Source organism: Vanessa cardui, chromosome W, assembly GCF_905220365.1.
Source record: "Vanessa cardui chromosome W, ilVanCard2.1, whole genome shotgun sequence".
Lineage (NCBI taxonomy): Eukaryota > Metazoa > Arthropoda > Insecta > Lepidoptera > Nymphalidae > Vanessa > Vanessa cardui.
The window spans coordinates 7,935,509-8,007,597 of NC_061153.1; the positions used below are offsets into that span (position 1 = coordinate 7,935,509).

General features: G+C 37.1%; 2 protein-coding genes across 2 annotated transcripts; one reads left to right on the plus strand and one right to left on the minus strand.

Annotated features, from left to right (window-relative positions):
• Positions 1–3,942: 3,942 nt before the first annotated feature.
• LOC124542548 lies at positions 3,943–8,889 on the minus strand. The gene is made up of 2 exons (XM_047120488.1): positions 8,862–8,889; positions 3,943–4,380 (listed from the first exon to the last, which is right to left on the minus strand). Exons 1-2 carry the CDS (start codon positions 8,886–8,888, stop codon positions 3,943–3,945), a joined length of 465 nt encoding a protein of 154 aa, XP_046976444.1. The 5' UTR covers position 8,889.
• Positions 8,890–28,834: 19,945 nt separating this feature from the next.
• Positions 28,835–35,912, plus strand: LOC124542549. Its single transcript, XM_047120489.1, has 5 exons — positions 28,835–28,937; positions 32,159–32,325; positions 32,433–32,579; positions 32,746–33,021; positions 35,763–35,912. Exons 1-5 carry the CDS (start codon positions 28,835–28,837, stop codon positions 35,910–35,912), a joined length of 843 nt encoding a protein of 280 aa, XP_046976445.1.
• Positions 35,913–72,089: the final 36,177 nt, after the last annotated feature.

Sequence of the window (72,089 nt, forward strand, 5' to 3'; positions counted from 1 at the left end):
TGATATATTTATATATAATGGATAGCAAATAAAAATATACTTCTATTTATTACACACATAATTACTTATAAAAAATATATTTATATAAATACACATTCATACACATATATAATATATATATATATATATATATATATATATATATAAAATAGAAAAAACATGAGCAAAGGCGGACTTATCTCTAAAAGAGATCTCTTCCAGTCAACCTATGGAGGTGAGTGATAAGAGTCAATCAGCGGGCAATGTAGTGCAGACTAAAATAAGATAGATTTGATATATTTATATATAATGGATAGCAAATAAAAATATACTTCTATTTATTACACACATAATTACTTATAAAAAATATATTTATATAAATACACATTCATACACATATATAATATATATATATATATATATATATATATATATATATATATATATATATATATATATATATATATATATATATATATAATATACATAGATACACACATATTAATATCAAAGTTTATGATGAAGGGTAAACTTGTGTCAGGAAATGCTGTCTTAATCGTTTTTTAAACATATCGATAGTAGTACTGTCCTGTATGTATTTAGGAAGTTTGTTCCATAGTAGCGGAGCTCGTATTGTGAACGACTGAAGTCGAAATTTGCTGTTACTCCGAGGCACATCGAGCATCATAGTGATACAAGAACGCCTGGAGCGGGTTGAAGGAGGAAGCAGGTTGAGGCGGGAGCTGAGGTATTCAGGAATATTAGGGTTTGTGAGAATATTGAAAAGGACCGAAAGGATGTGCATATCACGGCGAAATCGGATAGGCAGCCATTTAAGTTGAGCGCGGAAAAGAGACACATGGTCGTACTTACGTAGCCCGAAAATAAAGTGAATTTGAAAACTTATTAAGCTGTTCCTCTGTCACATCCAGAAAGCAAACATCAGCGTAGTCGAGAATAGGGAGAAGAAGAGATTGAGCGAGCATAATTTTGGTGTTGAAAGGGAGAAAATATTGGAGACGTCTGAGAGAGTGAAACGTGAAATGCATACGTTTACTAACATCGTTGAGATGAGACGTCCAAGACATGTTGCAGTCAATGATCAAGCCCAAGTTTTTTACATTATCATGATAGGCTATTGGAACCCCAGCATACTTGATACAGGGCACAGATGGCCAGTCAATTTTACTTCTTAGCCTACTGCTACCAATGATCATTGCTTGTGATTTGGCAGGGTTAACCAGTAAGCCAAAAGATTTGGCCCATAACTGAACAGCCAAGAGGTCTTCGTTTAGGCAGTCAACAGTCTCAGACAACTCACACAACTGACAATGACGATACAGCTGTAAGTCATCTGCATACAGATGAAAGGGAGAAGAGATGACACGTGAAATGTTATTAATGAAAACAGAAAAGAGAAGTGGAGAGAGTATGCCGCCTTGAGGAACACCGGCAGATAAGTTAGACCAATCAGACGATGAATTTTCTGTTTTCACGCACTGCCGGCGCCCGAAAAGATAAGAGTGAAACCAATCAATGGTAGAGGAAGAAATATTAACCGCTCGGAGGGTACCAAGAAGAATGTCAAGATCTACAGAGTTAAAAGCACTACTAAAGTCTAACAGAACAATTACAGTAAGCTTGGTGTTATCCATAACATACCGAATGTCCTCAGTTATATTCAGCAGTGCTCCAACAGTGCTGTGAGATGGACGGAAACCGGATTGGAAAGGACACATGAGGTTGTTGATGGTAAAGTAGGAGTACAGTTGTTTGTGAACTATAGATTCTAGGACTTTTGATAGGCAGTATAGATATGGGACGGTATTGAGAACAAGAGGAAGGATTGGAGGTCTTCGGTAGCGGGATAACGTAGGCGTTCTTCCAGAGTGTTGGGAAGATATTGCACGAAAGTGAGAAATTAATAATGTGAGTGATCACAGGTGCAATATCCTCCAGCACAGGAAGTATCATATCCAGGCTAAGATTATCGCTACCGATGGCTTTTGTGGAGATAGATCGGACATTCCTCCTAACAGTTTCCTCCGAGACTGGTTCAAAAGTGAAAGGGGGCAGGTCTGGTGGAACAAGATTAGATAGATACGAAAGTGAAGCAGACTTAGTGTCAGGATCTAATGTTATAGGTGGCGTGCTGAAGTACTGATTTAGTTCATTGAGGTCCACGGTAGTTTGAAAGCTATCCGTGGTTTTGCCCACACCTAATGACCGTAAGAATCCCCAAACTTGCGCTTGGGAAGTATTCTGAAGTCTACTGTGAATATAGCGGCGTTTAGCATCCCTACACATTCTGTTGCAGATGTTACGAAGTTTTTTGTATTCGTCAAGATTTTCCTTTGATGGTAGTTTTTTATGTCGAGCTTTTGCTCTGTCACGTTTAGCCATAGTTCTTCTGATCACTGGCGTTAACCAGGGAGCAGGTGCATGTTTCATCCGCACTGGTCGAGCGGGTGCATGTTTATCAAATATTCTAATCAGTTCAGTAGTTAGTGATTCAACCATGGCATTAATATCATTAGCTGAGAATAGTGACGACCAGTCAATACATTTCACATCCTCTCTTAAACGATCCAGGTCCATATGCTTAAAATCGCGCAGAAGATAAATTTTGCCTCTAACCTTTGTAGGACGTACTTTGTAAGTGAGGAAAATCAAATCGTGGTACGAGAATGGAGCAGTCATTTGACCATGGGAGGAAACAAAATTAGGGTTAGAGACGACAATTACATCAATTAGAGTTGGTCTACTGTTGGGAAAATAGTGTGTCGCAGAGGACATGGGGAGAATGTTTAAATTAAGTGATGACGTTAGCGTTTTTAACTTTTGTGCTCTAGAATTATTCTTTAATATACAAGTGTTTAAGTCGCCCATACATATGACATGGTCATACACAGGGACGAGATTTTTCAGAACACCTTCTAATATGTCAAAATAGTTAATTTTATCATTTGGACAGTATAATACTTTATGGTGTAAAACTATCTCCAGGAAAAGATACTCCAGGAATCCTTTCGTTTCTGAGGAGGAAAGAGAAACTAAAGGTAAATCCCAACGCCACCCCCACCCTGATCAGTGCGGTCATTACGGAAAAACTGGTAGCCTGGAAGAGCACAAATAGTAGATGTAATCGACGGTTTTAACCAGGTTTCAGACACCAGAATTCCGTCAACCACGCCTTTGCTGAAGGAAGTGAGAAGATCGGAATAATGAGTAACTAAGCTCTGCGCGTTAATATGCACTAAGGATAGGAGATTAGGATTATTAAATATTTTTGGCAGCTTCACTTCAAGTGGTTCTGAGTCCGATGACGAGGTGTTGCTACTACTACTCGAGATACTCAAGAATTCATCTGACGAGCAAGAAAAATATTCTTCATCTAAAATCATTAAACTTAAAATATATACTTATATCAATTATAATATAAATAAAAATAATATAAAGTAAATAAATATAAAAAATAATAATAATAAATACAAACAAAAAATAAATAAATAACAACTAATTCGAAACACAAACCTCAGGCATAAGTTGACTGAAAAAAAAAAATGATTTTACACTTCAAAATGAACACAACTAAAACAAACAAAAAATAAAGAAAGTGTTAATATTTAAGATATAACAAGTTAGTAGATATAAATGAAAACTATAGAAAAAACAATAAATAAAAAGAATAAAAATTAACAGATAATCTTACGGCTCAAAAAATTCGAATCCAGACTTAAAAACAATGACGTCTGACATTCAACATTGAGTTGTTAGTTGTCACTCTTTAACAATATTAAGATAGCGGTAGTAAAAAAATAAAATTATAAAATTCATTTATAAAGTAAAATAGTTAAAAACATAAAAAAAAAACGGAAATTAACTATACCCTGCAATGCAAACGTCAGTATCATCGTCATATAAACCGACTAAATTTAAATGTAACCTACAAAGTACCGGAGTTCACTTGTTGCCCTTTGGATACTGGGCGACTAATTGCTTGAGCTCGGACAATGCAGAAATCTTCTTACGAGAGTTGTCGGGAAGAAGGATGATTATATCTCCTTCTGCTGACCAGCACTTCTTCATCCCAAAGTGTTTGCGAGCTTCTATGAAGATACTTTGACGGGCCTTTGTCAGGAATTCTGAGAGAGTTATTTTAGAACCCCTGAGTGCCGTCTTGGCATTCCATACTCTGGAGCGAAAGCGTACGGAGGCAAATCGAACTAAGATAGGCCGGGAAGCATCCCTCTTCACCCCCAAGCGATGGCAGGAGTCAATTAGTTCAGGTGTAGCATCAGACAACTTCAAATGGCCGGTTAATACCCCTAGTGTTTTCTTGAAGACGTCCTCACCTTGTTCCTCTTTGACACCATGGAAGAGAAGAACCTTCCTGCGACTTTTTTTTTTTTTTTTATTTATTTAATATCAGTGTTAATAAAAACAAATATACAATTACATTACAAATGCCATTAAACCTTTTTTAGGTTTGTCTTGGCATCAGAACACATTCGCAACGATGACGATTTTGTTGGTAGTTATAAATTACATTAAATGTAACACAAATCAACCCGGCCAGCCAGTTCATGGGCCGCGAGGAGTGAGAGAACGGGATGTCTATATTCTGATCTAGCTATTGATAGCTATAATAAGTTATTATTGTATGTCCTCACTGCACTGCATCGCCCAATACCTGTTCGACCGTCGTCGTATAAATAAAGGATGATTCCAAAACTCAGTAAATATAATAGTGATTTTTCTTTTTTATTTATTTATTTTAATTTCTGTAGAAAATATTTTTTTAGGGTAACTTTAATATTTTTTTCGTTTATTTTTTCTTTTATTTCTGATGGTAAGTTATTTATTAGATATGGTACTCTATACTTCAATGTTCTTTTTCCATAAAAATTTTTAGTAATTGGTAATAATAGTATTTTGTTGCTTACTTGCCTTGTAGTAATTTTGTGTTTTATTGGATTTTTCAACTCCGAATCAAAATATTTTTCTGAAAGTATTAAATAATCAACTAGATAGTGGACTGGTAAGACATTACAAAATTTAAAAAGAGATATTTTATTTTTTATTTTTTGTTGTATTTTAATAGGAATAATGATTTTTAAGATTCTATATTGCAAGTTATAAATTTGGTCTAAGTATGACTTATAAGTTCTACCGTAGCTAGTCAAACCGTAAGTTATGATGCTCTCCGCTAGAGTTTTGTACATAATTAACAAAATAGAATACGGTATCTTACTTTTAATTGCGTATAATTTAGACATAAAAATTCTTAGCTTATCACATACTTTGGAGACGTGCTTGTTCCAATTAAATCTATTGTCAACCATCAAACCTAAATATTTTTGTTCGTTTAATAATTTTAGATCTGGACAAGTGCATGCAATGTAATTATAATTGTGTAAACATTGATGATCATGAGCAATAATTCTTGGCAGAGTATTTGTTTTATTATGATTTGAATGTATATGCATTAAGCTCGTTTTAGCTGCGTTTAATACAAGTCCGTTGTCATGTGACCACTTACAAATTCTGTTAAAATCAGCTTGAATTTGTAGTTGAGCATTTTCTATTTCTTTATGGGATGATATAAGACAAGTATCGTCTGCAAACTGATACACATCGCATTTTGATAATATATTATGTATATCATTTACATAAGCCAAGTAATGCAGGGGGCCGAGTACAGAACCTTGAGCTGTTCCCTCATTAACGTTTACGCTCTCGCTATAAGACGTACCAATTTTAACTTTATATATTCTATTTTTCAGGTAATTTTGACACCATTTGAGTAATGGCCCCCTTACCCCTGTGTTATCTAGTTTTTTAATTAGAGTGTCATGTTGCAATGTGTCAAAAGCTTTACTATAATCAATAAATATTATTAAAATATGCTCCTTGTTATGTAAACGGTCTAGTATGTCGTCGGTAAGTTTTGACAAAAGCTGTGTTGTACTTCTTTTAGGTTGAAACCCATATTGTTTTGTTGAAATTATATTGTGGTCCCTATAAAATGTATGTATGTTCTGACTAATATGAGATTCTACAACTTTATCAATAATCGGGAGCATAGTTATCGGTCTGTAATTTCCAGAATCTGAAATTACACCACTTTTATAAATCGGTCTAACTAATCCGGTTTTCAATTCATCGGGATAGATTCCAGTTGCGATACTTTGATTTATTAATTTTGTTATTGCATACGCAATCTTTTCAGATATAGGTTTAATGTCCGACGTTCTTATGCCATCTATACCTGGCGCTTTATTGGAATGCAGACTGTTTATTATTTTGGTAATTTTAGAGGTAGTTGCCTTTTTTAAGAACATTGACTTTTCAACAGGTTTTAAATAAGAACTTTCTTCGCATAGATTTATATTACACTGTGATTTAATTGACGTTATACTAGATTTGAAACGTGTAGCGAATAAATCAGCTATTTTTTTATCCGATCCAACGTTATCAAATGCTTTCCGAATATAATTATCTATACAGTTTTTTATCCTACCAGAAATATGATTAAGAATCTCCCACAGTTTTCTCGTATTATTTTTATTTTTTATTATATCTTGCCTGTAATATTTATTTTTGCTTACATATATAATTTTATTTGTTTTATTACGTTGTTTTTTATAATTACATTTTAAAATCATATTATTTGGATCCTTTTTCCATTTTAAAAATAGTTGGTCTCTTTTCCTACATGCATTAATAACTTTTTTAGATATCCATTTTTGTTTATTTCTTCTAGAATTATTTAATTTTTTAATATATTCTGCTTTTTTGTAACAATCGTTTAGTTTAGTTTTTATAAATTTATAAATTTTTATCGGGCAGTCCATATTTCGTGTACTTTGCCAATTAATGGAATTAATTTGTTCATGTAATATCTTTTTGTTATATCTTACGGAAGTTTTTGAATCATCCTGTACATATTTCTCTGGTTTATAAAACATAGTTAACGCAACGACATTGTGATCAGCCAGTACAGTGCCGAGCGCAGCGGTGTAAACATCTTGTATGGGGGACCGACATCGAATGAATATGTGATCAATACAACTCTTGGTCATTCTATGCTGTTTGTATTCTATTCTAGTATAATCAGTGATCCCGCATACAAGACCATAGCTATATAACATATTTTTGTATGACCTTTTAAGATTATTTTCAGATCTTAAATCTAAATTCATATCCCCTAACAGAATCAGATCGGAATTGTTATGCTGTGTTAATATGTGTTCTATTTCGCGGATAAAGGATTATTTGTGCTTGTCGGGAGGTCTGTAAATTGCACACAGAGCTACGTCATAATTGTGATGCGTTGTCAGATTACCTATTAAGCTTTCACAGTGAATTGTATTGAAATTTAAAGATTTAAATTTGTGTTTATTTGAAATATACACTATAACGCCACCACCTTTGCGATTATGCCTCAGCTCTGAATGCATTGTATAGCCGTTTAGATTATATAGGGAACATAATGAATAAGAAATATTTACCTCGGTTAAAACAATCACATCTATCGCAGTAGTACAACAGTCAATTATCTGCTCCAGTTTACAAAAGTTCTTATGCAGGGAACGTATGTTTATATGAATACACGTCAAGTTATAGCTATTATAAACAGGTAATTTGGACATGTAGTCTGTTAAATCAGTACAGTCGTAAAATTCGTTTACATAATCTCGTATCTTGGCCATATTTAAAGTATACAATTAAAAAATATAAGTGCTAAAATAATATAAGTGACAAACAGTCAAATAAATAAGTACTTGAAAAGTTTATTATGAAGTAATTAACAATGTTTATAGGAAGGCTTTAATATCGCTTTCAGACCTCACAGTATTTACCTTACTTTTATCTGTTTTGCGTATTAAAATCCTCCCATCCTTACACCAGATGTATTTATAAGTATCTTTTAACTCATGTTTAGTTTTACCCAAAAGAAATTTATAGTAGGGCGTTAATGCTTCTCGAACTACAATTTTTCCTACGGAGTGACGCTGATCTAGGTTGGGTATTATATCCACTGGAGAGATGTTAGTTTGACGAGATGCAGCAATCCACTTGTTTTTTGCTGATTCACTGATCAGCTCCACCTGGATAATTTGCGGTCGATCCTTTTTTATAGGCAATCTTTTTATTTCCTTGACTTCTTTTGCGTTCACATTCATTTTTTCTTGCACAACTGACACTATTTGCTGTAGATCTTGGTTTTCTTGAAGTGGGACTCCACTTATTTCCACACATTTCCTTAACTGCAGCTGTTCAAGTTCAAGAACCCTTTGTTCTAATGCCATTACTTTTGTTTCAAGGTAAGAATTTTTATTTTTTAGTTCAATTTGTTTTTGTTCGACTATTTTTATTTTGTTAGTGATTGTTTCTAAACTTTCAATAAATTCATCTATTTTGTCACTGCAAAATTGAATAGAATTCGTTATTGAGACTAATTCTTGTTTGACAATTTTTTGTACCTCTTTTGATGTATCTTGTAGTTTCCTAATATCTGCAGATTTGGAATGGAAGGACTGATTACCCAGCTCTTCCTCCTCTTCATCTTCATCTTCAGGTAATAAGAATGATGTTCTCCTCAATGATGAATTCTGGCAATCGCCACAAGACCAGTCTAGGCAATCAGCTGTTCGAAGTGATGTTAGTTGTTTATTGGTTAGTCCGGTACATGCCGTCGTTTCATGCACAGTAATTCCACACTTGGCACATTCTAATCCAGGAGATTTTTTAGTTATATTTTTATTACATTTATCACACTTTTTCATTGTTAACTTATAAATTTTGGCGGTAGTAACAAAACAAACTCTCTTGCGGTCGTTCGAGTTACCGTGACGACAGCCACCGAGCGAATGAATGTGAGTCTCCATGCGATCCAAACCCATGGCGATAAGCTATTTGGGCCTTAAGTAGGCCCAAAGATTTCCATACAAGGGACTTAAATGCGTAGAACTCGGCGGATAACGACTTAATTGTAGGATTAGTAGAAGCAGAGGCGCTGGCTGGTATTAAGCTCTTTTCAAACTCACCCATCCTCTGGCTAAACATTGAAGAAAGTTCCTCTATACTTTTGACCAGCTGTTCAACAGGAGTGTCCATTTTTTAGTGTTGAAAACTTGTGTGTGAGTTTAGTGATAGCCTACTTATACGAAGGTAATGTAAATTTTAAAACATATGTACTTTTGCAATAAATAAAAATTAAATAAAAATAGAGCTTCGAAATGTATGTCTGTCTTTTTCCACGTCTACCCGCCAAAAAAAAATTTCGCTATTTGAATTGGTTTTAGAACTTGTAAGGCCTTCAATTTACGTACAGATGAAGTCAATATTTATATTTGTAGTCCAAGTATTCATTGAAAACATTTTTAGAGGGTTGCAAGAGAAAATTTTTGTGACTTAACATCGCGATATATGTCTATAAGCAAGGGTTTCTTTTTCTTTTCCCTATAACTAGAATGAGATAACTGAAGAAGATCACTGAATAAATTTATTGTAAAATTATTAGACCAGGCCATAGATTTAAGGCAATATTTTGTAGCTAAATATTGACGTCGTAAGTTAAGTGGGGGAATACAAAGTTCGGATTCCATTACATGGATTGGTGTAGGTCTTTATAAAGCCACCTATAATACGTAAAGCGGAATTTTGTACACGATCTAATTTTTGTAAATGTGTATTGACTGCATTATGAAATAAAACACAGCCATAGTCCATTCGACTACGGATTAGAGAAATATATAATGTACGTAAGTGCTTAGGGTGTAGTCCCCATGAAGAGCCTGCAAGAATTTTCAATAAGTTTAAAGTCTTCGTAGTTTTTTCTTTTATTTCATTGATATGTTTGTTCCAAAGCAAAGACTTGTCTAACCAAAGCCCTAAATATTTAATATTTTGTACAGATTCAATATTTTGATTGTTAATTTTTAATGAGACAGTGTCTATCTTCCTTTTCCTTGTAAATATGCAAAATTTAGTTTTTGTTGGAGATAACTCTAAACCGATTTTTTCTATAATCGTAATCATATTCATCAGAGCCTTCTGTATATCGATATTACTTTTATTTAAATCCTTGTCTTGTGCGTAAAAAACAAAATCATCGGCATATTGTAAAACCATAACATTTGTAATTGCAGTATATATTTTAGAAGTTAAAATATTAAAAAGAAGTGGAGATATCGGGTCTCTTTGCACCAAGCCTCTATTTGACCATCTCACTAAACAACATTCTGGATTATCTTCATTTTCAATCTTTAAATATCTTTTGCTCAAAAACTCCCATAAATATTTACATATCTTAGACCCAACTTCCAAATTGTCCAAAACCAATTGATCAATGAGAACATTATTATAGGCATTTTCAATATCCAGGAAGCAAGCTAAAGTGGATATATTCCTCGAAAATCCTATTTGAACATGAGATACAAGCCGAACTAAACAATCAATACATGACTGACCTTTTCTAAAGCCAGTATTAAAAGGTGAAATTACTTTATTATGTTCTATAAACCACTCTAAACGTTTAGTTATCATAGAATGATAAATTTTACATACATAAGAAATAAGAGAGATTGGTCTAACCTTAGAAGCCATATTCGGATTTAAAGAGTGTTTATGTATAGGAACAATCTTGATATTACGCCATTGTTCTGGAACAAACGATTACAAAAATATCAAATTATAAATTTTGAGCAAATAAAACTTAGCATTTAAAGGTAAATTATATATCATAGAGTAAGTAATACCATCGTCTCCTGGCGCAGTATCTTTAGATTTTAAACAATTAAGAAATTCTTGCATTGAAAATTCGTGTTCTAGTACTGGGTTACTTGAATGTATTGTAGGTGGAAGAGTTTCAACGAAATCTGGTGTTATCTGAATTTAAAAGTTGTACTTTTTTATCATGAGGAATTTGAGAATAATAATTATTAGTCCCTTTCATCCAACACATTTTACGCCACATAGTTGGACTATCTGTTACTTCATCAACTTCACCACAATTTTTATGCCAATCTTTAGTTTTAGCGCGCCTGGTTACATTTTGTGCCTTTGATATTTTTGACCTTAATTTATCAAAATTGTCTGGAATAGGATTACGTCTAAAATTTTTGAGAGATAGTCGGCGTTCAGCCATAGCACAGGATAAAGATGTATCCCAATACGATTTGGGCTGAAAAACCTGAAGTGGACCTGAATTTTTTTTTTTTCATTGGAATACTTTGGTCAGCTGCTTGATTAATCTGATTTACAAAGAAATCATACATATCCTGTACTATTTTCAGATAGCTGGCTAAAACTATTTTTTAATAGATTTCGGTATTCTAACCAGTTAGCTAATTTAAAATTACGTCTTTTCGTAGAAGTTACTTTACATTGAGATTCCAAATTATTTTTTATACATATATGATCGCTACCTAAGTTTTCTTGGAGAGTTTTCCATTTAAAATAAATTGCAATATCTGAAGTTACGAAAGTAATGTCGGGGCAGGTAGTCTGTAGGGCATGGTTAACTTATTTAATTCTTGTGTGATCTCTGTTATTTAGAGATTTAAAATTATTATCTAATGAGGCTTCATATATTTGAGATCCTCTAGTATCAATTTTATTGGACCAATTTGTATGATGGCCATTGAAGTCACCTGCTACTAGAGTTACCAGTAAAATTTGAAAATAGTTGATCCCAGTCACTTTGTGAAGTTTGAACCGATGATGGACAATATACAGAAGTAACAAAATCTAAATGTTTACAATTTAAAATTTTAACAGAGACAATTTCGATTCCTGAGTATCCTACGATAATATTATGAATTACACTTTTAATCGATCTATGAACCACAATGGTTACACCACCATACGAGTCAAATCTATCATTTCTATATGTATATATTATAGTCTTTAAGTCTAAAAGTTACTTTGGAGTTTAAACAGGTTTCACTTAAAATACATATGTGAATATTTTCTCTGTTCAGTAGTAATTAAAAATCAATTTTTTAGGAGCTCCACTTTGGGAGTTCCACTGTAATATATTTATCGCTATTTTATTAGTGGATGTGTTATCCATTACAAAGTGTATTCAAAATTTTTTTTATTGTCTCTTCATTACTTACAGTCTTATAAAATATTGACATCATCCATTCGAATAATAAATGCATAACTGAGGTGACCTTTTCTTCAAATGTTTTTTTCGATATCATAATATCTTTCAATTTGCATAATTTTTTGGTAAAACCTGTTTCCTCTTTATTCATATCAGTATTTTTATGTTCCTCATTATCCGTTGTCTCAGCATTTCCTGTAATCTCTTGGATGATTTCTTCTTTTTTATTCGATGATGCCCTTTTCTTCGACTTCTTTCTTCTATTAGGTCTTTGAGAATTTAAATTAGTCGAAGATAAATTTTCTTCTTGAAATTCTTCAGATTTATCTTTTTCACTGTCATTTGTTTGTTCTTTTTCCTTTTCAATGCTGATAATATCTATGGGAGTAACGTGATTTGGTGACACATTAGGTATCATGTTATAACTATTGTTTGTAAAGCCCAAATTATTTTGATCTTGGTTTTTGTTGCTATCTTTGAGATATAAGGACAATGCAATTTTATAAGTACAATTGTCTCTGCTCATAATCGCACGTATTATTTTTTCTTTCAGAAAAATAGGACAACTTTTATCAAAAGACATGTGATTACCCTTGCAATTAACACACATATATATATAATATATGTATCACAATTAGCATGTTTACTGGAACATTTTGGACATATCTTATTTTTTATGGGGTAACTACGAGCTAGGTGTCCATATTTCCAGCATATTGAGCACTGCGTTACCGGAAAAATATAGGGTTCCACTTTAAATCTTCCTCCATATCCATATACATATGTTGGTAAAGTAGCACTTTTAAAACAAAAACGTACCGTTTCACAATTTATCCATTCCCCATTTTCTGTTTGCTTTTTAAGCCTTCTCACAGAAATAATCTCCGACTGACTCGTAAAAGCTTCTAATAACTCTCTTTCTTCAACCTCCATTTCAATGTAATTAACAATCCAATAGGAGTAGCTGACCTCATTTGTTAAATGACATCGATAACCTAATTCATTAATTTTGGCACTATTCAACAATTTATTGGCTTCGTCTCTCGTTTCAAATTTTATGTATACCTTGTATGGTTATAGTCGTCATAAGTCAATCGCAGATAGCTAGTAAATCATACCAGATATAATTACGAATTGTCATAAAAGATTTGCATTAAAAATCTAGCTAATTGTAATTATCATTGAATAAACAAGAAATAATAATAATAATAATAAAGATTTATTGGTCAAGTTGCACTACAACACAATAAAAATCTTATTCACATATAAAACCAGTATAAAAAACACAATAAATTAAAATTACACAAAAAAAAAATTAATATTATAATAGAAAAAGGGAAGAAAAAAAAAATTGTGCTGCAGTACAACAATACCAAATGGAGATTCGCTCAGTAAAAGAAGAGCATCAATGATGCTTCTAAACTGATTTTCAGCGGTCTCCAGAAGGTATGCGCTGACAGCTGTGACACAAAAAAAAATAGTAATAAAAGTAATACAAAGCAAATCTAAACACTAAAAAGAAAGCAAAAAAAAAAATTGTTACAATAATATAACGAAAGTAATTAAAAAAAAAATAATAATAATAAAATGATAACAATAATAACAATAAACAGTCCTAGCGGAACGCTGTGCGAGTGAGATATCTACATGAGATATAAGCAACTAAACGGCAATTTTAATGTTAGAGAAAAAAATTATATATAACAATAACAATGTAGACTTAATGTTCCATCTCACTCTCAGTCTGAGCGTCACCTCTAGCGCTGAGCTGTCGTGCGTACTGCTCGTCCGCACTAAATAATTATAATTATCGTTTATTATAGGCACAACTTGTAATTAAAAATAAAATAGCAACAATGACAAGTAGGGGACGATGGGGGAAATGCGGACGCTTAAGGAGAATGATGTACAAATTGTATACTATTATCAATAATCAGTCTGTATTTATTTAGTACTATGGTTATTCACCTACAAAATCAACTACAATTATATTATGAGATCAATCAACAAGTATAAATTTTAAGTCAAAAACAAAACCCATGCTGTCCGTAATTACCCGGAGCTATAAGGGTAAATGCGGACATGTGCTGGGTTAATTACGGACAACATGGGGTATTTACGGACTAGGTCCCAAATCATTCACATAACTCGCAAGTAAAGCCTCTTGACGTGCTTCCAGCGGAACACTGCTCATGGGCCCATTTCTTGCATTTTATACACATAATCCACTCTTCGCTAGGTCCAACGCCGTACTTTTCCTGACAGTATATGCAAAAATACTCTTCATTTTCTTTTTCTGTTTCGAAATTATTTAGATTTTTTACACCTTTAGAATGTTTTCTTGTAGTTTGTTTAGGTTGCTTTTGCTTAATATTTGTAATATTTTTATTTTCTAAGTTCTCAGTGTTTCGTTTCCGATCTCTTTTCTTTTGTTCCTTTTCTTCTAGATTCTTTTTCTCTGGCGTGCTGGTGAAAGTGACGGAATGCTTCTTTTTTATTGTCCGTTTGCTCCGACAAGTTTTTAAAGCTGGTACCTGTAGTATGTCAACCAAAGATACTGACAAAGATTGACTAGTTCGACTTATCACTTGGTTTTTATCAACAACATTTGTGTCAGAATCTTTGCGTACGAATTCTTCATTAGGTACATTTTGATTTAAAATATCAATGTTGGCAGTGGGATGAACCTCTGGAAATCCACTTCCCGATGACACAGTGCCATTGGCGCAATCACCGGTGAGTTGAGATTCATCTCTGGACTCTATTTGACTCGAATTATCGAAATTCGCATTGCTGCTGGTATCTATTGCAGTTATTGGTTCTATAACATCACCAAAACTTGCAAAAGTGCCTTTGAATTTATCTTGATCTACTGGAAAAATTCCAGCACTCTTGACACCGTTTATAGCTTTATCAATAGATGTTAATCGGTTAAAAGCTTTTGTATAAAGACCTACAACATCGTAAGGTGTAATTTTAGATCCCGGGTGGTTGACCATATAGTTTTCACATTCTTTGTTGTATGCTGTCTTTAGTGGGCCGTGGAAGGTTAAATCCAAGGGCTGCATTCGATGCGATGTATGCGGTGGCAAAGTCAAAATATGGATGTAATTCTTACGGCAAAACTCGTAAGCTTGCAGACTAACGTGGCTCTCGTGATTGTCTAGAACTAACAAAATGGGGCTGTCAATAGTTGGTTTGGAAAATTCTTTGAAATGCTGGAGCCAATCAACAAATATTGATTCATTGATCCAACCCGAGTCCGAAACACAAGCCACCATATTGCTATTACTGTCTTTCATAAGCAAGGCATTCATTCTCTTTCTTTTAAAGATGAAAACGGTGGAATGTACATACCTCCAGCGTTAAAACAATTTACAACTGTTGTTAAGGAACCACGTTCTGCACTGGTGCATTTCCCAACTTGTTTCTGGCTCTTTGGTGCAAGAATTCTCGAATTACGTTGCACAGTACTGATCCCAGTTTCATCTACATTATAAATTGAATCTGATTTAAATTGAAATTTAATCATGAGTTGTTTCAAATTTCCAAAAAGTATATCAGTTTCTTCAGGATTAAATGCAGTGATCCTATTTAATGACGTAGCTTCTGGCCTTCGAAGTGATATATTTGGGTGTCTAGCCATGAAATTGTAGTACCAATCCATTCCAGCCATTCCTGTTTCTTTATTAAAATTATGTTTTAAATTTTTGGCAGTGGCAAAATCAAAAGCAATTTTTCTTAAAGTAGGTATTGTAACTCCAAAGAAGGCTTTACACGACTTTAAAATGAATTCGACGAGTTCGTTTTTTTGCCTTTCATTAAAAACTGGCTGTATACCTTTCTTTGGCATAGTAGTAACACCACCTCTTTTCACTTGATCAAAAAGGGTAGCTCGTGGAACACCATACTTCTCTTGGGCCTGCCGAAAAGATAACTTTTGTTCCTTAATTTGTTGCACAGCTTGTTGTAAGGCATCGATGGTGTACGTTTGTTCTTTTTTTCTGATGTATTTTCAAGGCATCTGAAAATGTGTAGTGTGTAGTGTCTGTTATTGGTTATTAGTATCGATTATTTATCAAATATGTATATGATCTATAAGGGGTAATTGCGGACGTCCGTAATCACCCCGGCTTTTTTGTCCGCAATTAACCCAACCACTTTTAAACAAATCAAGGAGTTTTTTTTTTAGGTTATCAAAACGTGTCATTGAAACATTGATTTGAAATTTACGCTCCATTTACAAGGCAATCCAGATAAACTATCACTTTTTGCCATCACTTGCACTATTGTATTTCTTACTTAAATTAGTATACACCAAAAATTAGATCAAAATCCATAAAAACATTTGATTTTGCCTACCGTGACAATCGTGCGCAGCCGGCCGTCGTGGATGTTTGGGTGGCACTAAAGATGGCGGAAGCTAACACATGATTGCACCGGTGGGTAGCGGGGGGAACAGAGTGAGGAGATACTTGGGTGTCTGTATTTACCCCGCGTCCGCATTCACCCCATCGTCCCCTAATAGGAAAAAAAAAAAGAAAAACAGACATCGCAATGGTAAGTCAATATTTTTTGGATTACATATGATAAGATCATAACTTCGGCTTTTCAGTTGTATTATATTTCTCTGGTCCAAGTCCTTTACTTTTTATTTATTTATATTCTAGGCTCTCAAGTGTAAGTGATCAAAAACAATACTATACGGAGAATACTAATGTTAGACAGAAAGTTAACGCCAAGAAAATTTAAACCTGTGGAAGTATAATATTTAATATCCAATACAAAAAAAATAAATTGGAGTCATAGATTGTGTTTAAAACTACAATTTCATTCCAAGACTCATTCCAAGTGCTATCGGGCCGCAAACAGACAGGTACCTACTCTTACTATTAATCGTATTCCTAAAGTAAACTAAACATACTTAGTGTATTATAATAATTACATTCTGTTAAAATTTATTTTCATAATTTATATCAATTTTTAAATACTAAATACCTACACACGAGTACATCCTATAACATAACATATATACATATATATATATACATACTCATAATAGAACAATTATTAAAAAAAAAATAAATAAATAAAAAAATAAAAATAATAAATGAGTATCTAGTATCCTCATTCAGTTTTTTGTTTATCTAGCAAGTATTGTTTATATTTACTTTTAAATGTTGAAATTGTTTTCAGGTCCCGCAAAGGAGGTGGAAGATCATTCCAGCACTTGGTGGCGTTATACCTGAAGCTGCCTCGGAACGCTGCAATTCTGTGCTGGGGCATTTTTAGCATAAAAAGTGACGCTCGCGTGACATGTTCATTAGTGTTCCTTTTTAACCATTGTAGTTTGTGGTATAGGTAAGGAGGAATCTGATATTTAATAACACCAAAAAGTAACGATGCAAAGTGTAGTTGTCTACGATAATTCATTTTTAAAATATTGGCACTATTTAGAAAAGGCGTAACATGAGTACGAGGTGGAATATTGAAACAGTACCGTGCGCATGCATTCTGCACTCGCTGTATTACCTTTTTAGTGCGTGCAAGTAAGCGGGGCCCTATAACTGCGTCAGCGTAGTTAAACTTAGACAAAATTAAGGCCTCGCATAGTTTGATACGGACATTCGTTGAAATTGAGTCTCTTATACGATAAAGGATCTTTAATCTATAAAAACAAGTTTTAGATATATTATTTATATGATTTTCAAAGCGAAGTCTTTCGTCCATTAGTACACCTAGATTACGTGCCTCGGTTACCCTTTCAATATGTTCACCTCTTATCTCTACTTTAGGGTTATAAATGTTAACTAATTGTATTTGACGATCTGTGCCAAAAATCATGTATTTTGTCTTGGCTGCATTTATAGTCAAAGTGTTTGACTCCGACCATTTGGAGATACGGTCTAAGTCCTGCCCAAGCTTGTGCAAAGCTAAACTTATCTCACTCGGTTTAAATGATATATACAATTGTATATCGTCCGCGTACATCTGAAATTTACAATTCTCTATTTTGTTTACTATGTCTGATATGTAGATTATAAAAAGAATAGGGCCCAAGATGGATCCCTGCGGTACGCCCCTGTTTACCTGGCTACAGACAGATTTATCAGCATTACCATCCTCACGTCCTATTTCTACATATTGAGTGCGATCGGACATATAACTTTTGAACCACTCTACAGCTTCTGAGCTAAAACCATAGTATGCTAATTTTGAAAGTAATAGAGTGGTGTTTATGGTATCAAAAGCTCGCGAGTAATTGAGAAGCACAAGGATAGTCGCACACAAAAAGGCACACACTCAAGACAGGGGGGAGCCCTGTCCTGAGCAGATAGGATATCGTCCACTACATAAGCTAATGCGGTTGTAGTACTCCTTTTCTTTCTAAACCCAGCTTGTTCTGAAGGCAAAATATTGTTCAGTTCGAGATAGTCCCTTAATTGATTGCAAACTACTTTCTCAAGAACTTTAGACAAACAGGGCAGGATGCTAATAGGGCGTAAATCCTTTAGTTCTGTAGGGTTACTGTTCTTTGGTATGGGCTTAATTATGGACTTATGCCATTGATTAGGATAAATACTAGTCGTTATTGATTTATTTATGATTTTTGTAATTAATTGAATTGAATAAGGAAGCGTAGGTAATAACATATCAAGTGAGATGCCATCAGATCCGATGGCGTTAGTATGCAATGACTTGATAGGTCTGAATATGTCAGTCTCTGTAACAACATTTATATTAAATATTGAATGTCCAAATTTATGCGTTAGAAAGAAATCAATATCCGATTGGAGAACAAAGTTTTTGCCAGGAACCGTTAGAAAAAAGGTATTTATTTTATTAGGATCACGTAATTGTTCTGGTAGCTGCATGTCACATTTCCTATTGATATTTACATTATATTTTATATGCGTTTTATATGAGCCGAGAATTTTTGATATTTTTATTCACATACATATCAAAGTATGCCTTTTTTCATTTTTTATTGCCTGATTCACTAAATTCTTTAATTGTTTATAGTAACTGAGATGAACATCGCTTTTATTTTTAGTTGCACGTGTGTGCGCACTGTCCCTAAGTTTCATAATAAACTTGATGGTAGCGGTGATCCACGGGTATCGCCGATTTTTGATGCTAATACATTTAAGAGGTGCTAAAGTATTATAAACACGAAGCACTATCTTGTTAAATTCCTCCACCATATCATTAACATTTTCAAGTTCAGCAATGCACTCCCAATTAATTAACGCTAGATTCCTATCCAACTCATTCCAGTCAATAGCTTTAATGTTTCTAATACAAATGCTTTTAGAGTGAAATACATCTTTGTCGATACTAAGCTCGCAAGAAATGAAAGAGTGGCTACTTAATGTACTAATATGATCAACCCATACCCGGCATATACTTGTATCTGAGCAAATTAAGTCAATTAGGGTCTCGCTATGGTTTGTAAAATGCGTCGGTTCAGTAACATGTTGAGTTAAGTTAAAAAAAGATAAAAAATCAGTGATCATATTGTAATTAACTTGATTATTGTTAAGAAAATTAATGTTAAAATCGCCCATTATTATTAGATGATCGCGCCATGTAAACGTACTCAGAGTCTCATACAGGGCATCGAAGAATGTATGCACACTTAACCATGGAGGTCTATAGGCTGTACCTATTACGATTTGCTTGCCTTTGATTTTAATTCCTATCCACATCTGCTCAACGGACGAGGGAGGATGAGTAAGAGTGCGTACGGTTAAACCCTGCCTTATATAAAATCCTACTCCGCCACCGCGTGCTCGTACCCCTGGTGGCCTTGGTATATGTCGAAGATTATAACCTGCAATGTTAGGCGCACGCCCGTCTTCGCCTGCTTTTAACCACGTCTCGTTAAGGCCTAATATGTCTACTTTGTGTCTTTCTACGGTAACAATGAGTTCCTCATGATTAGTCCCAAGAGACCCAGGATTTATAAAACCAACTTTTAAGTGTCGTGGATTAATCATTTAGAACCAAAATATATATATATATATGTATATGTGTAATTACTTGATGGCAAATTGAATGCAATATGCAGGAACAAGTTTCAACATAAATTTTAAAGCAGACTTTAACAACATTACTTTGAATTATTGCAGATAGATTAAATTTTATTGTTATTGATTTTATATTAGATGTTACGCGTTTTAAAAAGTTTTCGAATTTAATTCCAAGAAAAATATAATACAAGCTGTACCTAAACCAATGCACAGAAAAAGTGTCTATACTTAATATTGCTTTTAAGTAGTTAAAGTAACTAATTAAAAAAAACAAAAAACAATATTTGTGAGTCCATAAACAAATAGTTAAATTTAAAACTCAAATAGACGTTTGACCAAAAACCGTCATTAAGTCATCCTCCGAGCGTATCCTGTGTGCTGCTGTTTCCTTGCTACGCCGTGCATATATACGTCCCCTGCGGGTCCATACATAACGCCAGCCGTTCTTATGGCCCTCCTCCCTTGCTTTAAAGAAAAGGAACCGGTTTGCTCGCGTCAGCCGCTCGTTGATGTAGAATCGCTTCGGTTCCTTATCTATTTCGAAGCCCGATGAATCCGCCCCGCGGCGCACGCGTGCGGCGCGCAGTAGTTGTTCGCGGAGCGCGCGACGCGCCAGCCGTACGACTATGGGGCGCGGCCTTAGTCGTTCACTGTTCTCCACGTGAGCCGGTCGCGGGCCGGAGCGTTCGACGTAAACAACATCCTTCTCATCAATTTGCACGCCTATTTTGCAAGCTACGAGCCCCAAAATATGCGGCAAATTCTCTCCTGCTCGTTCCGTTATGCCTGTTATCTCGACATCATTTGTCAAGCACGATTGATCACGGTCATTTAGCTCGGATTTCAGATGCGCAATTTCCTCCAGGAGGCCGGTATTCGGATTCGACGTGGGTGTCTCCTCAAGCCGAGACAGTCGTATCTCTATGCTGTCGACTCGCTTGCCTACTTCCGACATTGTATTTTTTAGATACATGAGTTCCTGTCGAAAGGAAGACACCTCATGTGTCACCGCCACCAGCTCATTGCGGAGCAATTTGATTTGCTCCAACAGTGTATTGGCAACTTCTGCGTCCTCCTTGAGTGTCAGCAATAACGGGGAATCAGTGTCTGGCTCATTTGTCCCACTCATGGATATCGAGGCAGTGACCGAGGCAGGTGAGCATGGCTTCGGCTTACAACTCTTGCATATCCATTTCGGTGCCTTAGAATCGGGGCTTTTATTGACGGCACAAGTCCGATGAAATAAAAAGGAACAGCGAACACATTTTACCGTATCAGCCAACGCAAGGAACTTTCCACAGCTATTACATTTGTTTGCCATTTTACTGTGTTAATCCAGTTACCGTGTTTTGTTTTTAGACGCCAATTATAAAGTTATTATTAAGGAAAAATTGTTAGTGAACGTAGGAATAGTGCAAAAAATATACGTGAGATGTACTTTGCATAAGGTGGGTACGCAAACAGCTGACCGTCACTTCGTGCTATTAGATGTTAATTTATAACACTTCCCTATATAAATAGTTTCTAATAACACTGTCACTACTTTAAGATACACTGTATATGAGTTTAATAAAGTTTTTATATCGCAATTACTTGTTTTATTACTTTTCTCTAATTATTAAATATTATATCGTAGCAAAAAAACTGTCACCGCTGTCAGCGCCCTCTACTCTTCAATATATCAATCAAGTCAAGTTGGGTACTTTTATCTATTGCGTTGATTTGACGACTGACTCCGACAAATATTCAGGGTTTATTTATTTTATTTATTTAAACACTTTATTGTACACCACAAATTAAACAGATAAGTAAGAACACATAAAAAAAAAAATAGATGGTACAACCGGCGGTCTTATCGCTTTAAAGCGATTTCTTCCAGACAACCGAGGTGATATGGAGTAGTAGCCAACAGAGAAATGGTAGGTGGTGTAAAATAGACTACATGCATAGATACAAATAATATAATACATAAATAAACTACTACATACATATAGCTAGGTACATAAATACATTTATACAAACATATATACATAGAGTCATACATAAAAACATATAAATATACAGATATATACAAATAACAAATGGTATCTAGTCGCCATTCAGTGTGAGAGTGTGAGGTAATAATTAATAACTTTAGTTTTAAATAATGTTAAAGAGGTTGCAGATTTGATATTAAGCGGGAGGGCATTCCACAATCGAGTAGCCTCAGCCGTAAAAGATTTTTTGGAAAAAAATGTTTTCTGCACAGGTGGATTTAAAAGTAAATTTTCAGATGAACGTAAGTTCATGTTGTGTCCGTCAATAACATTGCGAGAATTCAAAAATTTAAATTTTTCTTTCAAATAAATAGGTGAGTGAGGATTGAATAACACACAGTACAGAAGACAAACAATATGTAGATTCCGGCGAAAACGAATAGGTAACCACTTGAGCTGAGTACGAAATTCAGAGACATGGTCATATTTGCGTAAGCCAAATATGAACCGTATAGCCAGATTTTGAAGACGCTCAAGTTTATTTAATTGGTCCTCATTTAAATCTAGATAGCTTGCGTAATCGAGAATAGATAGAAGTAGAGAATGTGCTAACATAGTCTTGGTGGAAATAGGAAGAAAGGAACGGAGACGTCGTAGAGAGCCCATCGCCGAAAACATTTTCCTGCTGATTACATTTAACTGATGTGACCATGAAAGTGTAGAATCTAGATGTATACCGAGATTTTTTACCGTAGAACTATATGGTATAGTACAATTATCTAATATAATCGTAGGAATGTTTCTCCAGTCAACTCTTGAAATCATAGCAGCACTGCCAATAATAATGGCCTGTGATTTTGATGGATTGATCTTTAAACCATAACACTTGCTCCAATCACTGATTGTAACCACGTCATCATTAATGGCAGCGATAGCGCTGGGCAAGTTATCCAAGGTTGACTGGGTATAAAGCTGGAGATCATCTGCATACATGTGGTAGAGAGAAGAAATCTTTTGAGTAATAGAATTAATGAAAAGTGTAAAGAGAATAGGAGACAACACGCCACCCTGAGGCACTCCAGCACGTACTTCACACCAAAACGAAAATGTCTCGTCTACCTGAACACGTTGCCTTCTGCCTCTAAGATAACTCTGAAACCAGCCAAACACCGATGGAGATATGTTAAGAGAACGCAGCAAACTCAATAAGATGTCAAAGTTGACAGTACCGAAAGCATTGCTAAAATCTAACAATGTCAGCACTGTAAGTTGTTTATTATCCATGCCCAATCTAATGTCGTCGGTAATTTTCACGAGCGCTGTGACCGTACTATGACCGGAGCGAAAGCCAGATTGGAGTGGATTAAGAAGGCTGTGCCTATTTAGGAATGTTATTAATTGCTGGAGCACTAGTTTTTCTAAAACTTTGGAAAGGAATGGAAGGATGGAGATAGGACGAAAATCAGTGTAGTTCATAGAATTAGCCTTTTTGGGGAGTGGAATAATACGGGCTACTTTCCAGGCATCGGGGAACTTTGAGGAAGTGATGGATTCATTAAGGATATGAGTAATAACAGGAGCAATAGTTTCAAGGATAGGTACAATCATATTACGGCCAACGCCGTCGTCGCCCACGGCATTAGAAGAGATGGACACTATGCTCTTCTTAACATCACATTCGGTGAAAGGAATGAAATTAAACGGTGGATAGTCAAAGGTTGGCAAACAAGAAAGAATATTTAACGTCCGCTCTTTTTCTGCGTTGTCAATAACGTCAGATGAAGAAAAATGCTTATTAAGAGACTCTATGTCAATGTTACGGTGAAGAGAATTATGAGATGATTTGCCAATTCCAAACGATTCGAGGAATTTCCAAACTTTAGCTGGGTCGCCGTTTTCGACTGATTTATGAATGTGGCGTCGTTGCGCATCTCTACACGATGTATTGCAGCGATTCCGGATTTTATTATATTTAATACGGTTTTTGTCACATGCATCAGATTTTAATTTACTTTTAGCCATAGCTTTTTTTGCAATTAGACTTTTTAATTCCTCAGATAGCCAAGGCGCTGGTAAGTGTTTAATTTTAATAGGTCTAACCGGAGCATGATTATCATAAAGACCAGTCAGACAAGAATTAAACATGTCAACTTTTAAGTCGACTGAGCTGGCATCGACTACAGCTGACCAATTAATTTTGCGAGCATCCTCAGTAAGACGTTCTTTATCCATTCCACCAAAACTACGCCGCAGAAGTATTCTCGATTTTGCTTTAGGAGGACGAACTTTGTATGAAACAAAAATCAGATCATGATTCGAAAAAGCATCAGCCTCAAATTGGCCGTGCGTGAGGACAAAATCTGGAGATGACACTATAATAAGATCAAGAAGTGAAGGGACACAGTTAGGGGGGTTATGAGTGGCCGAGAGAGGCAAAATGTGTAGGTTGCACGCTTCAATTACAGAGTTTAGCTTTCTGCATCGGTTGTCACCTTTAAGGAGACATGTATTAAAGTCACCCATAATTATGGTATGACTATATAAGGGAGACAAATTAATTAATAAACTTTCGAATGCAGAAAAATAATCAATATGTAGAGAGGGAATATAAAATACGCCGAGAAGAATTTTGGTGAGAGAAAGAGTTATTTCGATGAGTAAGTGTTCAGCAGCATTAGTTGGAGGAGGCTGAGTCGACGAGCTAACAATAGTAAAGGGAATATAAGAACGAAGGTAGATCGCGACTCCACCCCCACCTTTACCAATGCGGTCGTTACGTATCAGTGTAAACCCTGGTAAGCAGTAAGATGTAGATGGTAAACATGGCTTTAACCAGGATTCGGAGATGAGAATCGCGTGGATATTACGAGATTCAAATGACGCAAGCATATCGGGATAATGGGCCGGAATACTCTGTGCATTCATGTGAATAACGTTGAAATTCTTCATTGAATCTGAGAAACAAGAATTAAGGACGACGTTTAAAGGGAGGGAAGATGTACTGTGGAAACTATCCTCATCCTCAACTGACAGATATTCATTTGATGAGCAAGACAAAAAATGGCTACTAGATATACTATTATTTAATGACATTATGATAGTTTTATAATAGATATATATAAAATACAATAATAAAATAAGAAAATTTATATATAAATAACTTATAATAAATAGTACTTAAGTTATAATAATAATAAACCAATAAAGGCAGAAACCAACCCACCAGCGGTCTGAGAGAAAGAAAATCACTTAAAAGGTAAAAAACAAATTCAAAACCGTTGTAAACTAATAGATAGTATCAAGTAAAAATAAAACACGTTACAACAAAAGAAACAAAATTGTAAAAAATAAAATAAAAAAGAAAAATATAAAAAAAAAAAAAAAAAAAAAAGAACAACAAGTAACATATTTATAGTAACAAAAATAATATATAATGAATGCAATAAGTAAACTATACTAGTATTGAGATAAAGAAAAAATAATGCAGAAGCTAAATTATGATAAACATTCGTTATGACATTTATATCTCAAAGCAATAGCGGAACGCAGTATGAATGCACTTGTCAAGATGTCAACGTGACAGTGTTTAGTTGTTTACATTTTACAACACAAAATTGCTTACTACCTGATTTGTTAAATTATATTAGTTTTATTACGTGATAAAACTAAACTGAACATTGAAATAAACAAAAACAAGACAATAAAAAGAAAGAAACGAAGTTGATACAAGTACTCGCGAAAGGAAGACGTTAAATGTTAAATAAAATCAATAAAATCAATAGAAAAAACAAAAACAGTACAAGATAATACAGATGGCGAGTCTGCGGGTCGTCCCTCCTTCTTCAGCAAGACCAGCTTCCCAGTCTTCCACCGGCTTGGAAACTGGCCTCGCTCCAAGCATGCGCTCAGGAGCCCTGAGAGTCGTGGCCCGAGTTCTCTCAGGGCGAGGATCCACGCACGGCCTGGAATGCCGTCGGGTCCAGGGGCGGTGTTCCTGATGCGAGCCACCGCCGTTCGTCGTCCTCTTCCGCGTCCCTGTGAGGCGGAACCATTGCCGGTGGTGTGTGCTCCGGTCTAGACGGAAACAGAGCACCCACCACCTCCTCCAGCAGCTGCGGCTGGAGACTCCGGGACAGTGGGGGAGCCGACTGGCGCAACTTGCCCCTCACTATCAGGTAAGGGCGTCCCCACGGATCTAGGTCCAGAGTCTCCACCAGCTCGTCGTTGGCCTGGGCCTTGGCACGGACGATGGCCAACTGGAGTGCGCTCTTCGCCTCCCTGTAGCTAGCGTACAGTTCTGCCTCTTCACTCTCCTGTGCTTCTTCGGCCGCCGCTGTAAAGGGGCGGCGGCGTCTCCTCCGTCGTCGGCACCTCGCGTACTGGCGTCGCATACTGTGTGCATGCGTTGCGCAACTGCGCAATCGACTGCGCCCACCAGTACACTTGGCGCCTGGCTGGCAACGGCCGGACTCGGGGCATGCCAGCGTCGCAGATGTGCGACATGCTCTCCCGGAACCACTCCGCCTCCTCGGATCAACGCCACCGAGCGGTTATCGTCACACACCCAGTCATCCCTGGATGGCACGAAGTACGGCTCGGCGACGGCGGCCACATCGATCGACCACTGCGCCATGCTCTGGAGCAAGAGATCCTGAGCCCTGGCGCAGTGGTTTATATTGGCTTGGAGAAAGCGACTTAGAGCCATTATTGGGTGTCCATGGCCGTCACTTCCTCCCCAGTTCTCGGCTGTTCTTGTGCCGCAGCCGGTGGTCGAACCGGCTGCGAGGAGCTGGTTGCCTTCTTCTTTGCGTTCTTCGACTTCTTCGGCGGATGAACCGGCTGTGTCTTCGCCGTGGTTGTGGCAGTGGGTCTCGCACAGGCCTTCGACCCGATCCGGTGGTCGACTGACAAAGTTGGCTGCGGTCTATCGACGGCCATGTCCACCCTCCAGACAGCGGTAGCACCGGAAAGGCCTCGGCGGTAGGAGCGTGACCCGCGCCGAGACCCACCCCACTAGGAGTCTGCTGTCCCTTAGATTCCTGGCCGCCGCTAAGGGACAGCTCACGTGGGTGGTCCCGAATCCGGAGACCCCCCGATGTATCGTGCATCCTCCGGTCTTGGAGACGGCGGCGATGACCTCCTCTGTCGTCGCAGAGTCATCCAGGCCTGAAATGCGCAAAACCGCGCATTTGGTAGGCCTGGACACTCGGACGTCGTCCGACCCTAGTGACGCCCTGGGGCCACAAGTGGTCCCATAGCTTTCCGCTAGGGCGTCAGCTTTGGGACCACTTGTGGCCCCCGAGACCTCCAGCAATCGGCCTCCGGTGGCAGTCGTTTTGCCCCGGAGGTCCGTTATGCCGAGATCGCTTAGTGAGATCTCAGCTTTGGCTTTGGCCAAGATGTCAGCATAAGAGAGGCCCCGCTCCTCCGCCTCCTGCAGGGTGAGAGCCACTGCAGTCGATCGGGGAGTCCTAAGCCTTGCAGGCCGGCGCTTGGCCGCCGCGACTCCGTCCTCCTTCTTCTGGGTTTTTTTTTGGCTCGCTGACTTCGCCTCGGATCTTGACGGGGGGTTGCGCGACGCCGGTCTGTCTCCTGGTTTAGGTTGGGTGGCTTGGGGCGCTGCGGCTTGGGCCGCACTTGCCTTTTTGGCCGCCTTCCCCTCTTCCCTTTCTTGGCAGCAGCAGCCGCTTGTACCAGTTGGCAGGCACGGGGCGCTGCAGCTTTAGCCGCGTATGTCGGCGCCGGTGCGCTGCGCTGGTCTGCAGCTAGGGGGGGACGTAAAATCCTCCCACGTAAAATCCTCCCACGTAAAATCCTCCCCTCGAGCACTGAGAAACGAGCGTTAAAGCTCGCCATCTCCTGACGGATCAGGCGAGCCAGCTCAGTCTCCTGCAACGACTGCTGCGGCGTGGTGTCAGGTGTGGCGCTCAGGAGGCCTACCTCCCGCCTGAGGTGTTCACGGCGGAAGTTGGCCATCTCGGCCTTGAGCTCCTTCTGCTCTCTACTGCGCGCCTCCACCTGTGCTTCGAGCTTGGTGTTTTGGGCCCGCAGCAGCACGGTCTCCTCCGAGTCTGTGCGGGTGAGCAGCACCTGGGCGCACTCCAGTATCGAGGCCGTGGCCTCTTTTAGCGCCTTCTGGCTGCAGCCGCTAAGGCCCTTGGTGACCTTGCCCACCCGTCTGATCGCCGCAACCGCGTCCGTCATTTTGCGGTTGAGGTCGGAGGCAGGTAGCTCGTCTGCCTCGACCTCTAAGGCAACAATCTGACGACTCCGACCGAGGAGTAGCTCTCCCTTCCACCACCCTTTTGGTCAGAGCCGTGATCTGCCGCTCGTCCTCCTCTAGTTTTTGGGCGGCAGCTGCGGCCTTCGTCGCAGCCGCAGCTTCACGCCTAGATAGACCGATACTGGCATATTTGCCGGTAGTGGTCGGTCTACCTTTCCTCATCCTGTCCGTCCGTGTGTCGCTGTGAGATGAGTCCGACCCTGAGTCTGGACCCTCTCTCGCACGTTTTCTTGAGCGCTTTGAGTTGGCGCTCACCGCGCTCGCCATGCTCATCCTGCTGGATATGCTGTCGGTGTCCGACAGCTCACCCAGTCGCTCCAGTCGTACCACGGGCACCCTCTTCGTAGGCAAATCATTGTCCATTGTCGTCGCGGTATGGTTATTAGAAAAAATCGATCTGGCAACCTAACCTAACCTCTTTTTTTTTTCGGTTGGAAAATCCATCATGGACTCCCTCCGCCCTGGGGGAAGAGAGAAGGGGACTGTCAGACTCCTTCTGACTAAAAACCAACCCGTGTCCTCCATTTGCCCATGCGTCGGAAGGGCGGGTATCGCCGAAGCATTCGTCGCACCCCTCCGACGGGCGTTGGCTCGCCTGATGTAAAGAGTCAGGCGTGTCCCGTCAATCACTGCGGCTGTCACCCCGGCCGCAGGACTCCACTACGAGGCGCGCGCGCGGAACACGACGCCGCCGCCTCGAGGCCTGCTGCTGGTCGGATGGCGAGACGCCCCGAGTCTGCCGTCCGCAGGCCACGCCATGGTCGAAAGTCGGCCACCCTGCGACGCCCAGTTCGTCTGCTGCGGGAGGGGAGAGAGGAGGCAGCCTCTCTCTCCCTTTCTGCCGCCTTCTTCGCGAGCATCACTTCCTCGCAGAAGGTGGCGACGGCGCTCCACCCTGCCTCGCTCCGTACCATCGCAGAGACGACGGCCGGAAGCGAGAGGTTTCCCGCAACGACACCTACGGCCACGACGATGTCACGGCGCTGCTCAGCCCATGCTGGGCACTCCGCCAACGTGTGCAATGCCGTATCGTCGCTACCATCGCCACAATGGTAGCACTGGGACTTCGGCTCCCGACCTATGCGACACAGGTACCTACCGAAGCATCCGTGTCCAGTAAGCACCTGCGTCAGCCGGAAGCTGAGGGCGCCGTGGCTCCTAGTGAGCCACTCCTTCAGAACGGGCCTCACCGCCCCAATAGCGACGGCTTGCCCTGCCGTGGGTCGCGCCAAGCGCGTCTCCCACTCCGCCACTGAGACCTGGCGAAGCTCTGCCCTGCGTGCCTCGGTCTGTCGAGGCACCAGGCGCTCACCCCGCTCGACCGCCTCCGCGCGCCACCAATAGAGCGACGCGAGGAGCTTAGCCTCGAGGTCCCAGGGCGGGGATCCGGCTAGGAGGCTCGCTGCCTCGAAGGAGATCGTACGGTATCCCCTTATCATCCTGACGGCCATCGCGCGCTGCGGCCATTTCAGCGCGGCGACGTTGCTGGCCATCAGGGCATCCGCCCACACTGGCGCGGCGTATAGCGCCATCGACCGTACGACCCCCATGTAGAGCCTCCTGCATGAGGAGTTGGGTCCCCCCAGATTAGGCAGCAAGCGCGAGAGCGCTGAAGCGGCGCCCAACAACCGGGGGGCGAGCCGTGTAAAGTGCGGCTCGAAGTTCCACCGACTGTCGAGGACGAGTCCTAGGTATTTCATCGTCGACTCGACAGCGATGGGCACCCCTCCTACTACGATGCTGGACCCGGGAGGCGGCTTCGGCCTCGGCCCGTGAAAACACAGGGCTTCCGACTTGTGCAATGCCACCTCCAGGCCCAGTCGCCGGATCCTACCCACGGCATGCGCGACACCAGCCGTCGCGCGTATGGCCACCTGCCGGTACGTCTTACCACGTGCTGTAACCAGCGTGTCGTCGGCGTATCAAATGACGCCGAAACGCCGCACGTCAACTAAGTCGCTCTGCCACCGATATACGCATATTTAAAGTTTTAAATTCACAAAAAAGTGTAAAAAGTGGTAAAAAGTGTTCCCATTTTCGTGAAATTGGTCTCAAAAGTTGAGTTTCAGTGCAGTGCAAACAGTTGTGAAAAAAAAAAACCCGTTATCCTGGGATTTCATCTTCACCCTTAAACGGGCAAAAATTCGGAAGAAAAGGTAAATTTACAACTGTTTTTAAATACGCTGCCAAAACTAAAGCGACGAGGTATTCTTTTTAATACCTTATAAGACCCTAATCAGAAAGGCCTTAGCTGCCCGCTTCTTATGAGACCAATTTTGGATTTTTATCCCCGAAATTGGCCGAGATAAGGCATAAAAACAATTTTAGGGCGTGGTCGGAACACAAAAACCCGTGCACCTGGAACAAAAATTTTTGCATCACTGTACAGAGGGAAAGTGTACCAACTCACTGGTACCTTTCTTTTTAAATCAAAAGAAAATTCATAAAGATACAGGCTCTTAAAGTATAACGTTTAAAATTAAAAACTTTAAAATTATTTTAAAAATTAATATCATCGACGACCCCTAGTTTAATTTATTAAATTAGCTTGGTAGTCACTAAAACTACATAAATCAAAAATTTTAGAAACATCCAACCAGTAGTTTATTTTTAAAAAGTTGTTTAATTAAATTTCAAGTTTACGTCGAGAGGCCCGTTTCCAGGCCCTCGTAGTGATTCCAGGTTCACAGAATAATACAAAACATTGAAGTGAACAAACTCAATTATTAAGTTTCTGTTTTACGACTGGTTAAGTGGTTTTAGGGAAAAAGAAACCTCATTCCCGGTTTTTCCCGGAGAACATAAACCAGATCATCACAAACTGGGAAAATAGACGATTCCGCTGACACCTAGGGAAACGAATTTCGACAATTAGGTCACCAGAAAATCGTATTTAAATATTTAATATTATAACGATCCTAAGCATAATAAACACATTCCATTCATATCGTTATCTTTAGGTCTAATTTCACCAAACTATGTTTGTTAAATGTTAATTAGTAATTTACTAATGAGTTGTTAATAATTAACGGGCTGTTATATCATTAAATGTCCCAGGAACAAAATTTAACAAGCCGTTATTAAACAGAACATTTAACTGAATGTATTGTAAGTTACACACTCTTATTTTAAGCAACCAAATTGAAATGTTTATTTGTGACATTTCATTTAGACGAAGTTCGGTATTATTTTTTTTTCTAGTCGTATAATACGTCATTTGTTGTGCTACGCGACCAATTTCAAAAATCGTTAGCTCCGAGTGCTTTCAATGAAATGGTAACTACTTTTAATTTAAACCGATTGAAACGTCAAATAAACATAACATGGTAATATTTATTTTTGAGTTGAGGTTATGTAGCATTGTTTTGTGCTTTTTGATTGTGTTTGTGGTTTGGTTTGAATATAAATAACTATGTCAAAGAAAACACGAGGACCGAATTTTTCGTCAAATGAAAAGGAAATCCTTGTTCATTTAGTCACAAAATACAAGGATGTAATTGAAAATAAGAAAACGGACGCAGTAACTACTGCGATCAAAAATGAAGGATGGAAGAAACTAGTGGAAGAATTTAACTGTTTGAGTTCATTCTATGTTCGAAACGTAGAACAATTAAAAACCTGTTGGGATAATATTAAACGCACTACGCGGAAAGACAAAGCTGCGACGAAAAAAAATAATTTTTTAACTGGTAGGTTCTGACATTATTTTTTGTTAATAAAATATGAAGTAGTACTATGCAATGAGTATGATGACTGGTTTTCTTTCCAGGAGGAGGGAGGTCCGATATTCCACCACCAGGACCTCTACAAGGACAAGTGGAAGTGCTACTTGGACCTACATTAGACGGATTAGAAAATCCCTACGATTCTGATGTTCAGTTTATAGATCAGGGACTAACTGGACCAAAAACTTTAAAAGAAATGATTACTAAATCAGTAAGTTTAAAATTTAAATTCACTGTCATAATAACTCTCATTCTGAAATTTATTACAATATAGAAGTCATTGCCTCTCAAAATACATTGTTTTTATTTATTTACCAGGATGTTATAGTGACTGATTCACAAATACAGACAATTCTTGATGTCAATGCTGCTACTTCTTCACAAACATCTCAGGATTCCACTCAAGAAGATAAAGGTTGTACATTGCAGACAAATGAAATTAAAGATGACAATATCTTAACTGAGGTGCGTAGAAATACTTGTCTTATAGTTTTTTTATTGTCTGACCAATATATTATGCATAAATTGTATATAGGTGTAGATTGTAATAGCATGGGGGGTACCGCCATCTTGACATTCCTCTGATAGGATGATGATACCATATTATGAACTTTTGTTACTATTTTTTCAGGATAATGTAGAAAAGAATAACTGGAGCTCCTGGACTCCAAAAGTTTTAAAAACAAAAATGTCAAATATATTGTCAGCAAATAAAGAAAATAATCCATCAACTTGGTTGCATCGACGTAGGCCGAAGACTTCTTTGCAGGATAAAGTTCTGCAAAGTAAATTAGAATTAATAGAGACGATGAAAAGAAGAACCCAAACAGACGCTGCTCTTAAAGAATTAATTTTACAAGAACAGCTAAAACAAGAAAAATTGAAAACTGAAAAATTACAACTTGAAGTTGAAACATTAAAAAAAATCTTAATTAGTAAAAAAAGTAAAGTTTTTTTTATTGATACAACTTTGAGTTGTAATTTGCGATTTTTCAGTTTTAAACCTTGTTTTTTTGTTTTTGAATGCATGCAAGTGAATCATGCTGGATTAAGAGACAACTTAGTTTTTTAAATTTTGTATTTAATTAAAGTATTTTAGCTGTACAAAGATTATAAGTAAATAAATAATAAATTCTGTATTTTGTAATTTTATTTATTGTTTTAGTACATAGTTAATAATCAATGTAAATTATGGGATATATGTAAACTCTTAAAATAATTATTTATCAGCATTCTTCGCTCAGGATTTATATCTCTGACCCCTTCAGTATTTATTTGTTCCCTGATATGGCCTTGACGGAACATTTCTTCCCATGGTATAGTTAGCTCAAGTTCAGGATCATCTGGTGGTACATCTTCTTTTGCCTTTACTGCAATATTGTGTAGAACTCCAGTGGCAACAATAACAGGGAGACATTTGTTTAAGTGAATCTGCATCCCCAGGGCAAGTACAGGGAATCTACGTTTCCACACCCCAAATAAACGTTCAATAGGATTCCTGCTTCTTATTTGCGCCTCGTTGAAAAGAATCTCCTCTGGTGTTTGTGGATTATCCAGAGGCATCATGATATAAGACCGATTCATGTACCCACTATCTGCCAATAATATAGCATCCCCATACCTGCCTCTCTCAAACAAAGCATTTCTGTAGGAAGCGTTCCAAATAGTCTGGTCTTGACTGCTGCCAGGCCATCTTGCAACCAAATCTAGAATTTGTAGGTTTGCATCACAAATTGCTTGCACATTTATAGGCATGTAGCCTTTTCGGTTTCTAAAATACTCTGCATTTTCTCCACCAGGGGAACGAATACGTATATGTGTGCAGTCTAGAGCTCCCACAGCTTTTGGAAATCTTGCTATATTATAAAAATTCAACTGAGTTTTTCTTATTTCTTCCTCAGTATTAGGGAATTTGATAAAGTTGCGGCTTAATGAGGCTATTGCAGCAGTGACCCTGTGTATTATTCTATGAGATGACGACTTACTTATTCCACAATAATCTCCCACTGTTATTTGTTGAGAACCAGTTGCATAATATCTCAAGGTCAAAAGAATCTGATTAATGGGAGAAATTGATTCATTCCTGAAACAAAATTAAGGTTGGGTTAGGTTTGTTTTATACTCATGCGAGGTAATTGCACTTTTTTTTATTTTATTTTAATTACTTACTGAAAATTATTTTAGGCACCTAAGTAAAACTAATAATAAATATATTAACTTACCGATCTGATGGATATTCCAATTTATCTTCAATCAACTGCAAAATATCTAGGGTTGTTTCTTTAGATAAACGGAATCTGGTACAGAAATCTAAATCGTCGTATTCCTCGAAATAAGAACGCCGTTCTTTAAAAATTCTTGGGCGTCGTACTATTGTGTCTAAGTAATCTAAATTTTCTAAAACATTATTTTCGAAAATAAAATTGTACGCAGCGTCCATCTTGAGTTTAATTGTATGTTACTGTCTAACGGACCTCTAGAGCGGTGATTAAATTTAACGGCTTGTTATAACAAATAAACACGCGTTAACTCGTGGTGGGACACTCGATAACTTTAACAGTCCGTTAACTGTCTTAACAATACGTTAAATATTTAACAGGGTATGGTGAAACTGGATCTTAATCTCGGACTCGGAGCGGGCTATTTTTTGCTCGCTATTGTGTTGAGCGACATTCTAATCCTTGTTGTTGTTTAAATATTCACGACGCTTATTGCATCGCCATCGATCGCAGTTATTTAAAAAATTCACTTATAAATATATACAGGGTGACTGGTGAATTACTATCGATACTTGAGGACGTGATATTTGACGATCATATATGACAAAATAAAAATTAATATAACATAAATATTAATAAACTTCTAAGTAAAGTTAACCAAAAGTTATGCAATTAATTACGCATCGTGTGAACACCATAGCTGCGTTATCGACACAAAACAGTTATGTAGGTAGGTACATTTAGTTATCGCGCGGTAGTTTACCTACATCCAAACGCCGCGCACCGCCGCGTGTTAACAGGGTAGCAGGCTACCTTAGATAAACAAAAATGATCCAATTCCCTTCATACTTTAATCCTGGCTTAGGGCAGGCAAAAATACCAAGATATTTCATTCGTTTAAGCAACCAATTTATTGACTAGGTAAATGGTGTGAACTTGACACAAAAAATAATATGAACTGTTTACCTATCTTGGTATTTCCGGCGTATTTAAAAATGGAATCATACTTATTTACAACAATTGTCAATCATTAAACTACCTATTTACCTACATAACTACACTAACCTTAACAAATGTTCAAAGTGAGCTCCTTCTCGTGTGATACACAGTTTACGCATATTGTCTTTCACACGATTTAATACGAATGGGTCACTTTTAATAGTTTCGAAAGCACTAGTGATTTTTAATTTCAACTCCTCTCTGTTGACATACTCTGTAGCATACACAAGACGTTATATATATATAAAACGTCTTGTGTATGCTACAGAGTAGTATATATATATATGTGTACAGGATGACTGGTTAATTACTATCAATATTTACGGAGAATACTCGGTACATGATTCTCATTCGAATTATGTAAAAAAATAGGTACTTAATTTTTGACCAAATTTCCGTGTAAATAAATAAAGTGTGGAGACGTTCTCAGCCTTGCCGGCGGCGCGTCCGGCGGCGTGCTGATACAACACCACGCCGCCGCATGCGTTTGTCGCTACCCCCAACCCCCGCCCCGTGGCTAATTAGTCGGGCGAGCGCCGCCGTAAGGTCTGTACGACCGTCTTCCCGCGCGCGCGCCTAGCGATCGATCTTACGCGAATACCTAATCTGTCGTGTGTGCGTGTGACCCGTTATTACTTATTAGTAATTAAGTATGGCTTATCAATACACAAATGCAGAATACTTGGACATGGTTCGTGCGTATGCGCGTGCAAATGATAGCTTGCCGGGCGCAATCAATTTGTACCGGAAGATGTTCCCCAATCGTCGAGTACCTACGGCCAGCGTCATCTTAAACGCTAATCAAAGATTACGAGACTTCGGACAGTTCCGTGTTCCAACACATGCCCAAGGATGAGGTGGTTAAGTTTAGTGTAGTTATGTAGGTAAATAGGTAGTTTAATGATTGACAATTGTTGTAAATAAGTATGATTCCATTTTTAAATACGCCAGAAATACCAAGATAGGTAAACAGTTCATATTATTTTTTGTGTCAAGCTCACACCATTTACCTAGTCAATAAATTGGTTGCTTAAACGAATGAAATATCTTGGTATTTTTGCCTGTCCTAAGCCAGGATTAAAGTATGAAGGGAATTGGATCATTTTTGTTTATCTAAGGTAGCCTGCTACCCTGTTAACACGCGGCGGCGCGCGGCGTTTGGATGTAAGTAAACTACCGCGCGATAACTAAATGTACCTACCTACATAACTGTTTTGTGTCGATAACGCAGCTAGGGTGATCACACGATGCGTAATTAATTACATAACTTTTGGTTAACTTTACTTAGAAGTTTATTAATATTTATGTTATATTAATTTTTATTTTGTCATATATGATCGTCAAATATCACGTCCTCAAGTATCGATAGTAATTCACCAGTCATCCTGTATATACATATATATATGTATATTTATAAATAAAGTAATTAAGCCGGTGGTAGACCATAGTTACGTAATTCGATAACGAAGCCAATTGTTAAGATCATATGCTATAAACATATATACACATATACATATATACATACACATACATATACACATAATTATACATTTATTAGTGCAATTCTAGCTGTATATTAAATAAATATGTTTTGTATTTGATATTGAATGTTTTTACGGACTTCAGAACCCGAAGCGGAGGGGGGATGTTGTTCCAATACTTCGTTGCCGCGGAATGCTGCTGTGCGGTGAGCCGGCACGTTCAGCATATAAGAAGACGCTCTCGTTTGGTAACTTCTATTACTTTCGTGGGCCTAACTTAGTTTGCTGTACAAATATATAGGCGTTTTATTTTTAATAATACCAAATAACAAGGTGGCTGGTTTCTTGTTCCTAATAATATATTCTTAGAAACCAGATCAGAAGGGATTTTTTAAAAAAACAAAATTACAGACAACTAGATAATAAATGTAATCAGTTTTACAAAATCACAAACTATTCGACAATTTTTACTAATGAATTTATGTAACAACAATTCTCCTAATTTAATTCTAAACTAACCCTAGCAACACGACACTAAGAAACTTAATCGCAATGGATTACAAAAAAATAACACCGTATGACACCAATCGATCGAACACACGATAGCAGAAAGAGAGCTGTCTACCGTCCACCCTCCTTTAAATACACTTCCTCCCACTACTACCCTCCTATATTCCTACACGGCCTTTCCTGACAGAAGACCGTCCCCGGGCTTCTTTATTTTCAACTGTCACGATCCGTTTCCACGATCGGGACGGAGAGCAGGGGATTTTCTTCGTTCACAGTGGAGGCAGCTAGTTCTGAGAATCTCCGTATTCCTGAGGGTCCTTGTTGCGGCTCGGTCTCTTCCACAGACTGTACAACACCGGGACATAGGTCGACACCGGCAGTTAATTCCTCTTCTTCAGTATCTGCGTCTGTAACATGAAAATAAAACCACAGATTTTTCTGCATATTGCAAATCAACAATGCTGTCGATGCTGATAGCTAAGCTAAGCTCTCTCTTTATTTTACATGAAACCTGCTCCAAGACAACTGACCCACAAAGTCAAGTTGTCGAATACACAAGGATAGCATGTCTGATGCTCTCTAAGATATATTCAAAACTAAGCAACTCAATTACCTAGGATAATGAATCCGATGCACTCCAAGATATCAATTATCCCAGGCCAAAGTCACTCCTGTGATAACGCGTCCGATGCACTCCAAGACAACAGTTATCACAGGCCCACAATTATCCGCGGGATAACCACAGTCCGATGCACTCCAAGACAACTAGTTATCCCCGCCCAGCCTCCCGAGGATAACCACAGTCCGATGCACTCCAAGACAAATGGTTATCCCCAGGTCAGGGATCCTACAGTAGCGTGTCCGATACACTCCAAGACAATCGCTCACCGTGTCAACTTGTTAAATTTGCTTTACTTTAGCCCCGAGACCATAGGATAGTATTCCAACCATAACAAATAAACAAAACATATTGGCTCATAAAGATTTTTAAATCATCAGTGAATTCTCAAAGCTGATCTTAAATTGCAAGCAAAAATAGAGCAGACACTCACCATCAAAGAAAGCAGCACAAACATCAGGAGTCCATTCTCCACGCCACGGAACAATATATTCCGCAGCCGCTTGAGTCGACTTGCCATACGAGCCAGCCAGTAGCTGCAGCTCATAGCGACCGTGCGGAAGTATCTTCACCACCCGGTAAGGTCCTCGCATACACGAGTCTAACTTCCCGGTTGACTGCGCCTGCTTACGAACAAATACTAAGGAGTGTAGTTCAAAGGTTTGAGTTGGCTTACGTCTCCTCTTAACGTAGGCGTCCTGACGGGCTTGATTGTCACATATATATTCAAACGCTTTCTGACGTCTCATCTCACGAAGGGCTTCCCGATTACCACTGAAGCCTTCAAGAGCTACGTCCCGTATCAAGCTGCGTATGAGAGGTGTAGCCGCTTCGACGCCTATAAGCAAGTTCAAGGCAGAGTATCGCGTTGTTTTGTGTTTTGTTATGTTGAGAGTCAGTTGTAACTTCCACATAACCGCTGGCCACTCCTGCAGTCGGTGGTTGCACTCAATACGGACCATATTGAGTACGGTACGGCAATATCGTTCAACCTGTCTATTAGATTGGTGCATCTCGGGTGTTATAAAATGAGTATCACAACCCATATCCTTGACCCAATTAAGAAAATCGACACTTTGGAACATGCGGCCCCTGTCAGCGACAATCAGTTTTGGCGTTCCAAAGATTGAAATCATGTTCGTAAAGTGTCGCTTCAATTCATCAGTGTCTTGTCGGTACATGGGGTATAGCAAACAAAATTTAGAAAACGCATCTACCACAAGGAGTACGTGACGATACCCGTCACTTTCTGGCAGGGGGCCTAAAGTATCTATATGCACTGTCTCAAAAGGTAAATCTGGTTTTTCCCAAGAATGAATTGGCTGAAGAGGAGCACGGGCTACTTTCTTGTGAGCAAGACAAATTATACAATGGGAAATGTACTTTTGTGCAATTTTTTTCAACCCTGGGAACCAAAAATGTTTTGTAATTAAATCTACTGTTTTATCGACCCCGAGATGATCGTGTTCATCATGAAAAATGCGCATAAGGCTAAGCCTATGTCCTTTGGGAATAAAACAGCAAAGTTTAGAACTTTCACCAGTAGGTGTAACCTTAACATAAAGGATATCGTTTTTAACTATATAATGACTAGGGTCTAACTGTCCATCCGATAGCCTTTGCTTTAAAGACTGCGTCTCCTCGTCAGCTGCCTGAGCAACTTGGGCCCAATTCAAAGGTTTTTGAATCGTACATATGTTAACTGGATTCCGGCTAAAGTAGTCCGCATGAGACAGCAGACAACCTTTTCTGTACTCAAGGCTAAAATCAAAGTCTTGGAGGTATACCCACCACCGGGCCACCCTAGGCAACAGGTCTTTCTTATGCTGTGTTAGTTTTAAAGCGTTGCAGTCAGTAACCACGGTGAAGTGTACACCCACAAGATAGTGTCTGAAATACTCAAGAGCCTTCACTACTGCCAAGGTCTCAAGCTCGTACGAGTGGTACCTACTCTCAGCCAGGTTTGAAACATATTCTACCACGCTGTTCCAATGCGGGTTGATGGAATACACATGTGACAGAATTTCTATGAAATTTGTCACATGCAGGTTTCCTCACGATGTTTTCCTTCACTACAAAACTACATCAAAATTCAACAAATTCTGTAATCTTGATTTTTTAGCTTGACGCACAATCTAATATACATACTTGTAAATAAATCGATACGATTTTTATTTAAAATATATTGGTTAACTTTATGTCTCATAAATATTCAGATTCGTCTGCAAGATATAAGGTCAATTGTACTCATAAATTAAGATTAAATTCATGGGACAGGGTTGAACCTCGATCTCTAGGCACAAAGTTATCTATAACGAGGTTTGTACCTCCGGGACACGGTTGTTACCGAGAAATATTGCCATGCGCTCAAAGAATAGTAAGTCATAACAGAATGACAATGAGACCAATTTTGTGTTTTCGCAATTCTGTTTACTTATTACTTTTTTAAACGAAATGTTAGCGAGTTTGTAAATAACAGTTGAGCTGAGATGACCGTGTAAACATATTAATTATAAACGATGGATGTGAATTGTTCGTGTATTCAATTTGTGTATATTCATCCCGGGCTCGTGTCAAACCTGCATGTTCGTGTGATAATTGCCACATCCACAGGCGTGGCAAACATCCCCCTGAAAAGTAAGGTTATTTTAGGTTAGTTATGGGAATATATAAGGCCCATATTGAAATGAAAGTAAACGTCTGTTATTATAAATATGTGGTTTGGTGACATATCATTACCATAATGATTTGTTTTGAATTTGGAACTATAAATAGAATTGTAATTACATCATTCCAGAAACCTCATGTATCTCATTCCTTTGTTTTTTTCTTGCCTTCTCTAACTCTAGTCAATTCTTAGTTCCTTCTCACTCTCTCTCTCTCATTTCTCTCGTATTATCGAAATCTATACCTATTGTTTCAAAACTGATCCATTACAACACCTTCAAAAAGAGACATTTCAGCAAATATTGTCGATAATTTAATCTTACGTTAATTTAATCTCCTTTTCTAACTGATCGATGTCATTCAGTTATAAGAATATACTTGAAGTATATATGTATGTATATTGTAGAAATAACTTAGCTTTGTAGCCCTGACTGCAATGCTGATAGTAAATATACTATTAAAATGTTCATTTACAACATCACATTGGAAACTTTTATAATTATCAGTATTTCTTTAATCCATGTATTAAATACAAAAACTCGAATCACTCTATATATTAAAAAAACCGCATCAAAATCAGTTGCGCAATTTTAGAGATCTAGGCATACGTAAGGACAGACAGCGGTATGCAACTTTGTTTAATACTATGTAATGATTATTTGCTGTGATGCCTATTTTAAAACCTTCTGTTCCGTGTCGCGATCATGAAGTAAGTCATTCAAATTCAAGGGATGACCCGATAGAAGTGGGTGAGTCTGCTAAAGTAAGATACCACTCGCTTACGATTTCCCTCATGTACCTGCATTAACACTGCTCCGTAACCAATAGAACTTGCATCGGTATGAATTTCTATCGGCAGCGAAGGGTCGTAGATGGCAAGTACTGGCTCACTTGTAAGGCAATCTATGAAATATTGACGCGCGGCTTGTTGGTCGGTACCCCAGTGAAAGTTGACTCCCTTTCTGGTAAGAGCTGCAATACAGGAAGCCTTTTGTGCAAAACCCGCGATGTACCGCCTAAAATAACTAGCCAACCCCAGAAATTGCCTTACTTGCTTTACATTTTTCGGTGCGGCTGAGTCAATCAAAGCTCGCACCTTCTCATGACTCGGCCTAACCTGACCTTCACTAATCGTGCGACCCAAGTACTCTATACTAGTAGCTAAACGAACATTTCTTTAAGTTAATGGAAAAGCCAGCTCTTGTCAACGTATGAAGTACCCTACTAAGCAAAGTCAAGCAAATATGATATTTTAATTATGAGTAAAACCATCGATCAGGATCGATGGTTTTACTCATAATTAAAATATCGTCGATGTATACGAGAATGTTCCCGGAATTAATGAGCTCGCGAAGAGTCTTAGAGATGATACGCTGATAAACGACTGGTGCATTCGCCAAACCGTAAGGCATTTTCCGATATTGATAATGTCCTTCCGGTGTGACGAATGCCGTAAGCGGAATAGATTGAGGATCTAGGGGAATCTGGTGAAAGCCGGTTGTAAACGCCGGAATGTAAAATATTTATTATTACCCAAACGGTCTAAACAATCATCTATACGAGGCAAAGGAAATCTGTCTTTGATAGTAATTTCGTTGAGTTTCCGATAATCGACGCACATCCTATCCGACCCATCTTTCTTTTTGACGAGCAGGATTGGACTTGCGTAGTCAGACTCAGACTCCTCTATTATCTGTTTGTCAAGTAAGTCTTTTATTATATCACGCACGCGAAGAGTTTCTGAATGTGACAGTTGATACGGTCGATAATACACAGGGCTACTAGTTTTAACTTTAATCGACATGTACCCTGTATTTACATTTGATGTTGCAGTCCCGGTAATGAAATACTGAGAGAATTTACCGACAATTCCCAGTAATTTGTCCAAATCTTTACCTACCAACGGTGTATTAATTGGTGTTGAAGGCTCAGAGCAAACATTCATTACCGTTTACAAATTATCACTTGTTCTTGTCAGTAACTGGCAATTTTTTGTGCGAACATATCTAACACTTTCCCTGTTTAAAATATCTATCCCAATGATTATCGGTACGTTCATAAACTCAGAGGACACCACAAAGAGATCTACTTCAAGAGTTAAAATGTCGAATTTGATTGGTAAGGTAACGTAAAAAGTACTCTCAATTTCTTGACTACCCAAGCCTTTTAAAACCCGAAATGTGTGTAGGAACATTTGAAATACTTTAGCAACGATGATGAGACTAATGATACAGAAGAACCGCTATCAATGAGAACATCAACCGGCTGGTTCTGTATAGTAGCCGCTATGACATCTCTGGCTGGACAGATTCGTTGCAAAAATTTATTCGCTCTTTGTTCGAAGCTTCTGCACGCTGCTTAGCAAAACAAGTTTCAGCGCTGTGTCCTGGTCTCCTACAATACGTACATGGCTCAGGTTTAGACGGCACAAATGTGGAAGTTGACTGCTTAACCCTTTCACTATTTGACAAACTATTCGACGATTGCTCTAGCCTGACTCTCTTACTACATGAAGCCTGTCTATGCCCTAACAGACCGCAGGAGTAGCACCTAACGTCAGTGAGGTTTCGTTTACGTGAATATTTCATAGAGCGTTTACCTATCGTATTGTTTTGTAAATCGGGACGCGAGGACGATTGTTTAGAAGCATTGCTTGTAGTAGGTTTAACGTAAATCGAAAAGAACTCAACAAAATTATTAGGTGAAAGTTTAGCGTTCGTTGCTGAGGCTCTAATATTCGGATCAGTTATACCGCGAATTATTATAGCTGATACAAGCTCATCACTAAGTCTTTGTACTATACGCAAACGAAGCAACGATCACCGTACATATTCCGCATATGTCGGGTAGTCATCAGAGCTTTTCGTCATTACTTCGAATAATATGCCCGCGAAGTCCGGTACTTTAGGACACAGATATATCTGTGTCCTTAAGACTCTTTCTTTCAAACTCTTTCTTGAAATTTGTCCAACTACGATCGCTGGAGACCCATTCATTGAGCCATGATTATGCGTCCCCTAGTAGACAATTCCCTATTCGTGAAAGGCATTCATAATCGTTCCAATTATTTAAAACTTTTGCACGATCTACCTCTAGACACCAATCATCAAAGTTATGTATGTTTGGATCAAAGCTTAATATGTAATAATGCTGAGATGATGTGCCCGCCGCGCTAATCGAACGCATGGTATTAATAATGTAGTCGTTAACGCTAGCCTGTATCGAGTTCCGCGGTATACCCTCGTCCCTTACTCCTAAGCCTGCGGATCGTAACGGCGGTATAGTCGAACGCTGTCGCGAATTGTGGCAAGGCTCCCGGTCACGGCTTGTTGCATTACGTTGTGGCGAAAGCGAACGTGAAGCTGAACGGCGACCTAACGGAGACAACTGTCGCGCCCTATTGCGTACACGGAACCTACCACCCTCATGCGATGGCGTACGTAATTGCCGTGAAGATTGCCTACCATGAGCAATAGTGATTATCACATTTTCCTCCTCGCGGTCGTGAGTATACGCTAATGTACGACCAGACGATGGACCCGGCAAGAGTGAAGCCCTTGTTTTCCCCTCTAACGCCTTAAGTCGAGACATCATTGCCTATATTTCAAGTTTTAACATATCAGTCTCGTTAAGAGATTTTTCGCGGGACCTATTACCCTGACTATCGCAACGATCACGACGAGGATCACTATCACTGCGACGACGATTAAGCACACGTTCAGACATTTTCAAGAAAAAGAAATATATCAATAATGATCAAAAAGACTCACCTCGAAATCACTCGATCTCAGCACACACTATTCCTAATCTTAACTATTTTCTCTAACAAATATACTTAACAACAATACGACATGATATTTAAAGTAATCCAGCGAAACAACTAATAAAGAAAATTATAAAAAAAAGAAGAAAGAAAAAAAATATTACTGCACATGAGGGTAATTCAAAAAAAAAAAAATAATAAAAGCAAAAAGGAGAAAAAAAAGATTATGAGCTAGGCCAAGCCGTAGTGGGCTGAATAAGTTAGTATCCCACTTCTGATCTTAGAAACCAGATCAGAAGGGATTTTTTTAAAAAACAAAATTACAGACAACTAGATAATAAAGGTAATCAGTTTTACAAAATCACAAACTATTCGACAATTTTTACTAATGAATTTATGTAACAACAATTCTCCTAATTTAATTCTAAACTAACCCTAGCAACACGACACTAAGAAACTTAATCGCAATGGATTACAAAAAAATAACACAGTATGACACCAATCGATCGAACACACGATAGCAGAAAGAGAGCTGTCTACCGTCCACCCTCCTTTAAATACACTTCCTCCCACTACTACCCTCCTATATTCCTACAATGTATTTAGTCTTGCTCGGATTTAAAATAAGACTTTGTGAATCTGACCATTTTGAAATGCGCTGAAGATCGTCATTTAAATTTTGTATAGCTAAATTTATTTCTGAGTTTTTAAATGATATGTAAATTTGTATATCGTCAGCATATATGTGATATTTACAATGTTTTATACTTTTTACTATATCGGCACAGTATAGCGCAAAAATGACAGGCCCTAATATTGATCCTTGAGGAACACCCCTGTTAACGGAGCAACAATCAGAGAGAGCTCTTGACCCATCCTCATTTATTACTTCTACAATTTGCTTACGATTTCCTATATAACTCGAAAAACACTTAATTGTGTCAAGATTGAACCCGTAATATTTAAATTTAGATAATAGTAATGACCTATTGATTGTGTCAAAGGCACGCGAGAAATCCAATAAAACAAGAATTGTACCCTCACCCACGTCCTGAGCACACAAAACATTGTCAATTACACATTTATAGATGATCGTGATAGGGTAAACTACCTATTGTTTCGGTCAATGCGTCAAAAAAGGGTGCTATATTTCCCCAAGCGGGGGCGGTAGGCTATGCCAATAATTATGGTTTTGACATTTATTTTGATGGCTATCCACATTTGCTCCACAAGAGGCAATATCGGGTGCAGCAGTGTGCGCGCAGATATACCGCGTTTGATATAAAAACCGACACCGCCACCACATGATCGAATTTCAACCGGTCTCGGTATGTGACGCAATCGGTAACCAGGCACAACAGGAGCTCTGCCATCCTCTCCTGAGCGCAACCACGTCTCATTGAATGCTATCACATCTGCGTTATGACGCTCCATAAGAACTATGAACTCATCGTGATGTGAACCAAGCGAACCCGGGTTAAATAAGCCTAATTTAATATTTTTACTACTAATCATTTTTATCTTTAATGAAACGCAAAGATAACAATAAATTAATAAATTGATAAATAAATAAAATGAGTATAATAACGGTGCTATAAAATAACGATAAGAATGATGAAGACAAATATAGTTATTCAAATACACATATATGTGAGATGTATACAAATATACAGGGTGACTGGTGAATTACTATCGATACTTGAGGACGTGATATTTGACGATCATATATGACAAAATAAAAATTAATATAACATAAGGGTGAATTTCCCAGGCACAAAAATTACGTGGCATCAATGAAATCGGTACTATAAAACATGGTTATAATGTTCTAACATTTTTTTCTGGTTAGGTGAAATAGTAACCTATGTGTAGCACTAAATATGAAGTTAATAGGATTAATAGAAGCTCCAAAAAAAAAAGTTACACCTCGAAATCTTTCATTGCCGTGTTTGTCCACACATAACCTCGATGTGTATTATACGTCATTGATAAAAATCTATTGGTTATTTATATTAAAACCAAGTTTTAATTGATACGTGAACAGTTAAAGTATTGTTACGGAATACATATATTCATATATTTAAACAATACAAAGAATGGTTAATAAAAATACATATGTCCTAGAACTACCTTTCATCACCGTGTCCTAAATATATTTAAGAATATTGTTTTATCTAAGGACTTGCGTCCACCACCCCTGTGCGCTAAACGTTGCATGATAGTTTCGCTCGGTGCTCCACGTGGGAGCAAGTGCATACGTGCCTACGTTTTCGCGCCATAAAGGTAAGTATTCGATTTTTATGTTACTGGACATTTTTTCTATCATCGCCGTGGATAGACCTAACTTCTATTTGAATAAGTTTGTCCTCTTGATTAGGCATTCGATAGAATGCCATTTGTCTTATGTTTATTTGTGACGTGTTAATTACTCTGAATAATTAATAGATTTTTGGCTACTTGATGTTTTTGCCTTGATTTTCATCGCCGTGCTCTCATTGCCATGGTTTCCGTGGCCAAAATTTGCTATGGCAATGAAAAAAAGTCACGGTGATGAAACGAAATTTCATTGCCATGCCTTTTAAAACAATTTAGTTTCATTGCCATGAGCAGTTGTTTCATTTCCGTAACTTATGTTTTCATCGCCACGGTATGGTTAAGGAAAGAAACAATCTGTAGTGTACATTCAACTACAAAAATATATCTCCACGTTAACCTTACGAAATTATATACATTTGGACACAATAGACACTCAAACATACGCACACACAATCGCGCACACACTCACACACGCACAAAGACTCACACACACACGCACAAACTTACAGTCATACACACATATATTAGAGTCTCATTATAAACATAATAATGGGTTGCTTATTTTTAGAAAACCAAGATGCCTAAACCGAAACTATCGGAAGAGGAGAGAAAGGAAAGAAGAAGATTGGCCGAACAAAAGCGACGTGAAAAATTAAGAAGCGACCCTGTTTTACGAGAGGAGTATTTAAAAAAAGAAGATGAATAGGCTATTTTGATTTGTGATGTGCAAAAATATATATTTGTGATCTAAGTTAATATTGAAGTATAGATAATAATAATGAGACGAGTGAATTTGAAAGGCTGATATTCCTGTTAACAGTGCTATACTGTTAGTGTTAATTACATGTAAGTATTAATTAGAAAGGCTGATTGTATTCTATAATAAGATTTCTTTATTGGAAAACGATGAACATACCAAGTTCACACCCTTTTGTATGGTTTATCTTTCTTGCTACACTACACATATCTATCATATCTGAAAACGAACCGTAGACAAATGTGTAATCTTGTTGAATCCAATACTGTAAGTCTGTAATATAACATTTAATAGAGAAAAGGTAAAAAATATTATGTTGATAATAAGGCTGTGATTAGGTAGGCCCTACGATTTGTCCAGACTTGATTAAATCATAATAAATAATTGTTAATTCGCGAATTGTAAAATTATGTTGTGTTAAGTATATATTGTTAGCAATACCTATTGCATACTTTAGAAAAGTTTATTTTTATTTGTTAATTTCTGTTCTGTTAATTTTTGTGTGAAAGAACTTAAAATAAATGATTGTGTTGCTTTGATTCTATAAAAAAATTCTTTAATTTTACTCCTATGCAAGAAGATTATTGAGAAGAGGGTAAAAAGAGTGCATGTGTATGTGTATGCCTTTCCCTCTCAGAGACATGGATGTGTCCATCCCAGGTAAGTATTAAATACATATAAAAATATCATGTGTTATTGGATTTTTTCATTACCGTGGATTGATTCTATCATTCCCGTGGCACAGTTCTTTCATTGCCGTGGACACATGTTTCATTGCCGTGCAGCCATGTTTCATCGCCGTGGCACGAGATTTTTCATCTTGTATATCTAGTTAGTTTTTTAAGCTATCTGCTAGATATTAAGCAAGAATACATATATTATCAAAAACTTGAATAAACACTATTTTTTCTTGTTCTAAAGTTGCAGAATAAAAAATCCACGGAAATGAAGATTTTATTGGACCTGTTGAAATTCACCCATAAATATTAATAAACTTCTAAGTAAAGTTAACCAAAAGTTATGGAATTAATTACGCATCGTGTGAACACCCTAGCTGCGTTATCGACACAAAACAGTTATGTAGGTAGGTACATTTAGTTATCGTGTGGTAGTTTACTTACATCCAAACGCCGCGCGCCGCCGTGTGTTAACAGGGTAGCAGGCTACCATAGATAAACAAAAATGATCCAATTCCCTTCATACTTTAATCCTGGCTTAGGACAGGCAAAAATACCAAGATATTTCATTCGTTTAAGCAACCAATTTATTGACTAGGTAAATGGTGTGAGCTTGACACAAAAAATAATATGAACTGTTTACCTATCTTGGTATTTCTGGCGTATTTAAAAATGGAATCATACTTATTTACAACAATTGTCAATCATTAAACTACCTATTTACCTACATAACTACACTAAACTTAACCACCTCATCCTTGGGCATGTGTTGGAACACGGAACTATCCGAAGTCTCGTAATCTTTGATTAGCGTTTAAGATGACGCTGGCCGTAGGTACTCGACGATTGGGGAACATCTTCCGGTACAAATTGATTGCGCCCAGCAAGCTATCATTTGCACGCGCATACGCACGAACCATTTATTTATTTATTTAGGATTATTCAACAGTTGTTACAATATAAAACTTACTATAGGTACAATTAAAATAAACAAAATATTAAACGCAATTGTACAACTAATTATAGATAAACACTGCATGCTTATTTAAAAACTTATCGACTATGTGCTTAAAATACTTAAAATCAGTTAGACTATGTAAAATATAAATCTAATGTAAAACAATAAAGAGAAAAAAAAATAGGGAAAAAGAACAATCACCTTAAATAACGGAGACCTTACTTAATTTAATTTAAATAAAACGAAAAATCTACACATACTATTCAAACGAAAAAACTATACGATACAAAAATCTGAACTAGTAGAAATTTGCTTAGGGTAGTTTAAGTATCTTTTTAATTTTTTTGCGAAATTGAATTAATGAGTCATTGTATACATCAAGTGCATTACTGAATTTATTATACAGGCCGGATAAACGTGGAACCGGCAAATATCGGGCTAAAACCATACATCGCCTTGGAACAGAAAAAACGTTCTCAATTCTCTTCCGTGGATATCTGTACGGTACTCTCAACTTAAATTTGCTCAAAAGCTGTGGACAGTCGGTCTTATCTCGGAAAATTTTATACAAAAAAGTCAGATCCAAGAAATCTCTGCGTTTGTCCAAATCCATCATGTTAAATCTACGCAATTTGTCTTCGTAACTTAAATTCCTGTTACCATCTCTTAGAGCAAAAGCGAGATGCCACAAGAATCTTTTCTGTATTCGTTCTAACCGTAAGATATGACATGCATAGTGAGGTCGCCAGATGATGGAACAATATTCTAAGATACTCCGAACTAAACTATTGTATAGAGTAATTTTAGTACTGGCCTTTCGAAACTCTTTCGTGTTACGCAGCACAAATCCTGCCATTCTCGATGCCTTTGCTACAGTATTATCTATATGTGGTAGAAAGGTTAGTTTATTGTCAAATAGTACTCCAAAATCACGTACGGTTTCAACATTCATTTAAGGAATGTTTTTAATATGGTAGGAATGTGATAAGTTTTTTTTAGTCTTGCGAGTGAAATTCATGTGAAAACATTTTTTAGCATTAAGATTCATTCCGTTTATTTGGCACCATTTTATTATGTTATTTAGGTCTTCTTGAAGCTTGTCCATATCTGCTCTTGTTTCAATAATTTTAAGAATCTTCAGATCGTCTGCATATAAGTATGGCGATGAATGTTTAATAAAATCTACAATATCGTTAATGAAAATATTAAAAAGAATCAGGCCATAATGGGATCCCTGAGGAACACCAGATGCAATGGTATAATTTGAAGATATAAATCCATTAACAACTACGAAAAACGTTCTATTATAAAGATAAGATTTAATCCAGTTTAAAAGGGGTCCAGAGATGCCGTAAGCAGCCACCTTTGTAATTAACAAGTTATTTTATTTTATTTATTTATTTATTTTATTTATTTATTCATGTACCAAAAACAAGTTACACAGAAAAAATAAAAAAAATAACAAAGAAACAAAGTGATACATAGGAATGCTTATCTCTATGAGAGATCTCTTCCAGCCACCCTGGAGTGTGAGTAATATTATGTCGAATTACAGAGAAGGTACATCTTTAATTTTGGTGACAAAGAGAATAGTTGAATTGCGTTTTATTTATTACTTTACATAAACATACTTAAATATACATAAAACTATTATAAACTACATATTAATTTACATGAATACAAAATAATATATACATACATACATATACGAAATAAAATACACATATATACTTATATATATGATATCTATTGTTGTGATGAAACTGTAAGATAATATTTTTTTAATCTGAATTTAAATGTATGTACTGAATTACAATTTTTTATAATATAGCCCGGAAGAGAATTCCAAAGTTGAGCAGCAACCACCGTAAAGGATTTTTTGTAGAAAATACCATTATAAGGGGGATATCAAAAACTTTATACAAGACACAAGATCGAAGTGGTCTTTCACGCGGTGCAGAAAACTTGAATCATTCGAAAAGATAGGGTGGAGTAGAATGATTTAATATATTAAAAAGTGTGGTCAAAACATGTACATTACGGCGAAAACGAATCGGAAGCCACTTTAATTGACGTCTGAAATGGGAGACATGATCAAATTTGCGCAGTCCAAATATAAATCGAATGCATAAATTCTGAAGTCGTTCGAGTTTGTCATGTAGCTCATCCGTGGCATCTAAATAGCAAACATCGGCATAGTCGATGAGCCAAGATTTTTTTTGTTTTTAGTGGGAGGAAATTCTGCAATCGCTTCAAAGAATGAATGGAATGATGCAAACGTTTGCTGATATCATTGATATGTGCAGACCAGGACAGATTGCAGTCCAACGTTAAGCCTAAATTCTTAGTTTTATCTACGTAACTTATGGGTAAACCATCATAGACTACAAAGGGTAGTTCAGCAAAGTTAATTCGCCCTCTAAGCTGTCTGCTACCAATTATCAGTACCTTAGATTTAGTGGGGTTAACTAACAGCCCAAATGAGTCAGCCCAATCTTTAATTAAAGCAAGATCACAGTTAACTTTTTCAATGGCATCATTTAATTCATTCGGTGTGGAATGTCTGTAAATATGCAGATCATCAGCGTAGAGGTGATAGTGTGAGGAAACAATTTTAGTAAGCTGATTAATAAATACAGAGAACAGCAGAGGTGATAGAACGCTGCCCTGTGGTACTCCAGCAGAGAGTCTAGTCTAGTCAGAGTGACTCTCCTCACAACGTATACGTTGTTGACGGTCATAGAGAAAAGAATGAAACCAATCAATCGCAGAGGAGGAAATGTTAAGAGAGCGGAGGACACCTAGCAATAAGTTAGTTAATAAGTCCACTGAATTGAATGCGTTACTAAAGTCGAGTAAAGTGAGGACAGTAAGCTGTTTGTTGTCCATTGCGTAACGGATATCATCAGTAACCTTGAGTAAAGCTGTGGTTGTGCTGTGAGAAGGACGTAAACCAGATTGGAAGGAAGTTAAGAGATTGTTATTGAGGAGAAAAGAGGACAACTATTTTGAAACAGCTTTCTCGAGAATTTTAGAAAGAATGGGAAGAATGGATATAGGGCGCAAATGTGAAAAAGAACTGGGATTTAGGCAGAGGAATGACATGTGCCATTTTCCATGCAGTAGGAAAGACTTTGTTAGATAAGGAGAAATTTAGAATATGAGTTATAATAGGAGAGATTGTATCAATGATGAGAATTAACATGTCCCGGCTTATGCCGTCACTGCCAACGGCCTATTGAAGAAATTGAAAGTAAATCTTTCTTAACGTCCTCCTCTGCGACATCTTGAAAAGAAAACGGAAGACATGTAGGAGATGGTATAGCAGCCAGTTTTTGAAGAGAAGATTTTTTTTTTTGAAGTTAGAAGTGTGGAAGGTGGAGAAGAGAAGTGTTGTTAAGGTCATTAAGATTAATTGTGTTATTAAAGTGCATATCCGTTTTACCAATGCCAAGAGTTTTAAGGAATCTCCATGTTTGAGCAGTGGAAAGAGATTCGATTGAGTTAAAAATAAAGCGTCGTTTAGCGTCCCTGCACAATCTGTTACATAGGTTACGTAATTTCTTGTAGGCAGTAACATTCTCAGCTGTTGGATACTTTTTACATTTCAGTTTGACTTTGTTGCGTTTGGTCATTACGTTCCTTATTGTAGAGGAAAGCCATGGAGCAGGTAAATGCTTAACTCTGACCGGTCTTACTGGCGCATGGACGTCGTACAGTCCAATAAGCAATGAAGTAAAGAGAGATACTTTGAAGTTGCGATGCAGAATTTCTTTACGTCTACATTTAGGAGTGCTAACATTATAGCGTAGATATAAGAGGTCGTGATAGGAGAAAGGTGCAGTTAATTGTCCATGTGATAATACATTACACGTTTGAGAAGTAATTATTAAGTCTAAAAGAGAAGGATTAGCATTAGGTGGAAAATGGGTAGCAGAGAGAGGAAGAATTGACATGTTTAAAGATGAAATCAAAGAATATAATTTCTAAGCCCTGTAGTCATTTTTTAGCAGGCACGTATTAAAGTCACCCATGATTATTGTGTCGCTATAAGCGGGAGATAAATTTATAAAGAGTGATTCGAAGGCATCGAAATAATTAATTGTAGATAGAGGGCTGTATGCCACCCCTACAAGGAGTGAGGTATGCTTCAAGCGGATCTCAATGAAAAGATATTATAAATTACCAGAGTATGTGGAAGGAGATTGACTTATGATCTTGAAATTTAAATTATTTCTCAGATAACTGCAGACGCCTCCACCGCCTTTGCCAGTACGGTCATTCCGAATTACAGTAAATTCAGGTAAATGAAAAAGGGCAGAAGGGAAAGAAGGCTTTAGCCAGGACTCAGAAATAAGAATACAATCAACTAAGATGCCGCTAAAAGATGCTAGAAAATCTTGAAAATGAGCCGGAATGCTTTGAGCATTAATGTGAACTATGTTAAGACCATGTAATTTATTAGTGAAAATGGAAGTGAGATTTTGACCAATTGTAAATGAATCATCCATTGAAGAATGGTTACTTGACAGGCTTTGAAAATCTTCAGAAGATGAGCACGAGAAATATTCATCATCAAAGAACAGACATTATAATATGTAGAATACTTATTTTAAAAAAAAAAAAACTTGAGAGAATTATCAAAATAAAAATTAATATGAAACAATAAAATAAATAAATAGATAGAGTATTATATAAAAACTGTATAAATAACTTATAAAAATAACAGAATAGATAAAATAACTTTACAAGCAAAAACCCCCTCACACTGGCGAAAGGAGAGAGATATCATCAAATTACACAAAACTTCATTGGAGCAAATTCATATATCTATAAAAGGAAAAAAAAACACAAAAATAGCTTACTAAAAACATATTGAACAGTCACAAATTGGAAAGAAAAATAAAAATAAAATAAAAAAAAAGAAATTATCAGCTATTATATTTATCTATAAAAAAACTATCTACAGGAATATCCGAACGCCGACAGTGCAAGATGACAGTATAAGATTGTCTAAATGATAAATAATCTGTGCACATTATATCAATTTATCTGTGGGAATGAGTAGTCATTAAGACAATGACAGATTGTGACAGACATATATTTATTAGGTATCTTTTTCAACTTAAGATTATAAAAAGTGAAGAAAAAAAATAAAAAAAATTGGATCTACCGGACCTCATTCAATTAAGTGGATAAACAGTACAAGTGAAAAATTTAACTGAGTGCAATAAACTATGCCTACCGTCGTTCGGAATAAGTAATAGATGAAGGTGTAATAATAAGAAACTGACCACATAGTACCCTCCAACAAGGAATACAATTACTTAGCTGATGTTTTAATATTTCGACGAGATCTTGTAGTTTTCTGTTCATATAGCGATTCAGCAAGCGGATGTTTTTCTATTAATACCTTCAGTTCACATACAGAATTAACTTTCTTGCGATTTTTGTCTGGCAAAGATATGACGATATTACCATCGACGGTCCAGCAATTTCTCATTCCGAAATGCTTACGGGCAGCCACAAATAACTCCTGGCTGGGGTTGGTGAGAAATTCCGTAATTGTTATGCCGGAACCTTTAAGTGTAGTTTTACAGTTCCATACTGCATTCCTGGCCCTTAAACTAATAAAGCGGACGAGTATGTGTCTAGCTTTATTCTTATTTACACCTAATCGATGGCAAATGTCAATATGAGAGTAATCAAAATCAGATAGTTTTAAACGATCACGCAAAATGGATTAAACTGTGATATTGATTTGTTCATTGTTATCTTCAGATACACCATGAAGTAGAAGTATATTTCTTCTGTACAATACCTCTTGATTGTCGACTCCCGTGCTGAGCAATTGCAACTGATGCCGTAACATCGATAGAGCCTTCCAAACAAACTCCTTGAACACATTGAAGTCGGCCGCCAGTGAGGAACAATTACCCGAAGCACTTTCGTCAGGACTTGATGATGCAACTTGTGTTTTAGCCAAAGCTTTATCGAAGAGATCCATACGTGCCTCGAACATTTTCGTCATATCCTCCATATTTTTATTTAGTTGAGTGTGTAGATCCATTGTAGTGTAACCAATAAAAATTGTGCAAAATAAAGATGATATGTTGAGTAATTAAATGTGCCAGCTGACGTAGGTAAACACTAAATCATTTATATATACTTTTTATTTAAATAAAATAGAGAAATACTATTTAAATTAAAAAAAAACAAGTGCAGAGCAAGAATTATGATGTTATTCGTATGACCTACCCACACTACGTATTATGTGGGACTCTGTCAAAAGCTTTGCTAAAGTCGGTGTAAATAACATGTGCCTGCTTACCGTTATCTAAAGCTTCTCCCACCTGCTCTGTAAATGTCGTCAAATTTGTAGCAGTTGACCTACACTTTACAAACCCATGTTGATACTGAGTTAAGTACTGTTTAAAGTAATTTTGAATAGAGGGACACACGAATGATTCAAATATTTTTCCAAAACAATTCAAAATAGAAATGGGTCGATAGTTGCTTACAAAAGTGTCGTCTTCATCTTTGAATATTGGAATTACCTTAGCCACTTTCCGCGTTCAGGAAAGATACCTGAATGTAAAGACGCGTTGTAAATCGCAAGCAATGGTGTGACTAAGCTGCGAGAGCATTCCTTAATAAACAAAGGTGGTATACCATCAGGACCAGCACCTTTAGTTATATGCATGCAATGTGGAAAATATATCTGAGTACTTCTTATTAATGAAATTGAAATCTAGATGATTGTTATGGCAGTATACTGAAGAAAAGTAGGTACCGAACATCTCACAAATCTCCGTGCCATCACTAGAGCTTTTTTGGTCGAGTATTAATGTGGATGGATAAGAACCGTTTCCTTTCCTCTTATTTTTAATAAATGTATATACATATTTCGGATTTTTTGTAATTTGTGCCTCAATATTATTTAAATATGAATTATAACAAGTTAAATTCAATTTGTCGCATCGTTTTCACAAAAGTTTAAATTCTAATTCGTCTAGTGGGTTTTTATACTTTTTAAATCTAGTCCTTTTCTTTTCTTTTTCTTTCAGTCTTTTAATGAGGTTGCGTGAGTACCAAGGAGGAATATTTTCTTTTCTATACGACTTAAGTGGGACTAAATCTTTTATTGTTTCCTGTAAAATTTGTTGGAAACGATCAACCATTTGATTTACATTTTTGCATTCGAGGAAAACATATGACCAGTTCATCTCGTTTAACCGGTTATTAATTCTGTCATAATCAGCTTTAAAAAAATTGCATTTTTTATTTTTTGGATTTGCAAGTAAGTATTCGTGTTTATCAAGTGGTATATTAATAATTATTGGAGGATGAAATTTGTCTATTTTGGTTAAAATATCAGTTGCACCATGCGATGAAAAATTTACAATGTCGGTAAGTGCCAAATCCAACGTTTTATTACTGGAGTTAACTAATCTATTTACTTGTTGAAAATTATTTAAGTAGTGAAAATCTACTAGTTGTCTTAAATTTTCGCGATTATTACACATTTAAATAAAACTAATTATAACGGATGAATCGCGTATATTAATTATTTTTAAAACATCCCGACGTTTCGAGCACTTTGCAGTGTTCGTGGTCACGGGTAGACTAAGATGACATTCGTCTATTTGAAGAACAAAGGAAATATTATTAACAACTACCGCCAACGATTTCTCAATTGATATCTTGAGTAACGTTCCGGTTGCACGCAGAAGGCACTAACTGTATCTTTAGGTCTTGCAGTCTGTTGGATTTGGGATTTCAATTTTTTAATAAGTGGATCCCAGGTGTTAGAAAGTCTCCAACCATCTTCTCTATTGAAGTTCGGATGTTTTTGAATTTCAATAGCCTCGCGTATCATTCTAGGAATGAATCTGTGTTCTCTAGCGAGGATCTGTGGTTTATCAAATCGGATAAAATGGTTAGGTTTATCCAGAGCATGTTCACAGACTGCAGACTTAGAAGAACGCCTATTTTTGACATCTCCTATATGTTCCTTGACCCTGGTACCGATACTTCTCTTTGTTTGGCCTATGTAAGATAAACCACACTCACATTCGAGTTTATATACTCCTGCAGTTTGTAAGGGAATATTACTCTTGATAGGTCTCAAGAACTGGCTCACTTTCTTATGAGGCTTGTAAACGGTTTTAATTGAAGCTCGCTTCAAGATGTTGCCAATCCTGTCTGTAACTCTCTTCACATATGGTAGAAATGCAGGTTGTCGCTCAACTGTGGGTGGCTTGATACGGCTTCTGCGATGCTGGCGAGGCACGGGCAGCTTGTTCTGGTGGAGTGCAAGCTTGACCTGACGTAGCTCGTCCTCTAGGTGTTCAGCATCGCAGAGATGGTGGGCTCTCTAGGAAGGCTAACCTTGACATCCTTATTATCAAGAATCCTGACAATACATTAAGTCACACAGTTTATAGGAAACCCACACACACCAACAAATACCTCAATGGTGACTCGCACCACCACCCTAGCCAGTTAGCTACCGTTGGCAAATCTTTGTTTCAGAGAGCCCACCATCTCTGCGATGCTGAACACCTAGAGGACGAGCTACGTCAGGTCAAGCTTGCACTCCACCAGAACAAGCTGCCCGTGCCTCGCCAGCATCGCAGAAGCCGTATCAAGCCACCCACAGTTGAGCGACAACCTGCATTTCTACCATATGTGAAGGGAGTTACAGACAGGATTGGCAACATCTTGAAGCGAGCTTCAATTAAAACCGTTTACAAGCCTCATAAGAAAGTGAGCCAGTTCTTGAGACCTATCAAGAGTAATATTCCCTTACAAACTGCAGGAGTATATAAACTCGAATGTGAGTGTGGTTTATCTTACATAGGCCAAACAAAGAGAAGTATCGGTACCAGGGTCAAGGAACATATAGGAGATGTCAAAAATAGGCGTTCTTCTAAGTCTGCAGTCTGTGAACATGCTCTGGATAAACCTAACCATTTTATCCGATTTGATAAACCACAGATCCTCGCTAGAGAACACAGATTCATTCCTAGAATGATACGCGAGGCTATTGAAATTCAAAAACATCCGAACTTCAATAGAGAAGATGGTTGGAGACTTTCTAACACCTGGGATCCACTTATTAAAAAATTGAAATCCCAAATCCAACAGACTGCAAGACCTAAAGATACAGTTAGTGCCTTCTGCGTGCAACCGGAACGTTACTCAAGATATCAATTGAGAAATCGTTGGCGGTAGTTGTTAATAATATTTCCTTTGTTCTTCAAATAGACGAATGTCATCTTAGTCTACCCGTGACCACGAACACTGCAAAGTGCTCGAAACGTCGGGATGTTTTAAAAATAATTAATATACGCGATTCATCCGTTATAATTAGTTTTATTTAAATCTACTAGTTGTTGGGCTATGCTAGGTAATGTATACAAAGGCTCACCTACTAAGTTCCAGTTGATGTTACCCATGTTAAAGTCCCCTTATTATACATCTTGGAAGATCACACTGTTCAAATACTTGATTACAATTAGTAATAAAATTTTCCATAGTTACTTTGGTCACAGGAGGAGGCATATAGATTGCACAAAGAGCGTATTTTTGTGTCAACTGTTTGTGTTTTACGTCGAATATTACCCATAAGTCTTCATTATCACTCTTCCATTGCGAGACTCGTCGTGAATTGTAACAATTTTTGATCGCAATAATTACTCCTCCTCCGTCTAGTTTAGTCTGTCTATTATTAGAAGACCTGTCTCTCCTGTGAACAGTGTACCTATGGTCAAATAATTCCGTACTAAATATACCATCATTCAGCCAAGTTTCAGTCAGAACTATGAGATCATAATTGTAACTACATACATTTCTGTAAAATTCTAATGTTTTAGTACGTAAACCTCTAACATTTTGGTAGTATATTTTAATATTGAATTTTGATAACATTAAACAATAAAAAATGATTCCATAAATTAAAAAAAAAAAACAAAATAATTAATTAATTAATAATTAAACAGTAATAAATAGGTATTTAAGTATTTTTTTCCAAAGATTCCGTGTTTTTTATTATAATACAGTCTGATTCCTCGCTTTGCGAACAAATATTCTGCCATTCTTTACCCAAACAAATCTGAATTTTTTATCGTTAGCCCGTTTTCTTGCAGCTGCGTGTAGTGCTTTATTGGAAAGTGATAAATGTTCCATAACATATTTTGGGCTCTTAGTTCCTACATATCCGATATCTAAAGTATTTAATTTATCTTCTGTCTTCTTAGACTTATTATACTTTTTAGCTGCAGCAAGGAAGGTATCTCGGTGTTTTGGAGAGCTTAGTTGGACTACGATCGAACGTGGACGAGAGCCTGTTGGGTCTATTTTGGCTACTCGAGTACAATTAATTATATTATCAGCTGTGATTGGCGATTGTATAACTTGACTTAAAGTAGTGTCTACTTTAAGTCAAAATTATTTTGAGCCAAAAATTTTAATTAAATCGCTTTCTGTTCTAATACGCTGTACTGCTGTATCCGTCTCGCGTCGCATGTGAATTCTCCCCTCCCGCGTTCATACAAAGCGCCAGCCGTGACGTTTTCCCTCCTCCCTAGCCTTATAGAACAATAGGCGATTAACGCAGGTCAGATGTTCATTAATGTAGACTCGCGAGGGATTGCCGTCAGTGACACCTGTAGGTGTCGGTCCTGCGTCGCACGCGCGCCGCCTTTATGATGTCGTCGCGAAGAGACCGTCGCGCTAATCGCACGATCACCGGCCGCGGGCGACTACGCTCTTCATTCGACGTCAACAGGCGATGCGGGCCGACGCGCTTGGCGCTTACTATATCGCGAGAGTCCAGAGCCATACCCAACTTACTAGCAATCGCTTGTGTTAGATGCAAAACATTCTCTCCACTTCGTTCTGCCACACCCGTTATTTGTACATCATTTAATAGTGTATTTTGTTCTCTGTCATTGATGTCTGCTTTCAACTGTATGATAATATCATGTAAATTTTCGTCTTTGCTGACACCAGAACTGGAGAATTTTTCTTCTAAAGAGGTCATGCGCTCTTCCACATTATCAACCCTCTTATTGATTTCAACCATATTTTCGTTCATTCTTGCTAATTCTGACCTGAATTAAGTCATCTCCCGCGTGACAGATATTAACTCCATCCTGAGAAGCTTCATCTCCTTAGCTAAGGATAATTCCGATGTCTTCTACTCATTTTCTGTACAGTTAGCGTCTATAAATATATCCGAGGGCGATTCAGTATTTACCGGGGACTTATTCTTATATTCCGGTCCGCGGCAACCTCGGCATGTCCAGCGCGCGGGGAGGCGGGAGTCAGGGCTGATGTTGACGCATGACCGATGGAATACTGCGTTGCACTTATTGCATTTTGCGCCATCTGTAGGCGACAATAACTTGCCGCATTGATTGCATTTGTCGACCATTTTGCATATAACGTAACAACTAACGTCTCCGATAGATGTCACCAAAAAAAAATATTTTTATGTAATATTAATTAACGAAATGAAATATTGTTATAGTAATGTAATTATTAAATGTAAATAATAATAGTCACTAATAATGTTTTTGTATTTAAACAGACGAGATAATTATAATGTAAACTGAATAAAACTAAAAAATATTTGTTGTTTTATTTGTTTGTGGGTACATACGTGTCAGCTGATCCAATCAGCTGATTAACGAAGCACAACACGACCGCAGCGGAAGCACAGACGGCTGCGGTCGACGTCCCTGTCGCACTTGGCCCCTATGTGGCCTCCCTCGAGGCATTTGTAGCAGCGGAGTGGCCTCGGCTCGAGCAACAGCACCCGCGCCAATATCTTTTTGGCTGCTGCGACTGGACAGCTGAGCCACAGCGACCTGCAGCCGTTGAAGCCCCGAACGACCACACCTGGCCTAATCACTCCATCAGAGCAAATTCCTTCTGCGGCGACCGCCGCCACTACCTCCTCCGCCGTGACCGCATCGTCCAGATCCATGACGCGTATCTCGACACATTTGGTAGGCCGATGGATCTGGACTTCGTCCTGATCGATGACCTCTCGGAGCTTGGCCGCGAGGGCGTCCGCCGCCTTCTCTGGTTCGTTCGTGCCCGGCGGCACTTCGAGCATCCTCGCCCCCGTGGCTGTTGTCCTGAAGCGCACGGAGGTGAGGCCGACCTCGCCGAGTTTGATACGGCTTTTGGCCTCAGCGAGAACGCTCTCGTACCTGACCCCTTTCTCCTCAGCACCGGGTTTCACTGTGATCGTAATCACCGCGGTGCGAGGAGGGCGAAGTTTCTTTTGCCTAGGGGCCTTCTTCTTTTCCTTTGTTTGTTTTGCCGGGTTATTGGGCGGCTTGTTCGGTTGTTTGCGAACAACGGCCGCCCATGACGTTCCGGAACTACCCGGCATCGACGGCGCTGGAGGGGCAGTTGTATTACCCGCAGCTGCTGCTGCTTCTTGAGCAGCCATACTGGGCTTGGTCCTCTTCTTTTTTCCCTTCTTCTTGTTGAGATTCGGTTGAGCCGTTTTAGAGCTCCCAACTCTCTCCGTGTCCAGAGCAGCGGGCGGCTGCGATGGAGTCGTCACCCGTGCAGTTGCAACCGCAGTATGCGCCGTCTTTCGGTCTGTAGCCAACGGAGGTCTTAGCCGAGGCTCCGGGAGGAGGGGCCGCTCGATGCCCTCGATCCGGGCGTTCAGCATGTTGCCGAACTACCCCCGGTTGGAGCGCAGCGCCTCCTCCATTACGCGCTGGATGGCTGCCTCGTCCATGTTCGCAGGCTGTGTGCGCATCAGGGCCACTTTCCTTCTTAGCTCGGCCAACTGGCCCAAAGTTGTGTGTTCGCAGCCTCCAGCCGGGCCACCTCTTCTGTCATGGTCAGGGCTCTCAGATCCGCAACTGAACCTTTTATGGTGTCAGCGGCAGTCTTCAGAGCCCTAACGAAGGTGCCCTTCAGTTTGCCCGATTTGTCGGCAACCTGAAGCACCACGTCAAGCGCTTCCTGGACCTTCGCGTCTAAGGCGGCTGACGTCTTCGGAATATCGGTTTCTATTCCGGTTGTCGGCGTGCGATTCCTTGAGCGAGCCGCTCTTTCATCGAACGCCGCCTTGGCCGCTTCAGTGTATGCGGCCAGCGTATCCTCTTGGAACCGCCGTTCCTTCTCCTTTTGGGAGCTGAGCTCAGCTTGGGATTTGCCGAGCCCAACGTACATCCCGTGAGTAGGCGGTCTGCCACGCCCTCTCTTACTCGAGGGTTTCAGCCACCGACTCACTGACGACTCCGAGAGTTCTGCGTTGCTAAAATGCACGCTCGCATCGCTCTCGGAGCCCGAGAAGCTGTCCGCCGTGCGGGACCGCTTCTCCCATTTCCGTCGTGTGTCTTGTCCGGTTTGTGTGGGAGACGGGCCCGACTCGGAGAGTCGTTCCAGTCTCACCACTGGGATTTTCTGGGCAGTTTCCTGCGTCTTTATTATGCGCGCCATTGGGGCTTGCATTTCTACCTCCTTTGTACAACTTACACTACTATTTACACTAAAATCTACTCCTACACTCTCCATCTCTGTATCCGTTATGCCCGCTAAATGGTCGTCGTGAAAAAGCTCTGGTGCGACTTTGTCCCCTCCAGATTTCGAAATGGGACGGTCCGACTCGTGAAGCGGGTCGGAGAGGGAGTGACACCTTCCTGGAGAATTAATATCTTTAGTAGCACTCATTCTGAATTTTTTTTTTGCCGGGGCTGCCGGTGTGACGCAGTAATGACCGGAATACCCTCCGGCCATGCATCCCATCGCGCTGCGTCGCCACTTAGGATTCGGATACACAAAATAAGAGAAAACAAATAGACTATACACCTTAATTAACATTAAAATAAACTTATTATATCTTAAATATACTTAAAATATACAGGATGACTAGTTAATTACTATCAATATTTAAGGAGAATACTCGGTACATGATTCTCATTCGAATTATGTAAAAAAAATAGGTACTTAATTTTTTACCAAATTTCCGTATAAATAAATAAAGTGTGGACACGTTCCCAGTCTTCCCGGCGGCGCGTGCGGCGGCATGCTGATACAACACCACGCCGCCCCACGCGTGTGTCGCTACCCCCAACCCCCGTCCCGTGGCTAATTAGTCGGGCGAGCGCCGCCGTAAGGTGTGTAGGTCCGTCTTCCCGCGCGCGCGCCTAGCGATCGATCTTACGTGTATACCTAATCTGTCGTGTGTGCGTGTGACCCGTTATTACTTATTAGTAATTAAGTATGGCTTATCAATACACAAATGCAGAATACTTGGACAATACTTTATGGGGGGAGGTAAAACGTCTTGTGTATGCTACAGAGTATGTCAACAGAGCGAAGTTGAAATTAAAAATCACTAGTGCTTTCGAAACTATTAAAAGTGACCTATTCGTATTAAATCGTGTGAAAGACAATATGCGTAAACGTGCCGAACTGTGTATCACACGAGAAGGAGCTCACTTTGAACATATGTTAAGGTCAGTGTAGTTATGTAGGTAAATAGGTAGTTTAATGATTGACAATTGTTGTAAATAAGTATCCCATCAAAAACATAAATGTAAAATGAGAGCCAAGTTCAATATTATGATATAAACTTTGGTTGTTGACTTCAACGACAAAAGAAGTGAGATCTAAATGGGTGCCAAGTTCGATGGCCAGTCGTGAATTTATTTATAGCTACGTAAAATTTTATTTATTTCCTTAACTTAGGATAATATACTATAGCCTAAGGTCTTGCTCGGCTAAAATAAATGAAATTTTATGTAGTTATAAATAAATTCACGACTGGCCATCGAACTTGGCACCCATTTAGATCTCACTTCTTTTGTCGTTGAAGTCAACAACCAAAGTTTATATCATAATATTGAACTTGGCTCTCATTTTACATTTATGTTTTTGATGGGATATCATTACTTTTTGTACATAAATTAATAGGAGGTACTTCTTTGTAATCAAATCGTTTTTGTTAATTTCCTGTATTTTCTCCGTTTACGGAGTATAATTTTATTTATTGCATTATTTTCTATGTTTTCTTTAATCTTGGAAATATTCGAGAGAATTGCCCATTGAGTATCCGGGTTTTTTTTATTGATATTTGATGTACACTAAATATTGAAACAATAATTAATGGAGAAGTTTCATGATGTTGTTAATATTACAATTAACGTAATGGTAAGAAAATATATATAAAAACTAATCCATCATTGAAAGAAATTTTGAAATTCATCAATAAATGACTCAGAAATAGATTATTAAACTTTACGTATTTTAGTACGGAACGTCTATAGTTTACGAGTAGCCTGTGACGTCATTCGACCTGTTCGGTATCACCGCACCACGAAATATTCAACCATTAGTTTCCGGGTCGCACTTGCTTTGTTTTTTACGTAATTTCTTCTCCAGGCGGAAAATATATAAATTCTTTCATTAAGTCCCCTTAATGAAAGAATTTATATTACAACGCTCAAACTCTAAAAATACGCTCTCTTAAAGGAAGTGTGTAGACGAATTCTTTAATGTATTTCCTATAAAAAAAATGTACAAGTAAACTAGAGAATATGAGAAAAACTTTGTGTTGTTTAATTTTTTTATAAACTTGACAAAATATTGCCAAAAAAATTGGGAAAATAGGTCTTTTTTAAACTAAATATTAAATTGTCTACATAACGGCTGGGTCATTTTGTATGATATTTATACTAAAAGAAAGAGAAAACCCTGTTTAACAAATCGTGTTGTTTATTTTCACGTTTTTATTTTTATATTTTTTAATAATCAATTATAACCCGAATCTTTACAAAGTTCCCCACCAAGCACCCCCGCTATGCCTGTGACTCTTGCTCGGGATTCGTCTTGTCAGTGTCTTGACGACTCTTACGACGAGTGGACTGTACGTGCTTTTTTCTTTTCGAATAATATTTTAAATTCACTATTCTTGAATGAAATTCTTGTCTTAATGTTAGGAAAATATTCTGTTCATTTAGTATAAATTGTAATTAAGTTAGTAAGCGTAATAAAACTCAGTTTTTATTAAGTTTTATTCTCGAAATTATCATAGACTATGCCTAAATATAAAAATAAAAGACAAGTGAAGCGTCCTACAGCAGACATCCTTACCTATCAAGTATATACGTCAGTTTAGTGCGTTTACAAAATACTATTTATAAGTATTCATATGAAACAAAAAGAAATACAGCTTGTGAGTTTGGACACTAATAATTTTACATCAGAAAAAGTATTTTTTGACTCTCAGAGACCGAATTAATTAGGCAAATACTGTTCAATATTGCGTCGCATCTGTAATCTTGAATAATCATCAGTAAATTTTGTTGTAGTATGATTCTCTGTCAGCAGAAGGCGCTTTCTTTATAAACAATGTTGCAAAGGCTAGATCTTCAAGGTAATTGAGCAATGTAATCCCCTTAAGTGAGCTATTAAGGGAATAGTTTTATTGAATATTTTACTAACTAAGCTTTTTACATATATCGAAATCTATAGCCAGACGCTCTGAGGAATCGTCTAAGCGAATTTTCTTAAATTATATTAGAATATCACTTACTTGACTAGCATATTTAGTATAAATACTTTCAGAAAGGAGTTTAACAAGAAAAAAAAATCTTCTCGTAACCCCATATAAAAAATAACATTTTCAGTTATTTTATTTAGGTGTCATTGGGATATTAAGACTTGATTGTGACTGATAAAGAACTATTTGAACACAAAACAGTACCGTTTTGTGAAAATATTGATGCTTTTGAAGGAGAACTGCTTACAGAAGATATCGTTATTTTTGATGGAGAGTGCTGAAGATATTCATAAACGATTTGGGAGCACTTATTTCCTGTATCTTTCGCACTGTTCCTTTAGTATGATTTTTAGCATTGCTTGTTTTTTGTGGACTTTTTATTTGAATGATTAATGTTCCCCCAACCAGTCGATATTTTACTAAATTTTGAGTGTTATATTAAACTTGTAAATAAATTATATTTTCACAGCACTAAAATTAATTTACATAAAATATATAGTTTTTTTTTTCTGAATCAGTTAACCCAAACTTCTCACGACTCCATGGATATATTCAATAGGTACTTACATAAACATGATCTTCACACGTATATTTAGAACTGTTAGGGCCAATTAAATCATGCTTCATTAATTTGCACCACTTTTTCCTTATTGTTATATTATTTGGTACACGAAAAAATATTTTATTGGAATTTTTAACTGTTGTGCTTTGACACATAGGATATACAATACAATAAATGTTAGCATATTTTTAACTTCTGCCAATTCTTCTAGTAATAAACACAATCCGAATCAAACGGTAGGAGCAAAAACACAAAATTCGTATTTCGTAGTTCGTACGTACCCGGCGATCACCCGCTGGGTCGTAGGTCAGATGACGTCACACGACGGAACGCCGCTTGTAACAAAATTATTTTTCAACCGCAACTTCAAAGTCCCATAACTATCTTATTTCTTAAGATTTTTTATAGATTCTTTCACGTTTTTGTTTTATTTTATCTTATTTTTTTATGTGTAAATAAAAAAAAAGTAGTAAACTTCTTCATTCTAAATACCAGTACCCCTAGTACGAGTTTGACAGTTAACTATGAATTATTTTTTTGTTTTTGTAAGCAAGTATTTTGACGTATTCGTAAATTTCTTATCGAGTTGGAATTGTAATTCAATTTATTTAGCTGGGAGCCAATGAGTGCTCATGTTGAAAACTAACTATCAGATATTATATTAGCTAAAATGGTTATAACATTATTGATAATTGCCTTAGAACAAAGTTATTAAGTATTTGGACATGTGAAGAAGAAATGAATGCTCAGTTAATATAAGAAAATACTGATTATATTGTTTTAAATATTATTATATATATATAACCTATATATATATATTCCTATATTTATATATATAACCTATAATATATATATATATATATATATATATATATATATATATATAGTTTAGTATAGTTTATTCTTTATTGTACACCACACAGTGAAATAAAAAAACAAAATACAAATGACAAAGATATGGCCTAGATATAACAGGCGTACAATTTTGGCGACCTTATCGCTACATAGCGATCTCTTCCAGGCAACCAACAGGTGTAGGATAGGTCATAGAATATAAGGTGGGTGGTGCTCTACTAATAAATAAAATAATATGAATCTATTAATAAAACTATGAAATAAATATAAATATAGAATACACAAATTATATATATATATATATATATATATATATATATTTATTATTATTATTATTTTCTGTTGTTTAGTATGGGTATAACATATCTGTTTATTAGAATATCATTGTTAGCATAAAAATAAATTTTAAATTTACTCACCTTGCGGTTGTATACATATATATATGTATACAACCGCAAGGTGAGTAAATTGCTAACAATGATATTCTAATAAACAGATATGTTATACCCATTCTAAACAACAGAAAAAAGTGTGCCGCGCCGGGGACTGTTTATTTTACATTTCGTTACAAGTAAAAAGAATAGCTTGATAAAAACAATAAGTTAAAGGGATAACTAGATGTTTTAATTACGCAAAACGTATTACTACGTAATTATAATGTATTATAACGTTTTACTACGTAATACGACTAAAGGCAAACGTCCCAATTAGGACGTTTTCTAGTCTTCACTTTTTGCGCGTTAATAACATATCTGTTTACTACAACATCATTGGATGCTAATACATTATTTAATAACATTATAAAAATTGTAACAAAAAGAAAAACCGACTTCAAACAAAACACTATTTTAAAACAAATGAATATGCACGAAAAAGTAATCAAAATCAAAAATCATAATCAAAATCAAAATAAACTTTATTCAAGTAGGCTTTTATAAGCACTTTTGAATCGTCATTTTACAATTAAGTGAAGTACCACCGTATATAATACACAATAATTATAACTACATGATATAATCGTTAATCGACTTTTAAGTAGTCTAATATTTTTCATTTCATTTAACTTAGGAAGACTCTAAAAAATATGTTGAATACGCAATTATTTTTATTACTTTTTCGTGCATATTCATTTGTTTTAAAATAGTGTTTTGTTTGAAGTCGGTTTTTGTTTTTGTTAAAATTTTTATTTATTTTTTGATTTTAAGTGAAGCTGATGTTGACTAACTATTTTTTTTTAATATGGATAGATTAAGCGTTCCGTTTATATGAGTCAGAAACTACTTCGAGGACAATTTCAAAGGAAACTTGCGAATAAAGCAAAAATAGACTTTCGAAAATGCGGATTTAATACGTCACGCGGCGTAAACTACAAGGATCCCTCGAAAGAGCTGTAATCGAACTCAGCAAAAAAACTTTGAAAAAGACCAACTATATTTCGTACATCATATGACATCACATCACATACACAAAATTTGATTAAAGATAGTAAGAAATTCTGCCCCATATCGCACCCTAACTGCGAGCCGTATAGGAGTTCCATCACTACATAGTATAAAACAAAGTCGCTTTCTCTGTCCCTATATCTTTAAATCTACGCAACGGATTTTGATGCGGTTTTTTTTTAAAGATAGTGTGATTCAAGGGGAAGGTTTGTGTATATAATACATGAACAATATAGTAAAGAAACACTGATAATTTTAGAAGTTTGCGATGTGATGTCGTAAATACACAAATTCTGTAGTATATTTAGTATCAGTATTGCACCCGTGCGAAGCCGGGGTGGGTAGCTAGTTGATTATAATATTCGACTATGATAATTACGTAAACATAACCACATTACGGAAGGTGACTCAAATATCCAAATAACCTATAAATAAAAGATTCGACTGAGTATCGCTAACGTGCTCCTCAGAATTGTTCCGTTCCCTTCCGTTCCGTTACTTTGTCATGGATCCTGTGCTCAGAACCTTACCAAACTTTCACCAAATTATGCTTGAAGTATATATTTTATAATAAAAAAAGAATTATCAAAATTGGTTAACGTGATTTTCAGTTATTCACCGATTTGTCGCGCATATACATAATGCAAATTTAAGACTTATGTCGTTTTCATATGGATACCATCATCGGAAAAAAATTAAAAAAAAATGGGACCTCACGGGAAGCACTACCTTTCAAACAAAAAAAAAATTATCAAAATCGGTCCACCCAGTGAAAAGTTATGAGGTAACAAACATAAAAAAAAAAAAAAAAAATACAGACGAATTGATAACCTCCTCCTTTTGGAAGTCGGTTGAAAATAAATGACAATAGTAAAGACATTTGAGTAATTTAATAATTTTTTATTATTTAAATTACTTACACTCGAGAACAAAATTTTACAACAGAATATATATTTGTTAAATTTTCTTTTCGGTTAAATGAGTATATTCGAAAACATAATATAAATACTTTACTTATTTTTATTATATTCATTAATGGAAATTGAGAATGTGTTGTAGACATAATGGAGATAATGCATAGTACTATTAATCAACTATTAATCTTTAGTGTAAACATCTTTAAATGAAATAAATTTATTTTTCAGGCTATCAGTGTATCAATCCTTTATTTGGAGCAGCTAAGCTATTAATGATGATTTGGTGCAGACAGACAACATCCAAGAAACATGTGGCCATGCATTAAACTGCAATCTACATATCCAATGAATGAATATGAAAGAATGATTAAAAATTTCTTCATAATTTTATAAAAAAAAAAAAAACTATAAATAAATATGAATACTCTTGACTACAGTGGTTTGTTTTGACCACTAATAAATAACCAATTTCAAAAACATTATCATTGCTTAATAATATACTATGTTGTTGTTATTCATACTTTTTCAATTAATGGGTACATTAAAAGAAACAATTAAACAATCTTTATTGTTTAATGTAAATACATAACTTATGTATGCAATACATAATATTATATTTTAGGAAAAATAAAACCAAAGTTATTACAGTAATTATTATTTGTTTTATTATTTAAAACTACATTTATTACTACATTTTCACTAAGAATCTTCAAGTCAGAGGTATAGATGTAGCCTCACGCTGGAAAATGCAGCATTAATGTATTTGCACATCTATATTTATTATAGTATTCAGGTTTGTATTTCTTCTATGAAACTGTAATCACAAACAATATTTTTTTTTTTTATAGCATAGGTGGCAAACGAGCAGGCTCACCTGATGGAAAGTGACTACCACCGCACATGGACATCCGCAACACCAGGGGGCTTGCAGGTGCGTTGCCGGCCTTTCAAAAAGGAGTACGCTCTTTTCTTGAAGGTTCCCATGTCGTATCGGTTCGGAAAAACCGCCGGCGAAAGCTGATTCCACAAATTTTATTCAAACATTCACAACCATACAGGATAATCATGATCTAGAAAAAAGAATCGAATAATATAAATATAATTTGGTCCATATATATAATGACAATGAGATATAATTGCCATTAAATATATACACCGAATTATATATGATTATTATTAAATAATGAAATAAACAAATCATTTTCAATATAACAAAATAATTGAAACATAAAAATATAAACAGGAAATGAAAGTAATAAATTATATATAGATAATGTCTTTGCAAATTCATTTTACTTATAAACAGTTAGTAATAGTCGTTCCAGATATGTAATAGTATGTTAACGTAAAATTGTAAGAAGAATTCAACTAAAAATACTTGAAGGTTATGTTACGGACAGTTAAACTCAAATTTCTTTAATTATAAACAATATTAATTGTTTATACTTGTTTTAAACTCTTACATTCTTACTTACAGTCCTTGCAATTATATAGTATACTTAGTGTAATAATAACTTTATGTTTACGTACCTCTTGGAAATAAAATATAATAATTTTAAGCTCCGATAAATAAATCTTTAAGGCAACCATGTCTCAATATAATTTTTTCCCCTGTTGACACTTACAAATTAAGTAAATTACAGTTTTATTAATTTTAATAACATAAACATTGTAAAATAAGAAAATATAACCTTTAAACTTTTAAAGACATTAGACAATACCTACATTGCGACTTGTGAGAAATGTCATTAAAAATGGCCGAATATATTTTTCTCACTTTTTTTAGCGTGTGTAAGTGAGACGGATATACAATCTATTTCGATGCATATTACGTTTATCGGTTTTACGCAAACGTATAATTTTAAAATAATTATGTAATAATATAAATGTTTTCTAGTATGGTATGATACGTGTAGTCTTTAAATTTCACATATAGATATCATAAGTGCTGATTCTTAAATATTTTTTAATTAAAACAGTTATTTAAGTTAGTGTTCCTAAAATAATCAAAAGTAAAAAAAAATAAAAAAAATGATAATATTTTACCAGTTTCAGTTTCCATATTTTTTCCTTTGTATACAACTGATCACCTACCTGTATGCCAAATTTGAACGTTCTAGGACACCTGGAAGTGGGAAATAGTTTTGATCTATAGGTCAGTCACTGATAGAAATGACGATTTTTTGACATTAATATCTAAATAACCGTTCGAGATATGTTTATGAAACTTGGAGCACATATGTATCTCACAAGTCTTAATATATGTACCAAATTTGACACGATTATTTCATATAGTTTTTGAGTTATGAGGGGGTTAAAAGTGGCTTTAAATGGTTCGTGTAAAATTACACACGGTGCTACTCGCCAGTTCTGTTACCTGAACTTGGCTGACACGCTACCGCGTGTCTAGATCGTGTAAAATTACACACGGTGCTACTCGCCAGTTCTGTTACCTGAACTTGGCTGACACGCTACCGAGTGTCTAGATGATTCCATTTTTAAATACGCCGGAAATACCAAGATAGGTAAACAGTTCATATTATTTTTTGTGTCAAGTTCACACCATTTACCTAGTCAATAAATTGGTTGCTTAAACGAATAAAATATCTTGGTATTTTTGCCTGTCCTAAGCCAGGATTAAAGTATGAAGGGAATTGGATCATTTTTGTTTATCTAAGGTAGCCTGCTAC

Bases quoted from the DNA above. Each gene is read 5' to 3' on its own strand.
- LOC124542548 (XM_047120488.1), bottom strand. From the start codon at position 8,888: ATGGGTTTGGATCGCATGGAGACTCAC. The intron at 4,381-8,861 runs ATTCATTCGCTC...AAAAAAAAAAAA, and splicing joins TGGATCGCATGGAGACTCAC to AGTCGCAGGAAGGTTCTTCT.
- LOC124542549 (XM_047120489.1), top strand. From the start codon at position 28,835: ATGGACTCCCTCCGCCCTGGGGGAAGAGAGAAGGGGACTGTCAGACTC. The intron at 32,326-32,432 runs GTAAGTTTAAAA...TTTATTTACCAG, and splicing joins AAGAAATGATTACTAAATCA to GATGTTATAGTGACTGATTC. The intron at 32,580-32,745 runs GTGCGTAGAAAT...CTATTTTTTCAG, and splicing joins ATGACAATATCTTAACTGAG to GATAATGTAGAAAAGAATAA.